The following is a 72,089-nucleotide window of genomic DNA, read 5'->3' as shown; positions in this document are numbered from 1 at the left end:
TAGCATAATGTTTATGTAAAGTAGTACTTATCAATACTACTATGCCCCCAGGCTAGCGTGTTGGTAGAATTTGGAATGACAAACCGTTTACAATCATCGCTATTAAGGGCTACCTTACTAATTAAATGTGTGTATAACTGGTGCTTCTTGCTTCTAATGACAGACATTTGCTTATGCAAAACAGGTGGATTACTTTTAATGCAATTGTTATAGTTTTCAAAACTTAGCTGATTCTGAACGACATTCTTTTTAACCCCCTTCAATCTCTTTATTTGTAATTCATTTAAGAGTTTTATGCAATATGACTTGGATTTAGTACCTACAAATGAATCGATAATATTCCCAGCACATTCATCTTTCATTTTACCTAGAACCTTTTTGTTCACTAGCGGTAGATGATATTGATTATCTGCAGGATAGTTACTCGTATCAAACCTACCCAAGTCAGGCTTTATATCATTGTAATAGTCATCAGTTTTGATTTGATAAATAAACGAATCGGTATCTGTGTAGAGCAATTGCGCATTATGCGCGTACTTCTTCATCATATAATCGTAATGGAATTCATACATGAGTGTTTTAGCCAATTCAAGTACTGCAAAGCCGACGTAGGTAGGTTTGTCATACTTAACCTTGACACGATTCATCTGTATAATAACTAAATTCTCATGTATGATGGTGCAGCTGTGGAAATTTGGTTTACTTATTAAATAGTTAGCACCATACCTTTTCTTAATATTATCCCAGTTTGTAATCAATTTTACATCAACGCGTTTGTCAACATTCTCCATAGTCTTACCAAACACACTGTTATTCATGAGCTTGTAGAAATCTTTTTCAAACTCGTTAACCGCATTCGTTCTTAAATTATTGTTCAGATCGATATATGGCTTTAGCCACGGTGACTGATTAAATTCTAGTACACGATGAATTTTGGATAACTTCAAACCATGCTGCAAACACTGTTTTAAATTTCGGTAATGAATGATATACTTAGATTTATCGCATAAATTAGCAATGAGCATTTTCGTCGTTGATGCAATGTACGGGGACTTCATATTTTCAGGGCAGAACGGTAGGTCATTATGAGAAGTGTGTAACTCTTTAGCATACTGTAAGTCAACTTCGAGGAAATAACCTTTATCAGCTTCATCACCTAGGGCGTGTAGCTGTAAAGCATCAATTTCGCACTGCGTCAGCCAGCGGAAACCACTCACCGGTAGATGCTGACTCATCGCCCACCCATACTGATTATTAGCATCCAGATAAACGATATACTGAGATTCCTGACTAGAATCGAAACTCGGCATGTACTTATTATTAGCCCTCGAATATCGTCCGCTGCACTGACTCAGGCCGCCTCGAATGGATGCTTTTATAAAGTGCACCATATCGATATCGGTCAGCAGTTCCAAATTCACACGCGTGTATTTTAACATCGCGTCCCAACTTAACCCAGGTGCAGTAAAATACTGACATGGGTCAAGGCTGTAGGTGTTCATGCAAACACAGCGAAAATTTTCAAAAACATCAGCTAACAAAAGTACATCTGTCTTTAAATATAAATCGGAGTATTCACCTAGCGTTTGAATGTGGAACTGCTCCCAGATATGTTGTGCATGTAAATAGTCATCATCACTAATATCTGCTGAATTCAGCGAGCTGTAAAAGGATTGTTTCGATGGTAAGGCACGTTCTTCGAGGCGGTCTAAGCAGTCGAGATATTCGTAACAAAAAACACCCTTACGCTGAAGTAAATTAAACTGCGCTTCTTCAGGGAAAACGCGTCGAATTTCTGTAAATTGTTCAGGCTGTAAATGACTAGAAAGTTTATCGAGGCTACTCGCCATAAAGCGAAACGAGTCAAGGAATCTCAGTTTTATAGAATGCTCAGCATCTACTTTTACAGACTTTGCAAACGCAATGTACCGCTCTTTATTCTGAGGGATTATATCTACTTTTTCATCCGAAGCTCCAAATTGTGAAATGATGAAATGAGAGTCGTAACCAGATAAGTTATGAAAAATTACAGGGATAAATTTAGGAACTCTATACTTAAGATTACAGCTATAATGAGCGGCACATCTGTAGAAACCAGTTAAATGATCATGATCAAAAACTTTAGGGTCATTTTCGGAAAATTCCCCATCACAAATGCTACACTTTGTAGCACGTTCATGATCATTTAACTGAATTTCGGTGAGTGGCTTCATAGGAATATTACTATTCAGAATACGACCGAGACGAACTGCATCACTTTCAAGTCTTTCTAAAAATACTTTAGCAGCATCATGTCCTCGATACAGCTCTAACTTGTTAAGCGTACTATCGTAACTACACTTGATGTAATACGCGAAGCTATACGGGACATGCATGTGCGTAGTATTAGTGAAAGAGTTGTCAGGATTAGGTGAGCATGTGTTGCATGGCGTGAGGATGGCTTCAAAGTCTGCATAAATCACGAACGGTACCCACATCTGCTTGTGAAAATTTGTAAATTTTAAAACATTATTGCCTGTAGTAGGTATCTCTGTACGTACATGATTGCAGTCATTCTTGGAATGCTTCGTTAACTGATCTTCAGTTCTAAAATACTGCAAGCATCCATCACATAGCCACTTTTTACACTTATCTTTTGACAATTGACTACCAACAAGTCTACTCAGATTTTTAATCCAGCAAAAGTGGCTATTCTCACTGTTTTCAATATAGAGTAAATTAACATGAGTACTCTTCTTATGACATGTATAATACAGAGGACCTACTACAGACTTTTTCTCTACACCATACACATTAATACTAATGTTATTTAGTTCCTCAAAGCGCTTAATATCTTTTAACTGTACGGGAAATTCTATACTATCGAAATTTAGCTGCGTTGAATAGTGTGGATAGGATGATGTTCTCTTAGCTACGTCTGATTTCGCAGGATTTAAAGCCGACATCACCGCCCATGCAAAACATGCTTCGTCATTGTTTCGGATGTTTACAACAGCTTTTCTTTGCTGAATCCATGTCGGCAGCTCAATGCGCGAAGATCCACGCATAGGATTGTACTTATTGATGTTAAATTCTAGATACATTATCTCAACTAAAGCCCACCCTGATTCCTTTTCCTGAAATTCCTCGCTCTTAGTTGAAATAATGTTAGAGACATCCCTAAGTACATCACCAAAATTAGTCGACTGACTTATGACAAAATTCTTCGTATTAAATGATTTAATGTCCGTTATTTCGGATTCATCCGTGCTTTTAATGTACAAGGCGAAAAGTTCAAAATTAACTTTAAATAAACTATGATTGGACAAAGATTTAGCAAGAAGCTGTTGTACATCCGGTTGAACGCAATTTAAAAAGTTTGAAGTGCTCTGAAACTTTTGACTGGTGCGAATTCGGTAACTAGCAATCCTACTTTTAAATGCTGTATTAATTTCCTCGATGTTTGCGTTACTACTACTTCTACACGCATTATTTTTATGCGCATTACTCCGTAAGTGCCCCTGAAAATGCGAAGATGGTACATCAGTGTTACAGTGCTCGCAGTGAATAGTTTGAAGTTCATGATTTTTTCTAGGTTTTTTACTACTAGTACTTTCTACAGCTACATCAGTAGCTGCACGCTTTTCCCCTACTACTACCTGAGGGCAAGTAGATATTTCATGTACCTCTGCTAAGTGATCCTCATATCGCTCTACGTTAGCGAAATACACACTACAAACTTTACATAAAGCTGATGTTATGCTAGGGTGTTTTGATTTCATATGGCGCGTGAAGTTATCACGCCTTGCAAACGTTACATTACATTCCTCGCAGCAGGGGGACATCTGTTCATGATTTTTTCTAGGTTTTTTACTACTAGTACTTTCTACGGCTACATCAGTAGCTGCACGCTTTTTCCCTACTACTACCTGAGGGCGAGTAGATATTTGATGTTCCTCTGCTAAGTGATCCTCATATCGCTCTACGTTAGCGAAATACACACTACAAACTTTACATAAAGCAGATGTTATGCTAGGGTGTTTTGATTTCATATGGCGCATGAAGTTATCACGCCTTGCAAACGTTACATTACATTCCTCGCAGCAGGGGAACATCTGAAAAGAGAACGACCGATAGAGATTAGGTGAAAGTTACGGAAGAAACCAAGTTTCAGCGTATAGAGGTTGGACATGGCTGTGAGTTAGGACTATAGCATGAGGATTGAAGAGAACGACTAAAGTTACGATGTTCGGAAGAAACCAAGTTTAAGCCTGTTGAGGACGGACATAGCTATGTGTGCGTGTTTGAAATTATACCACGTCTATAGTATGTAGGTTGAAGAGAACAATTATTTATGAATAGCTTAAAGTTACGGAAGAAATCAAGTTTCAGCCTGTTGAGGGCAGACATAGCTATGTGTACGTGTTTGAAATTATACCACGTCTATAGTATGTTGATTAAAGAGAACAACTATTTATGATTAGCTTAAAGTTACGATGTTCGGAAGAAACCAACTTTCAACCTGTTGAGGGCAGACATAGCTATGTGTGCGTGTTTGAAATTATACTACGTCTATAGTATGTAGATTAAAGAGAACAACTATTTATCAATAGACTAAAGTTACGATGTTCGGAAGAAACCAAGTTTAAGCCTGTTGAGGACGGACATAGCTATGTGTGCGTGTTTGAAATTATACCACGTCTATAGTATGTAGATTAAAGAGAACAACTATTTATGATTAGCTTAAAGTTACAGAAGAAACCAAGTTTCAGCCCGTTGAGGGCAGACATAGCTATGTGTACGTGTTTGAAATTATACCACGCCTATAGTATGTTGATTAAAGAGAACAACTATTTATGATTAGCTTAAAGTTACGATGTTCGGAAGAAACCAACTTTCAACCTGTTGAGGGCAGACATAGCTATGTGTGCGTGTTTGAAATTATACTACGTCTATAGTATGTAGATTAAAGAGAACAACTATTTATCAATAGACTAAAGTTACGATGTTCGGAAGAAACCAAGTTTAAGCCTGTTGAGGACGGACATAGCTATGTGTGCGTGTTTGAAATTATACCACGTCTATAGTATGTAGATTAAAGAGAACAACTATTTATGATTAGCTTAAAGTTACAAAAGAAACCAAGTTTCAGCCCGTTGAGGGCAGACATAGCTATGTGTACGTGTCTGAAATTATACCACGTCTATAGTATGTTGATTAAAGAGAACAACTATTTATGATTAGCTTAAAGTTACGATGTTCGGAAGAAACCAACTTTCAACCTGTTGAGGGCAGACATAGCTATGTGTGCGTGTTTGAAATTATACTACGTCTATAGTATGTAGATTAAAGAGAACAACTATTTATCAATAGACTAAAGTTACGATGTTCGGAAGAAACCAAGTTTAAGCCTGTTGAGGACGGACATAGCTATGTGTGCGTGTTTGAAATTATACCACGTCTATAGTATGTAGATTAAAGAGAACAACTATTTATGATTAGCTTAAAGTTACAGAAGAAACCAAGTTTCAGCCCGTTGAGGGCAGACATAGCTATGTGTACGTGTTTGAAATTATACCACGTCTATAGTATGTTGATTAAAGAGAACAACTATTTATGATTAGCTTAAAGTTACGATGTTCGGAAGAAACCAACTTTCAACCTGTTGAGGGCAGACATAGCTATGTGTGCGTGTTTGAAATTATACTACGTCTATAGTATGTAGATTGAAGAGAACAACTATTTATCAATAGACTAAAGTTACGATGTTCGGAAGAAACCAAGTTTAAGCCTGTTGAGGACGGACATAGCTATGTGTGCGTGTTTGAAATTATACCACGTCTATAGTATGTAGGTTGAAGAGAACAATTATTTATGAATAGCTTAAAGTTACAGAAGAAACCAAGTTTCAGCCTGTTGAGGGCAGACATAGCTATGTACGCACCCCGCGTGAGGATTAAAGAGAACTAGACTAAAGTTACGATGTTTTAGAAGAAACCAAGTTTCAACGAATAGAGGTGAGACATACCTTAAAATCTTCGCGCTGCAAACTGTTACTCGGATGTATAAAATGCGTGCGTTCAAGCCTGAAACTCGAATGATAATATTCTGCTCGTACCTAAAAAAAAAAGAAGAAACATATATGAATGTAGTGTAGGGTGCATCATCTAACCTAGTTATCTTTACAACTCAAAGTTCGAAAACATACCTTTTTAAAAAAATGCACGTGCTGCAGACTGTTACTGGGATGAATAAAATTGTGTACTTTCGAACGGTACCTAAAAAAGAACAAACATATATGAATGTAGATGTCTAGCGTAGAAGTTGCTTTGCAAATAAAAAAAGTAACTAACAGTTCTACCTTACCTTAAGATAAAGGCTGAAGAATAATATTCACTGCAGACGGGAGATGTGTGTGTACGTAATAAACGCATACAGAGAACTGTGAGCACTTCGCGCAGACTGCAGCGGCTAAATATTCTGCTTGTTACCAACCGGATGTGAAAAAATCGCTGAGCTGACAACTGCGGTACAGTCGGGACGAATGCAACAAGAGCTCCCACCTGCAGGCTGACGTATTCGAACCTCCTGTTGATGCCGAGGTGTCAGAATTTAAGAGTTCGAGCCTTGGAAAGTTAGCGTGTGATCCTCGACTTCTCGAGGGTACATACGCGGTATTCCTTACCTGTAGGTATTGAGCTAAAGCTAGATCATGTAATGACGATCGCGCAGGGCCCCCGCGCCTAGCATTTACGGCTTCTAGTTCGAACCCGCTATCTACCGAAGTAGCGAGAATGATTGAAGAATGTTGAGGGTGATTCATTCGTCGGATGGAGGCGTTAAGCTATGTGCAGGCTTCTTCTAGTCAGGGTACGCGATTCAAATCCTGGTAACTTATGCCGTCGGGAAGGGCATCTAGCTAGATCATGTTATGACGATCGCGCAGGTCCCTCACCTAACATTTACGGCTTCCAGTTCGAACCCACTATCTTCCGAAGTAGCGAGAATGATTGAAGAGTGTTTGAGGGTGATTCATTTGTTGGATGGAGGTGTTAAGCTGGCTTCTTCGGTAGGAGTAGGCTATGTCGGGATATCGATTTAAAATCCTAGTCAGGAGGGGCAGCCGGTCGTAAAACTATGGTGTGAGGCGGGTGTGCAAGAAAGCTAGCAATAAGTAAGGGCTGTTGATGGGGACGTTAAACCTTGTGCAGACTCCTTCGAAAATGATTTTTTGAGTACAAGACTTGACGGTGATTCATTTGTCGGATGGAAGCAATTAGCCTTGTGCAGGCTTCTTCAGCGGCAGTAGGCTATGTGTCGGTACCGGGATATCTAGTTATAAAACCCGCTACAACAAATTTATCGCGTATACTGCGATTTAAAATCCTAGTCAGGAAGGGCAACCGGTCGTAAAACTATGGTGTGAGGCGGGGTGTGCAAGAAAGCCAGCATTAAGTAAGGGCTGTTGATAGGAGGCGTTAAACTATGTGCAAGCTCCTTCACCAGGAGAAGCCTACATGCCGGTACCGTGCAGGTTCTTTCGATAGGAGTAGGCACTGTGTGTGTTTTAACCTCTCCGTACAATCATGATATTTTACGTTAGGAACTTACATAGGCTAAATGCTACACATTCCGTGGCAGAGCCAGGAATCGAACTCGGACCTCCGAGGGTAGCAGCTAATCACACTAACTACAGCACTACAGAGGAGGGCTATTTCAGAATATTTTACAACCTTAATTAGTACTGTGTTTTAAGAGCTTACATGCTACTCGGCTAAGAAGACGTTCGCGAGTTACAAGCATGCCGTGTCCTCGTTCAAGGTCGAGCCGGAAGATACGTGTACAATTTCTGCTAACACACGCATTCCACACAACTCGCTCAGAATGACTGTGCCGATACTTCGAGGACTGTAGAACAAATCTATAGCCTACAGTATGCATGCCTCTCACCCGGTAGTCTCGGGTTCGATTCTCTTGGGAATAAAAATGTGTTTAAATCACATGAATGTGTTGAGTTGTCCTTCCTGATGCAAAACTAGCAGTATCTAACCTCATACACCATAGTTTTACGACCGGTTGCCCTTCCTGACAACTCGGATTAAGAATCTGTTTTACAACGTCTAACACGGGGAATCGGGGATTTACAGCTAGATGCACTTCTTAGATTTTAAATCACGAACTATTGTTTTACGGCTGGATGCCCTTCCTGACTAAGATTTTAAATCGCAAGAATTTGTTTTAAGACTAGTCGCCCTTCCTGATGCAAAACTGGCAGTATCTAGCCTCATACACTATGGTTTTCGACCGGTTGCCCTTCCTGACAACTCGGATTAAGAATCTGTCGAGAATCGGAGAGGATTTACAGCTAGATGCTCGCCGGATGCCCTTCCTGACTAAGATTTTTAAATCGCATGAATTTGTTGGGTTACCCTTCCTGACGCAAAACTAGCAGTATCTAGCCTCTCACGTCATACACTATTGTTTTCGACCGGTTGCCCTTCCTGACAACTCGGATTAAGAATCTGTTTTACAACTTCTAACACGAGAATCGGGGATTTACAGCTTAAAGATGGCGGATGACGGCTGTCAGAAAAGCACATGGGTTTGTAAAGCATGTGGAATTTGCCGTCACTACATAGAGGGCAGCACGGTGATTAAAGATGGCGGATGACAGCTGCACATGGCTATGTTTCCAAACAAGAGCACGTGGAATTTGCCGTCACCGGGGCAGCACGGTGATTAAAGATGGCGGATGACAGCTGTCAAAAAAGCACATGGCTTTGTTTCCAAACAAGAGCACGTGGAATTTGCCGTCACCCGGCAGCACGGTGATTAAAGATGGCGGATGACAGCTGTCATAAAAGCACATAGGTTTGTAAAGCACTTGGAATTTGCCACCGCTACATAGAGGGCAGCACTGTTCTCAAAGATGGCGGATAACAGCTGTCAGAAAAGCACATAGGTTTGTAAAGCACTTGGAATTTGCCACCGCTACATATAGGGCAGCACTGTTCTCAAAGATGGCGGATGACAGCTGTCAGAAAAGCGCATAGGTTTGTAAAGCACGTGGAATTTACCACCACCACATAGAGGGCAGCACTGTTCTCAAAGATGGCGGATGACGGCTGTCAGAAAAGCGCATAGGTTTGTAAAGCACTTGGAATTTGCCACCGTTACATAGAGGGCAGCACTGTTCTCAAAGATGGCGGATGACGGCTGTCAGAAAAGCGCGTAGGTTTGTAAAGCACTTGGAATTTGCCACCACCACATAGAGTGCAGCACTGTTCTCAAAGATGGCGGATGACAGCTGACGAAATTGCCCGCAGCACAGTGCTCAAAGATGGCGAATGACAGCTGTCAAAAAAGCACGTGGCTTTGTTTCCCAACAAGAGCACATAGATTTTTTCAAATTGCCGCCACCACATAGAGTGCAGCACTGTGCTCTGTTGATTAAAGATGGTGGATGACGGCTGTCAAAAAAGCACGTGAGTTTGTTTCCAAACAAGACCACGTGGAATTTACCACCACCACATAGAGGGCAGCACGGTGCTCTCTTGATTAAAGATGGCTGCTGTCACGTGGAATTGTCTGCCACCACAGGTATCTAGCTAAAGAGGGCAGCACTGAGGTTTGCGATGCAAGATGGCTGCTGTCAAAAAAGCATTTTTCAAATTATCCGCCACCACAAAGAGGGTAGCACTGTGCTCTATAGATTAAAGATGGTGGATGACAGCTGTCAAAAAAACACGTGGCTTTGTTTACCTCGCGCTAGTTAGGTTAAGTTGGTAGCACTAAGGTTTAGACCCGTCAAGATGGCAGCACTGCCGATGACAGGTGATGAATTTTGCAGCTACTGCGATATAGAGGGCAGCACAGTGCTCAAAGATGGCGGATGACAGCTGTCAAAAAAGCACGTGGCTGTCAAAAAACACGTGGCTTTGTTTATCTCGCGCTAGTTAGGTTAAGTTGGTACTACTGAGGTTTAGGCCCGTCAAGATGGCAGTACTGAGGTTAGCGATGCGTTGTTGTCTGTCAAAAGCACGTGGCTTTGTTTACAAATCTGTCAAAAAGCACGTGGCTGTCAAAAAGCACGTGGCTTTGTTTACCTCGCGCTAGTGAGGTTAAGTTGGCACTACTGAGGTTTAGGTCCGTCAAGATGGCAGTACTGAGGTTAGCGATGCGTTGTTGTCTGTCAAAAAGCACGTGGCTGTCAAAAAACACGTGGCTTTGTTTACCTCGCGCTAGTTAGGTTAAGTTGGCACTAGTGAGGTTTAGGCCCGTCAAGATGGCAGCAGTGAGGTTAGCGATGCGTTGTTGTCGATGACAGCTGTCAAAAAGCACGTGGCTTTGTTTACAAATTCAAATTTCCCGCCAAAATTCAAATTTCCCGCGGGCGGCGGCGGAGGCGGAGGCGGCGGCGGAGGAGGAGGCGGGCGGAGGCGTGCGGCGGCGGAGGTGCCGCAGAACCCGCTTATTATACTACTGGCCTTGTCTCATTCATCCCGTATTGTAATCAGTTCAATAAAGGCACATGGTCTTTAAGCGTATGTAGTTTCATTAACTTTCAACCACTTCTTCTGGATGCTTTACTTTTTTGTCAGGCAGTGTATAATACGGCATTGTAGGCAGATAGACTTATTTTCTCTGTCTACTTCGTCTGGTTGGCGGGAGTGCGTTTCAAACCTTGCTGTGGGGTCTATTATATATCCTTTCTGCCCTTTAATGGCGACCATGTCTCTCCTTCTCGTGCTGCCATTTACTCCGATGCCACGGTCTTCCTGATGCACATGAAATCCTTTCTCAAGAAGCGTCTGTGCTATGGACGACCTGATGTGATGCCTGGTGTTTCGAAGAGCTTCGCCAAAGGGACAGGAACCCGAGACGAGAGGTAATGTTTCAGTCTCTCTGCTTCTTCTGCAGCGGTGTCCAGCTCCATGACTAAATGATTAGCATGCTGGCCTTTGGTCACAGGGTTCCCGAGTTCGATTCCCGGCAGGGTCGGGAATTTTAACCTTAACTGGTTTATTTCACTGGCACGGGGGCTGGGTGTATGTGTCATCTTCATAATCATTTCATCCTCATCACAACGCGCAGGTCACCTACGGGAGTCAAATCAAAAGACCTGCATCTGGCGAGCCTAACTTGCCCTGGGACACTCCCGACACTAAAAGCCATACACCACTTCATTTCTGCAGCGGTTACCATCAAGGGATCTTCCCGGTACAGCTCTTAAAGGTGCAAAGTTACATTTCAGCGCGGCTCTCTATCTCGTGCTTTGTCTTTTAGGCAACCTGTAAATTGTGGAAGTGTTACTATGTAATATGTTAAAATGTATGCAATATCTAATTTTAAGCGTAAGTCTAGGAAGCATTTTATCTGTACATAGGATCACCCCTTTTCACTAAACCTTCTGCATTTCTGTTCAGAACTGTGGTAAACAAATAATACCAGTTCTAATATTAATACAGATGACCATAGAAGGCGAGATGGGAAACGTAGACGAGGGCCGAGAAGATAATCCAGGGCGCGGAACACCCCCCTGTCATTCTACCTCACCGGTATGGCAACGCTGATGCAGAAAACACGAATAGGGAAAATTACTCTATGATGGTCGTCAGCGAGTGCGAACTCTGTCTCACACGTTGATTTGTCCCTGATTTGGCCGGATGCCCTTCCTGACGCAACCCTCCAAGGAGGGACGTAATTACTATTACGCGTTTCTGTGGTGGTTGGTAGTGTAGTGTGTTGTCTGAATATGAAGAGGAAAGTGTTGGGACAAACACAAATAGCCAGTCCCCGGGCCAGAATAATTAATCAGAGGTGATTAAATTCCCCGACCCGGCCGGGAATCGAACCCGGGACCCTCTAAACCGAAGGCCTCAACGCTGACCATTCAGCCAATGAGTCGGACTTCTGTTTGTTTATGAATATCTGTTATTATGAATGAATGTTTGCTTTAATAGTTGTTCCTCATTTCACATGCCTGTGTCCATGTTAATCATGCCCCCCCCCCCTTCCTCCAAATAATTACGCGAAGTCAGCGCGCCTGCCCTATACCACGGGGCTAGCGCCACGTGTACATTATTTTGTTACATATTAAGTTTAGCTAAACATTCACACGGCTAAAATTAGCTTCTGAACGCCAGTCCTTGATAAGGCAGCCTCGTACTACAGGAAGCAAGTACACGTATCATCTGGCCTTGGCTGACTAAAGTAATCACTCTCTTATCCGCACACTAGCGCCGCAGGGCGAACTCAAATAAACATAATGCGCTGTACAAGTGAAGTGAGGATTTCCGAACCATTGAGTGACGAGACAAACCTCTTAGCTCAAACAGGAGTGGTTCATTAAGTCGAGTGGTATCAAGCTGTTGATTCTATTTTAGTCTTGATGGACAAAAGATTCTTCTAGGACAAGCCTCTTCTAGATTTTATTTCTTATGGTACTTAAGGTGCAGTCCTTTACAGTCTAGCTCTTTGGCTGGAGAGTCAGCGAAATGATCTTCGATTTAAGTTACAGATCCAATTTCGGTGCTATTTAATTCATGGCACCAATGACCAATCCGGTATAACAGTATCACAAACTTCAACCAATCAGCTATTGAAGATGGATCTTATTTGACACTGTTCGACTTTACTTTTTATTCTGTCCATTAGGTTATCAGCCGAGAGGCTGGTTGGATCCTCAAATAGCACAACGAAAGGTTATGTGGTTATAGGGATACCGCAAAAACCGATGGAAGTGCCAAGATGAGGTACACTAGGCAAGATAAGGAGTGAGGTACTTTGCCATTACTTTCCTCACTGGGCCAGAAAGTACTATTGCAGCACAATTGACCCTATGAGTAATACCCTTCATGAAATGACGTATGGCTTTTAGTGCCGTGAGTGTTCGAATGCATGATCAGCTCATCTGTTGTAGGTCTTTGTATTTGACTCCAATAGGCAACCTGCGAATGGATGTCGTGGATAATGATGATACAAGTAGAGGGTGAGGTGTCAAAATTACGCTACCCCTGTCGAATAACACCAAGGAAGTCTCCTCAATGCTTAGGCCTAACAACCCATCCGACGGCGAATCGCAATCTGCAGCGTCATATGCCCTCACACTGGACGTCTAATGTATGATCCATTACATTAATGTGAAAATGGTATATTATCCGATTCTTAACAAACAAATATTGCTTGCTGATACGTTAGTGACGAGTGAATCAGAGACATGTCACATTTCTACACACGATTATGCTGTTGATGGTAATAGCCTAATAATAATAATAATAATAATAATAATAATAATAATAATAACTTACATTGAACAGGAAGGGTCTAATTGAAAAATTAGCAAAGAAAGAAAAATCCTGAGGAAGATCCTAGGACCAGTCAGAGAAAATGGTGAATACTTGAGACAGCATAACACTGAACTGTACCTGAATGTGGAAAGGATAACGGGCACCATTCGGAAACGGAGGATTAATTAGTATATCCACATAAAAAGCACTAGCACGCAGAAATTGACAAAGCGGATCTTTTCCTGCTTTGTAAATAAGAAAACTAAGGGACCCTGGTTTACCGAAGTTGAAAAAAAAACATCAAGAAATAGGGGTCATACATGAAGACATCAAGGAACGTGTTCCTCTCCAGAAGAAAGTTCGAATATTCCAGCGATTTCAAGAAAAGCCGAAGTTGAAAACACACAATGGACTGATGAAAGAAAGGAAGCTCATAGAAAGTAAATGCTGGAATACTGGGAAAGAATGTAACCTCAAGGTTGCACACGGTTGAAATAACTTGATCCACAGCCGGCCGAAACGAAGTATAATAATAATATTAATCGATTTGCCTGAGCTACCGGCCTGCAGGCCAACAGAAGGGATGAAATGTAGGTAGCCGTCATATAAATGTCGACGTTCCTGTAGCGATGAGAAATTCTACTGGACGGTTCTCAGGACTGAAGTAATTTTGTTAAGTGGATGAGAGTGGACGTCACTAGAGGTCTTTAACCAACCATCAATCATTACATTTAGAGCCAAGGTTTTCATCCACCTTTCAACTGTCAAGTACCTCGGCCAAGACTAATGCGTGAACTTGAAATCATGAGTCGAAAACTACCCCTTTTCGACATCAAAAGTTGGATACTCCTCATGTAGGGACTGTATGCTGCCCCTTGTGATAGCACGTTCTGGTTCTGTACAAACGTATGTATCATAAATTATCACCCATCCCCCCTTATTAAGGAGAAGAAAAATTTAAACTATTATCTCCAGTTCCACAGCAGCGATTGTGAACAGAACATCAAATGAGACAAGCGTACATTTATTGTTGACTATCGTCTTCTTAATAATAATGAAATCATTCAAGGACGAAAACATCAGCTATCGTAGTTCGGCTTTATTTGAGAGGTCGTGGTGATCATTGTTTTAAGTACAACAAGGAAGCACAACTAGGCAACCATCCTGTATATATAACATTAATAAGAGAGAAAAATGGAAGGGGTCAGAATAATGAAGGCACCATGTTATTCTGCAACGGAATATGCCTGCCCTGTTTGGTACAATTCATCTCATGCCAGACAGGTAGACATAGCACTTAATGAGACCAGCAGACTTGTTACAGGTTGTCTAAAGTCTACTCCAACTGAAGAACTCTATCGTCTTGCAGGGATAACACCACTCGGTGTGCGAAGAGAAATAGCTGCAAATAAGGAAAGGACAAAGGTTAAGCACGAAAGTACTCATCTACTGCATGGACATGAGCTTCCAGTACAGAGACTGAAATCTAGGAAGAGCTTCCTACGAACATCTCAGGAACTTATAGTACCAGCTGAGAAGGCAAGGATACAGCTATGGAAGATGAAGATCCCCCAAGGCTCTGAGCAGATGGCGGTTGAGGAACGTTTGCCACCCTGTTGCAATGAGAGCTGGACAATCTGGAAATCTCTCAATAGGTTGAGATCAGGAGTGGGAAGGTCCAAAGTTAATTTGGCAAGATGGGGCTTCATCAATGGCGACAACACCAAGTGTGACTGCGGAGAAGATCAAACCATCCAGCATATGCTTCAGTGTCAGCTGTGTCCATCTTTGTCCACGCAAGATGACCTGCATGGAGCTACGAAGAGAGGACTCTAAGTAGCGTTGTATTGGTCCAAGATTATTTAAATGTTACTTGAAATTATTGTAACTGTTTTTTATGTATCTGACACGAGAATAATAATAATAATTGGCCAAAGGAAGACAACGACCATGAAGGGCATGAAAATGAACAACTCCCTGAGTCTCGCAACCTAATACCCTCGGGGCCGGAAAAGAACAAGAGTTGAGCAAGGGAGGTCGAATAGGATAGCTGAATGAGAAGAGTTTTCACAAGTGGAAGCAATACCAGGACTCATCTCCCAAGTTGAGAGCCTTTGGGGCCCCTTTTAGTCGCCTCGTACCAATTTATTTTATTTTAGCTGTGAGTGCCGGGAGTGTCCAAGAACATGTTTGGCTTGTCTGGTATAGATTTTCTATTCGACGCCCATCGATGACCTGCGCGTGTAGGTGTGATATGATAAATGAGGTAGAGAGAGTGTCGGCACGTAGCTTACTCCTGAAGGCGTAACGTCGCCATCCGGCGGATTATAAGGTCCAACACTGCCGTACGCCTCCACGCGAACACTGAGGAGAGGTCTGGAACTGAATCCAGGCTTTTGATCCGCAATCTAGTGCTAAGAAATTTTATACCACTTCCTCTCCTAGCCTGCCGGAGAACATTCTCATGGTGAAATATTTTTTCCACCAACAGGATTCGAACTGGCTAACCAGAGTGACAAGCGATTAAAGACGTGATGCCTGAACGATCACGGCCATGAGGCGGACATACTACTACTAGTACTAAGTAATAATAATAATAATAATAATAATAATAATAATAATTGTACCGGGAGGTACACCCTAACGCCGCGCATTCAAATTTAGCGCCTAAATGAACTCCTCTATTGGTAAAACAGTGAAACTGAAAGTACACCAACTTAGAAATTTACTCAGAAGATGTCACCACCTAAATATTGAGTGATTTTGTTATTGTGTAGTTTCCTAACCTGAGTGAATTTCTACTTGTTTTGTTTGACATTTATCAAGAAGTTTGGACATTCTTCCACAGATGACACCACTAAAAACTATGATCATGCACCCTGGTGCGAAGTGAAAGAAATCATAATTTAAAGAAGTTTTGTATTACTAGGTTTTTGTAACTGAATGATGTTAATTTATTTTTGGGTTGGCAATATTTCCTTTTTCTATCCGCCAGTTTTGAATCTAGCCAATCCCTAATTTCTGTAATTAATTTTCTACATATCACAGGCTTCTTGTTCGATCCTGAAGTGTAACTTTGAATTTGACCAATTAAATTGAGAGGGTGTGGCTGGTTTATTCCTGAATGATCTCGAACCTTCCGTGAGGGTTTATGAACTCCGGCTTTTCACGTTTCTTGGCCAATTGATCGTCATTTTACTGAGTGTGTGTGTCAAAGCGAGAGTCGGGCGGCCTCTTTCATCGGCCAGCAGTACTTCTCCAATTTAATGGCCACATAACATATTTCTTCCTTGCTAACTCCGCAGTTTAACCCGAGGGAAAGGTCCGAATCGTTAACTATGTAACCTACTTTTCAAAAAATGTAACTTTCTGCCGGCTAATGTAAAAACTTCATAAAATCTTTAACTGTAAATCGGGGATAGAGAGTGATGTTCCATTTCAAGCTTCCCTTCATCTTGGTTTGAGGTGCCACGCTTTTGTAACCTTTCGTTTCTGCAATGTATTAAAGTGATTTCCATGGGTGCTACCTCAGTAGTTTGGGAATAGCTCCTGTTTCGTCGGCCAAGCGCCCTATAGGTTTTACATCTTTTGGAGCTCAGTCTGCGCCTCCATTCAAATTGTACTCGGGCCATTTATTTAACCTGTTATTTTTCACTAAGGCCCTGTAGGTTGGGTACTAGATACCTCTGTGTATTAAGATTCCTATTTGTAAATAGTGCCTTGTAAGGCCAGAGATTATTAGATTTTCATGCAATGTTGCCTTGAGTAGGCTTAGAAACTGAGAGCACGTTAGCTCTTTTCAGGTTTTGGTAATTGTAAACAGTGCCTCTGGAAGGCTAGATATTGTAATTCTAGGAGCTAGTGCTCTTTGAATTAGGGTATTTCTGCCCTTGAATAAATCTGTTCTCATTTTTGAATTGTTAATTTGAGCTGGGAGCTCAGGAATTGTAAGAAGAGCGGCTTAAAGCCCAAAGTGTTAAGGTTCTGAATCTTGGGTTTTCCCCAATCTTATTTAATGATTGCTACTTGTACTTGTATTATTGTCATAAAATAGTGTTAAGTTTGAAGTTCTGAAAATATAACCTTCAGTTTAAGTTTTAAATTTAATTCTTGACATTGTAGTTAGACCCATTCACTCCGGCACCTTCTTTAACATCTGCGTTCCACGGATATCCCCGTATCAATAATAATAATAATAATAATAATAATAATAATAATACCGGGCGAGTTTGCCGTGCGGTTAGGAGCGCACGGCTGTGAGCTCGCATCCGGGTGATAGTGGGTTCAAACTCCACTGTCGGCAGCCCTGAAGATGGTTTTCCGTGGTTTCCCATTTTCACAGCAGGCAAATGCTGGGGTTATACATTAATTAAGGCCATGGCCGCTTCCTTCCCATTCCTATGCCTTTCTTGTTCCATCGTCGCCATAAGACCCATCTGTGTCGGTGCGACGTAAAGCAACTACAATAATAATAATAATAATAATAATAATAATAATAATAATAATAATAATAATAATAATAATAATAATAATTGTACCGGAGGAACACTAACTCCGTACATTTAAAACGAGTGCCTTTTAGAAGGTTATCTCTAATACGAACTGTGAAACTTCTAGTGGAAGAAATTTGAATGTTAGTCGTCAGACCTCTGGTGAGAGGATGGACAATTAGTTTTCAAGAGAAATTTTGTACTCATTAGTTGGTAAATCTGAATTGTTTGTAGATTGTTTTTAGGTTTCTAAGGTTATCAGCACTTCTATCTCTTTCCGCAGGCCTTAAAAATTAACCAATAAGGATTTTTTAAAAATTTATTTTATCAACCAATCACATTTGTGAGTGTGGTTAGGGCTTCGGCCCAGAGAATTCTGAAACCTTCCTCTCCGCTATAAGAGCTGGGACCTTTTGGGCCATGTTGTCTTTTGATTGCTCCAGTCCAGCAGTAGAGTGTGTTCATAGAAGAGACAGGGGAAGGCTTGCCTCGTCCATCTGCGGAAGGTCCACCTGCTGAAGGTAATGGCAGACATCCTTTAATCGTGTAATAGTCTCAGAAAGCTAACTCGAGGGGAATATTTCAAATATCCTATTTTAATGTAATCTTTACATGAAACTTTTCAACAAGCCTCAAGACCTTCGTCTAACTTGGGAAATAAAGAGTTAGAGCCCTCTTTTATTCCCCTTCAACTTGGTTTTGAGGCGACTATGATTTTGTAAACTTCAAAATTTATCTCTTCCTTTGGTAATTTAAATTTTTTTCTCCATCTAGTCACCGCTGTAGTATAGGATTAGCCTTCTATCTGGAATAATGCCATCTGATTTACGCAGATCCACCGCTCTCATCAAGGAATTCAATAAAATCTTAAGGAACCCCGATCTACCTGTACATGAAGATCTACGAATTATCACCCAAAACAGATTACGTTCACGCCATCCAACTTTACGTAACGCCTTAGACATAGTTGCTAGAGGCTACAACCCAACTACAGAGTGGAAAAGACGGTGGGAAGCAGCAACGGAGATGCACCTGCACAGTATGTTCTCGAATGCCAAACCTCCAAGTGGATTCCAACTACCACGTAAAACATGGTCTGTTCTGAACAGAATAAGAACAGGCCATGGTAGATGCAGAGACATATTGTTTAAATGGAACAAGATGCCGACACCCGCGTGTGACTGTGGAGCTGCACGACAAACCATACATCATATTGTCAGAGAGTGTGAAACGCAGGCATACACAGGCAGCAAAGTGTATTTTCTGATGGCAACTCCACAGGCAATACAGTGGATCAATGATCTTGACATTCAGTTGTAAGGAGCCTTTTCTTATTCATTGTTTTCTTCTTATGTAAATATGTATATAATTTATTTCTGAACTCAACTTGATTGTATGGGCCATACGCTAAATAAATAAATAAATAAAGCCTCTGTAACGTCGAGCCATAAGCCCACATAAGTTTTGTAATTATGTTCCTGTGAATTTCGAAGGAGTGCAAGTGTTTCACCTCCCTACATTTTGATTTTCGGCCAGTAACTTTAACCTTTTCTTTTTACTAAGGCCGGGTAGAATGGGCGCGTACTGCCGCTGTTATCTATTCTTATTCTATTTAATGCAATGTAGGTTATCGAGACAGTGGAAATTGGTTAATGTTTACCTAATATAAAAGTTAAATTGTGCCGTTGAGAGGTTTGGATCTCTTGTTGTTTAAATGGGCCTAACATCGAGGACATCGGCCCCTAATGGTACGAAATGAGACGAAATGGAATGACAAATTAAAAGTCTAAAATTCTCCACTGACCAGAATTCAAAGCGTGAGAACGAAGAATGAATGGATGGACATGAATTTAAAACAATCAGTGGAGCGACCCGCAATGCTTTACATTCACACAAACTGACGGAAAATATTAAGATTACTGACCAAGGGACTGCTGCTATAGCATAACACTGAAACGATGATGCTTGCAGTCTAAATGGGGTCCAAAATCCAAGTTATCGGCCCCTCATAACGGTACTCATGGCTAAGAAAGTAGAACCATGTTATTTGTCCTGTTGCGGTACTAATCAAAAGTCGCAGAGACTCGCGGTATTCCACACATTATGGTACTACTCACAGGTTATGAAATTCGACATATAATACAGACCTATGTTTTTCTCACTTTGCGGTGCCATTTCCAGGCAACGCAAACCTATGGTGTTCATCACATAAGAGTACTAACCACAGGGACCTTCCACTATCCCGTGGTGTTCCTCATATAGAGGGTACTAATCACAGGTAAGACAGAACCATGGTAGCTATCATCCCATGGTCCTGCTCATATGGTGGTACTAATCACAGGTCTGCAAATGCCGACAGCACAGTGTTCCTGTGTGCTACTAATCACAAACCTATTTGGTACCTAATGTAGTGATACTACTCGCAAGTAAAAGCGACCCATGATGTTCTCCGCGTGGTGGTACTAATCACAAGTAGTTTCATGGTTCCTTGGTCGCCCCTTTTAGTGGCCTCTTACGACAGGCAGGGGATACCATGGGTATATTCTTCGTCGGCGTCCCCCACCCACAGGGGGTTGTGTGTTTGGTCCGCGAAAGGTATTTTATTTCCCTTAAGTCCGCCGGCAAGCCGGTTAGGACCCCCCCCCCCCTATCCGCCACCTGGGACGCGCCACGTGGGAGCAGCATAGCAGGTTCGTGGGCCAGCCAACCACTTTTCAAACTTCGTGGCAGAGTAATTCCTTTCACCGAGAGAAAATCATAGCCCCTCAGCAGCCATTTTATAAAGAGTAATAACACCCAAAATGTACCGAACTCACAGCTACGTTCTAGGGAAATTCCTATTGTACATAGTGCTTCTTACTCCACCTCTTCCGTGTTATACTCTTCTCCAAATGAGAGCTATGTAAATGTTATTGTTCTTTTAGCACCTATTTGTAAAGGTTGCAACTTCCCAGCAGGCCTGTTTCTCCTCCACGCTTCTCAATGTTCGCAATTCAAGGCTAGTGAAAAGTATAAATAAAAGATAAGTTACACCGGACGAGATAAAATGATTTTATTTGGCAATCGATATCTCTTCCTGAGGAAATGGCGTATCGTATTCTTGAAGGAGGAGAGGAAATTATCCGAAGTCTTGTTTCCTCTTGGTATTTCTATACAACAGAAAAACTCGAGATAATGAAGTGTATTTCCTCCCCAACCTACTCCTGCTGAAATTACTTGGCCAAGAAGGTGCCACTTAAATTCATACGGGCTGATCATAATATGTTCGAATATAGTGAATCTTCCGACAAATAGACGTAACCTGAAAACATAACCTATCAATCATTCTCACCAATAATTGAACGTAGTCAAGTCTTCACGGTTTTTCAATCATAACATTACTAGCGTTTCACCCCAGGTTGGCAAGGGCTCATCAGATGGAATGCCACACCGAGCTGGCGACTAGTGTGCCAGTGAGACACTATTGCAAGCCTCGTTTGAAGCGCATGTAGTGACTGTGCACTAGAGCAGATACGTACCAATTATGGTTAAAATTCCCGACCGTACCGGGAATCGAACACGGGACCCCTGTGACCAAAGGCCAGCACGCTAACCATTCAGCCATGGAGCCGAACTTCATGTGGAGTAAGGCCATATGACGCTCTTAAGTCTTCTTCAGGAGAAAAATACAACGAATCTCTCACGACACGACTTTTGTACTTCAAAAATGCGTTTCTATCAGTGAAGTTATGTATATGGGTTACAAGAACAATGCAAGGATTACGATCATAGTGAATTATAATATTTTTCCCTGAAATGAATGAATCATTTCTTTTTCTATCCTGGGGTATAAGACCGCACTATATGCATGGTTAGCACAGGCCGTATGTCCGGCTGCATGGCTAAATGGTTAGCGTGATGGCCTTTGGTCACGGGGGTCCCGGGTTCGATTCTCGGCAGGGTCGGGAATTTTAACCTCCACTTATTAATTTTACTGACACAGGGGCTGGCTGTATGTGTAGTCTTCATCCTCATCACGACGCGTAGGTCCCCTACGGGCGTCAAATCAAAAGATCTGCACCTGGCGAGCCGAACATGTCCTCGGACACTCCCGACATTGAAAGCCATACAACATTTCATTTTTTACAGGCCGTATGGTGGTGACAGTCGTTTAGGCTTGCAAGGCTAAATGATCGGATACCGTGGTTAGCCGGTTCGATTCTCGATGACCGTAAAAAAATGTACCATCAGAATGTTGGCCGCCAGGGTAGGAGAGGCGGTGGTATTCATTCTGTAATCACTAGATTGCGTAGGCCTACCACAAGCCTGGATTGAATTCCAAACCTTTTCGCAGTACTCTTATGGCGTGAGGGCATGTGACGCTGTTGATGGTGATTCGTCCGTCAGATAAAGATGTAAACCCTTGAGCAGAACCTTCGATGCTATTGGACAGGAGTAGTCTATGTATCGGCAAGGGTTTCACCTTCTCACTTTCAATTATCATATATCACATCATTCATTCTATCTCATTAACTCTTCTGATGATGTTGACGCAAGGAATGGCATGCGGCCGTAAGAAATCGCTACAAAGATTCATCTCACTTCACACACGACCCCGTACGGGTTGGACATACAAGTTTAAGGAATGACATCGTAACAAATGTTGTTCTTGGATGCTTCGTTGTAGGGGTTTCTATGCTACAGACATGTTTCGGCTGAGATGGAATGTCGTATGCTTGGTTCGTTCTCGATAACATGCCCCTCATTCAATGAGGTAAGGATGATAATATTAACGTCATCTATTGGCATTAGACTGCACTTCTGATCTCCGGTTTGAAGCATTAGAGCTTGGAACTTTGGACTTAATTCAACCGGTAAGAATATATAGAGAATATGTATGAATTTGACAAAACACCAAACGGTACTGAGATTGAAAATGAGATAAGAGTACTGGAAGACGAAAAAGGACACTGCATTTTGGAAACAGAGGTTTAAAGGCATTGACGAACACGAAGAATCACAAGGCAAGCCGGATTGATGGATTGACAGCAGAGATAATAAAGTGGAAAATGGAAGGAGAAGAAGAGGACGGAGAAGGTAACGGATGGTGGGCAGTGTCAAAATAACAGGACATTATGAAGAAAGTAAGAGGATGGCTGCAGACAGGACTGCGTGGAGAACGGCTTAAAGGCAGAACACGTTATATTTATATGTCCACAGAAATACGCCAGCAGAAATCCGTCGGAAAAACATGAAAGCATGAGAAGTCACCTGAAAAGGATTTTCGATCGTCAAAGGTTGTGTATTTTGTACAGTTGTACGTAGCTTTTTCAAAAGTACTCAGATCCGTAAACTTAGTACAACTCCAAGTTATAACTGCACTTAATATGGTTTGTAATGAAATACTATAACACCTGTTTTGATTCCATTCAAATGCCATATAAAACCCGGAAATTGTAACTTTTATACACAAGATATATTAGGAATCCATTTAGAATTTCCAATTACTTTATAGATGGTAATTTGGACAGTCCAAGACAGGCTTACATACTAGTATTATATACTTTCGAATTCAGGAAAACTCTCGCTATTCAGTGAAGTGAAGAAAACAAATGTGAACATTTGATGACTTACACGTCATCGTACCCTTAACTGAACAGAGATCATCAGACATAACCACACAAGTTTATGAAGCTGTTTGTGACATGCATCACTTGAAAAATGATTATTGTCCGGGAGCTATCAGACTTCTTGATATTCGACGAGGAGCACGGGCATGTATGAAAGATCAAAGGCATAAAACTCAGAGGTACATGAACACATGGCTATGTATCATCCACTCTATAGCTCCAACGAACGAGTTGGTGGTGATAACTATTCTAAAAGAAAGTAGGTTTCTGTACTCCACGAAAGCCTCACCTGAACACATCAAAAAGGAAATGCAGACTAAGTTGCCAGTTCAGAATTTAAAATGTAGTTTGATGGTACTGTCTGATCATCTTCCCTCAATAAAGAGGAAAACTGGTTGACACAGAAAACGTTCGATGGGATACGCTTCGATGTTATTAGGATAGGAAATAACTCGAAAACTTACTTTTGCCTGTGACTCCACTCTGTCGAAACGTGCTGAAAAGCTAACCGTAGGTGGATGTGATAGTACAGAACTGCTTTTCTGACTTCAAAGTAGCAGGGTTCTATCACAGATCAGTCCGGTGGTATTGTTAGACATACCGGAACGTAGAACAACTCCAATGGGACAAAATATCCAGCATCTCAACGTCTTCTTTAGTACGACAAATTAATTTCAAAATCAATCAATCATACAATATAAGAACAATTAACCTAGCGGCATCATTCGTGCGATATTCGTATTTCTGGTACATCTTATCAAGTAAAATAGGAGCATCATAGATCATGAGCGAGGATAAGCCTCTAGTTGACAAAATCCTAGTTTCGACCGTAGATGAGAAATATCAACTCGAGATAAATACTGTAGTTAACTCGCTATGCTGTATTCGTCAACATGACAAACTCCGTGGCTTGTTTTCGTGTTCACTCATGGGGTAGGAAACCAGAGAGCTATGTCTCTTTATTTAAGCATGTGCCAATTATTTAGTCGAAAGGAAGGCTTCTTGTATTATATTGTGCTTAGACAGTCCCAGACTGCCCAGTTGTGGTTGAAGGATGTTGTTACCCCCAAAAATGATCACGACTATTGTTGAATTGTTCCTAAGATACAGTTGCAATCTTGAACACACACAAATATTTTTTAGAAAACATACCCCATTTCGACTATTTTCAATTATTAATTACTTTAAGACGCTCCTTCGAATTGATAACGGCGTTAACAATAGCGCTGAAAGCCTGAGAGTGAAGTAAAATTTAAAATTCATGGTTCAAATGATAAAGAGTGGCAGAATGTGCATTATCAGTGTTCTCTGGCTTATGAGTAGGCCTATGCTTCCTAATTTGTACTTTCTCTTAAAATTATAATCACCAATAATTTTGTTTTCTTAAGGGGGAAAATTCGAGTTTATCATATCTTAATTTCTTCTTCTGCGAGGTCTTGAGAGTCTTCATTTTCACGCCCTCCGTGGCCCTCACCTTTATTTTGCTGATACCTTCATTTTACGAAGTGTTCCGCCTCTTATATAATTTCCCCCTGTGGGTGGGAGCGGTAGAATAACACCCACGGCATCCCCTGCCTGTCGTAAGAGGCGACTAAAGGGGGCCCCAAGGGCTCTGAATTTTGGAGCGTGGGTTGGCGACCACGGGGCCCTTAGCTGAGTCCTGGCATTGCTTCCACTTACTTGTGCCAGGCTCCTCACTTTCATCTATCCTATCCGACCTCTCTTGGTCAACTCTTGTTCTTTTCCGACCCCAACGCTATTAGGTTTGCGAGGGCTAGGGAGTCTTTCATTTTCATGCCCTTCGTGGCCCGTATCTTCCTTTGGCCGATACCTTCATTTTTCGAAGTGTCTGACCCCTTCCATTTTTTTCTCTCTGATTAGTGTTATATAGAGGATGGTTGCCCAGTTGTACTTCCTCTTAAAACAATAATCACCACCACCACCATCTTATATAATTCCTCACATTAGGATGGTTCGCACACATACTTCCTCTTAAAACAGTAAACATCACCATCATCACCACTTTACAATTTAGCTACAGTAAGTTAGTAGAAGCAGCAGCAACAGTAGTAGTAGTAGTAATAGTAGTAGTTATAGAAGCTGGAGTGCCAGTAGTTCGACCTTTAAAAAATGTTCTTCAGCACGACAGTAAATCAATGGACACGAGTCTTTCATAATTAACTACAGTACTCTTAAATGCTGACCATTTTCAGTGAGGTGTGATTCTGCTCGTTTGAGCACAAAAGGCGAACAATTACGCAATTCAAGGACTGTACTGAGTTACGGCTCCTAAGACAAGGGTATAATTTTTTTAAAGTGGTTTCGGAAATATAACGACAACTAGCAGTAAAGGGGGTGTGGCAGTGGTGCCGCCAAATATAAATAACTATGTGAAATACACTTTTGTTGCAGGGACGTATGCATATTTTACTGGCGGAAAAAAATATTCAAACACCAAGAACGTGTTGTGCTAGATTAACGAACGTTGATAGGCGTGTTTATACATCTGAAAGATGACATGATTCACATTTTACGCAAATCGCATTAGAGTTGTGCTAGTAACGGCCCCATTATGTTGCACGTCAGGTTCGCTTTACATACGGGCTGTATTGTGCGAGATCGTTACTCACCTGCGAGATTGGACGGAGTGACTATGAGTGGGTCAAGAATGCCTTTGCGACGACGAAGAGGCCAGTATCAACAGCCCACAGAGGTTGAACGAGGCCGTATAATAGGGTTACGTAAGGTGGATTTTCCTTCCGTGTATTGCGGAACGACTGGCAGGAATTCTCCACTGTGTATGCGTGCTGGCAGCAGGGGTCACGAGAAGGTACGCTCGCAAGAAGACCGCGCTCCGGACGTCCCCGTGGCACCACCGAGGAGGAGGACCACCGTATTCGACGTATGGCTGTGGCGCAGCGGGCTGCGTCTGCAGAAGCAATTCGAGCGGCAGTTGGCACCACAGTGACACAATGAACTGTTCGTAATCGGTTACTCGAAGGACAGCCCCAAGCCAAACGCCCTCCGTGCATTCCACTTACCCCAAACCACCGCCGTCTGCGACTTCAGTGGTGTCAAGCGAGAGCTCGTTGGAGGATGGGGTGGGGGTCCTTTGCGTTTTCTGATGAAAGCCGGTTCTGCCTTGGTGCAATGATGGCCGTGTGTTGGTTAGGAGGAGGCCATGTGAGCGCCTGCGGCGCCGACGCACTGGACCTACACCGGGATTTCTGGTCTGGGGAGCAATTTCCTATGACAGCAGGAGCACTTTCGTGGTTTTCGCACGCACCCTGACTGCAGTTGTGTACGTCCGTCTGGTGATTTGACTTCTTGTGCTGCCATTCATGAACAGCATTCCCGGGGGTATTTTCCAACAGGATAATGCACGCCCCCATGCCGCTGTTGTAACCCAACGTGCTCTACAGAGTGTCGATATGTTGCCTTGGCCTGCTCGATCCCCCGATATGTCCCCAATCGAGCACGTATGGACATCATTGAACGAAATCCCCAACGTCATCCACAACCGGCATTAACCGTCCCTGTACCGACCGACCAAGTGCAACAGGCATGAAACTCGATCCCACAAGCTGACATCCGGCACCTGTACCAACACAATGCATGAACGTTGGCATGCCTGCATTCAACAGTCAGGCGATTACACTGATTACTAACGGACCAGCATTGCGATATTGGCCTTTAGTCTTGTACCTTTAAACTGTTATATATGCTACATCGACAATTATATTGCCAAAATTTCCTTATTGTACATTCCTTATTTCATGGTGTTTGAATACTTTCTTCCGCCAGTGTATATACTTTTTTGTAATCAGAAGTAGTTCCTCTAGCGAAGTGAAAAAAAAACAATGTGAACATTTGATGACTTACATGTCATCGTACCCTTAACAGAACATACATCGTCAGACAAATCTTATGCATATAAGAAATTGAAGCTATTAAACACCCCGTTTGAGACCGGCATCACTTGAAAAACAATTACTGACCAGGGGCGTTTTATGAGCCGATTAATAAAATTTAAGAATTTGACAACAGAACGTCTATATCTTAAACGGATCATTAGATATTTGAGCTGGATAATTTACCTACCTATACAATGAGACAAGAACATAATGTTTTTTCAATTTGCTGTACATCCTACATTACATTCACATTTCTGGACGCACTTGTTGCACATTCTGCATTACATTCACATTTCCGAACATATCTTTATGCTTTCATATGCTGCACATTGCACAAAACATCCATATTTTATAATACACAGAACGCCCAGAGCCCCACCTGTGATGGTTAGCTGGTGTGGGTCAGGGGGCCCCAACCACGCCCCCAACTCAGCGTGGCGATCAACCACAAGAAGAGATTCACCAGCCAGTCGAGACATACGACGCGCAGTTCTGGCACGAGGCAACGAATTATCTCTCAAAGGAAGGGAGAATTCATGCAGTACAATATGGTATGCTATGATACGCCCCTCTCAGTCGAGAGAATATTGTCGGCTCGTGTCAGAACTCGGATCAGTCTTCGGGCGAGAGCTCGCCTTAACAGCTGCTAAGGAAAGCTCTGCACCTGAGTTCTCGGCTTGTTGATTAATCTCATTATCGCCTCCGCTAGGGACATTATTGGACGTGCATCTTATATCTAGTGAGTGCGGACCGCACAGGGAACAAGTATCCACCTAGCGGCATCATTCATGTAATATTTGTATTTCTGGTACATCTTATCGAGTAACGTAAGGGTATCTGTAGATCAAGGGTGAGGACAAGCCTCAAGTTCCAAAATACTAGTTTCGTTCATAGATGAGCAATTTTTAGTTCTAGATAAATGGTTTACTCGCTATTCCGTATGCGTCAACATGACAAACACCGTGGTTTGTTTTAGTGCTCCCTTGTGGGGCAGGAACCAGAGAGCTATGCATCATTATTTAAACCTGTGTAAATAATTTCGTCGAAAGGAAGACCTCTTGTATAATTATGTCTTGGTTATGTAGTCCAAGACTGTCTATTTGTGACTGAAGGATATTATTACCTCTAACAATAATCATGGATGTTGTTGAATTGTTCCTAGGATACAGTTTCAATCTCGATCACAATATTATTTGGAACACACATTCCGTTGCGACCATTTTCAATTATTAGTTAGTTTAAGTTTTTGCTTTGAGTTGATAGTGGTGTTAACATCAAGGCTGAAATCCTGAGCATGAATTAAAATTTGAATTTGATGGTTAAAATGATAAAGTGTGGTGCAATGTGAAAGCAATGTCTCTGCTCAGTTACGAGGATGGTTGCTCACTTGTATCTCCTCTTGAAAAATTAATCATCACTAATCATTTTGTTTATTTTAGGGGTAAAAGTCGAGTTTATCGTCATATATTAATTCCTTCTTCTGCGAAGCCTTGTGAGTCTTTCATTTTCACGCATTTCCTTCTGCAAAGTGTCGCACCTTTTGCATTTTCCCTCTAATTAGTGTTAATAGAGGATAGTTGCTAAGTTATAGTTCCTCTTAAAACAGTAATCACCACCACCATCATTACATAGTAGTAGTAGTAGTAGTAGTAGTAGTAGTAGTAGTAGTAGTAGTAGTAGTAGTATCAATTATACAAGATGCTAGAGTGCCATTATTTTGACCTGAATAAAACTTCCTCAGCAAGCCTATAAATCTACGGACACGAGTCTTAAATACTATAAAACGCCAACCAGTTTCAGAGAGATGTGATTCCGCTCAGTTTGAGCACAGAAAGTGAAATTCTAACCATGTACGGTAGGTTACGCAGCCATGAAGAGTGTGAAACTTAATACTTCATTGGTCTTTTAAATCTGTCTCATAAAACAGGGCTCGGTGACGAATTAATAGAAATCAGGAGGAATTAAAGAGGAGGTGCTACTGCACAATTAGATAGAGTGTGTGAAGGCTTTGACAACTGCATCTCACAGTCGCAGTACATGATCCCTGGGAACCATAATAAGTTATATTTAGAAATATCTTAAGACGGGAACGTAAGCTCACCGGACAAAAAATTAGTCACACCTCGAGAAATCAATTAAAATACTATCTAAAATAGTTTGCGTTGGGTCCACCTTGTCAATACACTTCATTATAATTGAAAATGATTTACTCATTCATACGTGTTTCAGGAATAGTATGCGTTTCCTTCATCAATGAAGTCCAATCAAAGAAAAAAAAACCATATAACACTATCTTTTGTTTATCCCACAATTTAAAATAGTAGCATATCATAATTATCCGTATCAATGAATAAATAAACATTAGTGAAGTGTAATAACAATTATCATTATATAAAATTTTAATATTTTGATGATGTTGAATGAGAATACAGTACCTGCATAACTTTAATATCTTCACGTTTTTCTTCTTTTTTATTTTCTTCATTAAATAATTAAACACTACTTTATTAAATGTGTTCTCATCCGTACTTCTTTCATTTAAACTTGATACAAAGTCATTCTTTGAGCAAGATAAATGTCTTCACTTTCTAAAGCATTCATGAATTATCCCTTTAGGCCGAATGTATTAATTCCATGTCATTAGAAATGTCTGTAAATATATGATTCTTTTCAACCGTATGATCTCCCATTGCCGAATATCTTTTTTGTTTGACTGCATTAGCATGTTCCTTGTATCTTATAGCCAAGCTTCTTCCAGAGTGTCCCATGTATCGCTACCTACTTGTTTGGCATGTCAATTTGTTAATTCCTGACTTATTAAATACACATTTGTTCTCAATTTTATCTGAACTGAAAATTATCTTATTAGTATTATTATCATTGATGTTCCTTTTTCTGAAAATTTTAGCCAGTTTATAAGAGTGCGTGCGTATTTCGAAAAGTTAGAACATCAAATTACCTTTTCTCCTTCCGATCTTTAACTAATGTTCTTTATGGTTCATTTTTCATTTTATTTATCATTCTGTTAATACGTTTTCTGGAGTATCCGTTGTTATGAGCAATTTGGTGGATTATATTAATATCTCTATTATAATTCTTCTTTGACATAGGTATGTTTATAGCTCTATTAATTAAGCTGTAAAATGTTGCCTTTTTATGTTAACCTGGATGATTGAAGTCGTTTCTGATAACAGTACCTGTTTGAGTAGCCTTTCTGAAAATTTGAAAATCGAAATGACCAGAATTTCTAGTAATTTTTAAATCTAAATAAGTCAAAAGTTCCATCATTCTCAGATTCTATCGTAAAATGCACTTATCCGAAGTATTTAAATACTTTAATAGTCCATCAGGTTTTTACCTTTTGTTCATCGATAATAACAAATATATCATCGACGTATCTTAACCATGTAATCAATCCATCAATTTTATCCGCTATTTTATTATATTCCATGAAATCCATTAATATGCTCACTCAAATATCTGAAGCCGGCGAAACCTGAGCCTTTAGATTGTTTGTAAATTTTGTTATCAAAAATGAAATAGTTATTTTCCCAAGTAAATTCTAGTAATGTTAAAAATTCTTCAAAAATGCAATAGTATATTCGGCCGAATTTATACAAATATTTTTAAAAGAACAATAGTATATTCGGCCAAATTTATACAAATATTTTTAAAAGAACACTAAGTTTAATAGCCAGACGCACTTAATTAATACTACTGACATTTGTAACAGAAACAAAAACAAGCTAACAGACTACTACACGATGCATAGCTTGGATATCAAAGATAATTATATACTGCAACACTCCTACTGTAGATACTATCAAAATAGTAAGAAGGAATTTAATGCAACAAAAAAAAATTAAGTAAGGTGGAAATTGAAGAAGTGAGGCCTCAGAAATATTTCGTCACACAGTGGGGGTTTTCAAACATGTACACAGCAATCAATGCCTCGACACTGTGATGCATGCATTGATGCTGATGATTGACGTTTCGATCACCTTCTGTAACAATTTTTTGCTAGTGGCTTTACGTCGCACCGACACAGATATGTCTTATGGTGACGATGGGGTAGGAAAGGCCTAGGAGTTTGAAGGAAGTGGCCGTGGCCTTAATTAAGTTACAGCCCCAGCATTTGCCTGGTGTCAAAATGGGAAACCACGGAAAACCATCTTCAGGGCTGCCGACAGTGGTATTCGAACCCACTATCTCCCGATGCAAGCTCACAGCCACGCGCCTCTAACCGCACGGCCAACTCACCCGGTCCTTCTGTAACAAACAAATTACACAGGTCCAACCCGTTTACATCACTCGTACCAACAATCAATCGGTCACTGCTGATCTACATTTAGGGCATTTGCCCAGGTGGCAGGTTCCCTATCTGTTGCTTTCCTAACCTTTTCTTAAATGATTGCAAAGAAATTGGAAATTTAGTGAACATCTCCCTTGGTAAGTTATTTCAATCCCTAACTCCCCTTCCTATAAACGAATACTTGCCCCAATTTGTCCAATTGAATTCCAACTTTATCTTCATATTGTGGTATTTCCTACTTTTAAAGACAACCTATCAAGCTTATTTGTCTGCTAATGTCATTGCACGCCATCTCTGCACTGACAGATTGGAGCATACCACTTAGTCGAGCAGCTCGTCTCCTTGTCCGAAATCACCCAGAACAAATCGAGATGCTTTCAGCATCGAGGGTTGACTTCAGTGGACATACATTTCTTTCTAAAATAAGATTGGCTTGGCGTTCTCCGGCTCCTGTATCAATCTTACAGTCAGTTTTGCAACACCCTGTCCTGCCGCACGGTGAATGGTCGACGTAGTGGCCTTCGGTTCATACAGCCCGTGTTTGATTCCCGACCGGGCTGGGTATTTTAAACGCATTGAATTAACTTCTCCCTCTTGAGAGCTGGGCATTTAACATAGGCCTAGTACAAATCTCCATTTAGATGCAACATATTACGCTACTAACCACCACAGAAACACGCAATATACCGAGCGAGTTAGCCTCAGCTCGCATTCGGAAGATGGTCAGTTCGACACCACTCTCAGTATCACCGAAGATAGTTTCCCGTGATTTCCCATTTTCACACCTGTAAAATGTTGGAGACGTACCTTAATTAAGGCCAAGATTGCTTCTTTCAATACCCTAGTCTCGTTCTATCATATCGTCGTAAAAAACCATCTGGGCCGGTTCTATGTAAAAGAACATAATAGTAAATTAATCCTTCAAAAACATCATCATCATCATCATCATCGGTTCTCTGCATATCAGCAGGTTTTCGCATGCAATTTCCAAGACGATCTCTCTTCTGCCATCCATTTTAGTCTTCCACAATCTTCCATTAATTTTCACACTGTCCATCATCTGACACCCCTTTCTTTCTCTCAACGTTTTCCCTTCAACTTTTACTTCCAATGCCTGTATTAATAAACAGTTTCCAGTATTGCCGTCCTTTCTTCACCCACTTTTTCCAATACTTTCTCATTCCTTAATTTGTCTTGCCAATTGATCTCCTTTTTTCTCCATACCAACATTTCGAAATATTTCAACCTCCTTCCTTCCTCCCTTCTCAAAGTCCAAGTCTCAGACCATAAAAAGCAACGCTCCATACAAAGCACTTCACTAACCTCTTCTGTAAGGTCCATATTCAGTGACCTCCTGATCAGTACTCTTTGCTTTATGTATGCTTCCTGGCCACTGTAATCCTGCTCTTCACCTCGTCCAAACGATATCCATCACTTCTGATTTTTCTTCCTAAATATCTGACTGCAAACACTTGTTTTATGTCTTTACCTGAAAGAACTGTCTTTAATGTACATGTTTCTTCTCACTCATGATCATTGCCTTAGTTTTCTTTCTGCTAATTTTCATATCAAAGTTTTCACACTACCTGCTCAATTTTTCCAGCATGATATAATTTTCTCAGTTTCTGCTAAGATCACTATGTCGTCAGCAAATCTGATGCATTCAATTTTATTTCCTCCCTATACTTATCGTAGCATCAGGAAGAGCACCCTGCCGTAAACTGGGCTTAACACACATTAGTACTGACACTATGTATTGGGATACGGCCAGGAAAACAAGATGAAATAGGTTCCGCAACACTGTATAAACTTCTTAGTTTTCCTACTGCACTCCTCTTCTTCTTGAAAATACGTAAAGTCTGAAATGATTCATCAAATGACCAAATAATTTAGTAAGTTCTTCGACTTTTCCTCATCAACTTTGAGTTACTATAAGAGTTACACCAACCTCTGAGAGCAGATGGATTTTTAACAATGCTGACACCCGCTGTCAAAACACAGGCTGAAGGAAGAAAAATGGCCGTTTTTGATCTGCACGCAAATAGCTGGGGTCTTGGCACCTCACCTGACTTGGACGCAGTCCAGACTCCCAAGACTCCATAATGCGACGCCTCTTCCTCAGTACAATGGAACACGGCGCCGGGACTTCTTATCCACATCACACACGAATTAAATGAATCTCAGCCGTAAACTTTACATATGGCAGAATCTGCAAAAACAAGTATGTCTCGTGAGAGCTAGAGTGTTTCCCTCTGTCAACGTGGTTGGTGCAGTCCCTAGAAAAATCGTTAAGAATTATAAAAGCGTAGTAGGTTATGATTGTAAACACATAGTAGGATCAGGCGAGTTGGCCGTGCGGTTAGGGGCGCGCAGCTGTGAGCTTAAATTCGGAAGATAGTGGGTTTGAACCGCACTGTCGGCAGCCCTGAACATAGTTTTCCCGTAGTTTCCCCACTTTCCCACCAAGCAAATGCTGGAGTTGTACCTTAATTAAGGGTACGTCCACTTCCTTCCCAGGCCTAGCCCTTTCCTATCCCATCGTCGTCATAAACTTGTCCGTGTCGGAGCGACGTAAAACAAATAGAAAAAGAAAGTGTGGCACGCCGTATTGTTGTCATATTGGGTTCAATTAACATGCAAGATAAAGAAAGTGTAGCGAAACCTAACTCGAATTACACCGACAAACATTGCGTCAATAGTAAAGCAAGGTGTTGGACAGGTTATGGTTTGAGGGGTGCGAGGCGTACTCGGGAGTCGGAGATCTGGTCTTTATTGAAGGAAACATGACCCGTACAAGTACAATGGTGTAGTCTATCGAACAGTGTGCACGAGCACGGCCTCAAAGTGGTCTTCCGTTTCCAGCAAGGTAATGACCTCCAAAACATGAAATGGCGTATGGTCTTTAGTGCCGTGAGTGTCCGAGGAAAAGTCCGGCTCGCCAGATGCAGGTCCTTTGATTTGACTCCCATAGGTGACCTGCGCGTCGTGATGAGGATGAAATGATGACACACAAACCCAGCCCCGTGCCATCGGAATTAACCAGTTATGGTTAAAATTCCCGACCCTACCGGGAATCGAACCCGGGATCCCTGTGACCAAGGGCCAGCACGCTGACCATTTAGCTATGGAGCCGGACAATCACCTCCAACACCATGCTTATAAAACTCGAGAGTGACTACTATGCAATGCCCCCCCCCCCACAGAAGATCCCAAATTAAAATTCCATTGAGCATTTGTAGGATTATCTTGCAAGAGGGCGAAGCAATGCCCATCTAGTACAGAAGGGCTCGAGGAGGTTCTCTTGAAGTGATGGTCTGAAATTTCCCCTGAAAAGACGAGAAAGGTAATATTACCAACCTCGAATAATATACATTATAAATACTTAAAGTGTCCACATTTTCCAGTTGTGTGTTCTGAATCTGACATTAAATCTCCCATCTGAAATAACTCTAGCCGAATAGTTAATTTTCATGTCATACTCTCTTTACGTACAAGACCGCCTGGTGGTCATGATCGTTAAAGCACCAAGTCTATGTGATCCGGCACCGTGCTTAGTCGGTTCGAGTCTCGTTGGTCGAAAAATGTTCACGATCAGAATGTTGGCGGCAGAGTAGGAGAGGGGGGTAGTATACCATTTCTATCACTAGATTGTGTGTCAAAATCCTGGATTAAATTCCAAACCTCTCCGCAGTGCTCATATGGAGCGAGGGCTTATGGCGCTGTTGATGGTGATTCTTCCGTCGTATGGAGACGTTAAGCATTGATCAGCCCCCTTGATGCTATTCGACAGGACTGGGCTATGTACCGCCATTGATTTTCCCTTCCTACTATCATATATCGCATCACTCATTTCATCTCCTTAACTTCTCTGAGGAGGTTGACTTCAAGAAGGGCATCCGATCGTAAAAAGTCGCCACGACAGATTCATCTTGCTTCACACCCGACCCCGCAGAGAAACGGAACAAGGGTTGGACATACATACCTCCTTCACTTACAGTAAACAGCGGAAGAGAAATGAGACAAGGAAAAATTATTAAAATAATGTCAATATGTTTTTATCTCATTTTTTGTTAAGTAAATTACAAAATGAATAAAAGTGAACGCACAACATGTAAAACTGCACGAAGTTCGCATATGGCATCGCAGTCATCCCGGATTCAAAGAAAGACATGAATCGGATGCTAAGGATATTGAAACAGGCTCTGAAAAAATTAACCAAACTCAATACGAACAAGTCTAAGGCCATGATGATAAGCGAAAGAAAACCAAGGAACGGCTCCCGAACAATAACAGGAAGTAAAGGAATTCGGCTACATTGGAAGTATAATTACCAGTGAAAATAAATGTATGAAAGAGGTCAGAGGAAGAACAGTATAGGCGAAGAAAAAATTCCAATCCAGGAAGTCCCGATCAGCGAACATAAATCTTAGCATTAAAGTAAGGAAGAAGTTTGGGAAATCTTATGTTAGGAGTGTGCATACATATATGGAAGAGAGACCTGGATATTAGCTGAACAAGAAAAGAAGCTGGAAGTAGCGGTGCTGTGGGACTGGAGAAGAGTGGCCAGGGCACGTTGGACCGATGAGAAAATGTTGAAAAACATAAACGAGAAACGATGTTTGATCACCGAAAAGGAAAGGCCAAATTAATAGGGCATATAATAATTCATAATCATTTCGCCTCTTACACAGGGTGTCTAAAAATAAGTTGCGGATACAGCAAGAGGACATGCTGCTTTGAACCAAGAGTCGATCTCCGGTGTTTATGTACTCCGAGCGGTACTTTATGAGAAAACCGACAAAGAAATTGAAGATCAATCGTGAGTTGCTTCTGGGTCAACCTATAACTGAGCCGACCAATCTTGCTGGCCGGCGTGCACTACCGTGACGTATCACTGAACACCCCACTCTCTCGCCGACTAGCACACTGCGCTACGTTCGCTGATGGCTCCGTACCCCCACCACCTTCCCATCACACTAGGGTTGCCATACGTCCTGTAAAATCGGGATTGTCCTGAATTCGAGCATGAGTCCCGACGTCCTGACTGAATTTTTAAAGAAATCCCTTAATCTCCTGAATTTTAAAAATCAGAGAAAAATATTCAAAAAATTCTCGAATGCTTTTGAAAGGGAATGTTCCATATGTTAGTTAAAAATCTATAGAAATAATAGTGATTTTGGAGTAGTCTGTAAAGTAGGTATTTTATTAAACTATGATTTCTTATTATTTCTCTGTCCGACTCGTTGGCTGAATGGTCAGCGTACTGGCCTTCGGTTCAGAGAGTCCCTGGTTCGATTCCCGGTCGGGTCGGGGATTTTAACCTTCATTGGTTAATTCCAATGGCCCGGGGGCTGGGTGTTTGTGCTGTCCCCAATATTCCTGCAACTCACACACAACACTAACCTCCACCACAATAGCAAGCAGTTACCTACACATGGCAGATGCCAGCCACCCTCAACGGAGGTTTGCCTTACAAGGGCTGCACTCGGCTAGAAATAGCCACAATTATTATTATTATTATTATTATTATTATTATTATTATTATTATTATTATTATTATTATTATTATTATTATTATTATTATTATTATTATTATATTTGATTTTTAATATTAACATCATATAACAAGTGTGTCTTTTGGTAATGGATGGAATAGTTCACATGGAATTACCCAAATACCCTCGTTGGAACCATAGGCGCCAACTTTTGGTCTTGAGCACGGGGGCAAGGATAAATATATCAAATATTTTTACGGGAGCAAAAACACGATTGCGTCCTCGTACCACTATATGCATGGGGGCAAGTGCTCCCGTGGAGTCAGTGCCTATGTTTGGAACTTATCGATGTTGGTGTCCTGAATTTCATCCTGAAACTTATGGCAACCCTACATCACACTCAATCCAGGAATAAAAATTCCTGCCTGATGGTCCCTACCGCTGCAGGTATCAACAACCCCTTCTTTAAGCTCACTGAACACCACCCGATTAGAAACCCTAGGTCAGAGGGGACGTAAACCTGTCCTTAAACGACCACCTGGAACTGTCCGCCAAATCTGGTAGGACAACTCACGCGAAATATCAGTTTGATTACGATTAACATTTTTTAACCTTAAGTCGCACGGACCCAGATAGGTTCTTTTTTTTTTTTTTTTTTTTTTTGCTAGTTGCTTTACGTCGCACCGACACAGATAGGTATTATGGCGACGATGGGACAGGGAAGGGCTAGGAGTGGGAAGGAAGCGGCCGTGGCCTTAATTAAGGTACAGCCCCAGCATTTGCCTGGTGTGAAAATGGGAAACCATGAAAAGCCATCTTTAGGGCTGCCCAGAGTGGGGTTTGAACCTACTATCTCCCGGATGCAAGTTCACAACTTGCGCGCCCTTAACCACACGGCTATCTGGGCCGGTTACGATGAATATAAAGAGCAACATCTGAGCATCATCTTCTTAAACCGAGCAGTGAAAAAAAACTTACATCCTAATACTAGAATTCGGGCCATCTAAGAAGTCCCGTGGTTTCCAATTTTCACACCAGGCAAATGCCGGGGCTGTACCTTAATTAAAGCCACATTCGCTTCCTTCCCATTCCCAGGCTTTTCTTGTCCCATCATCGCCGTAAGACATATCTGTGTCAGTGCGACGTAAAGCAAATAGCCAAAAAGAAGTCCCGTAAGGGGGACTGTGCAAGTAAGAGAGTAGAAACTTGGGAATGAGAAAAATGACTTCCCCTTCTCACTCGGCACTGTGGTGATGAACACAAGCACTGTCCTAGCAGGAGCTGTATCCTCCAAAGTGCGCATCCACGGCCAGATGTCTTGCTAACTGCCCGATCTCTAAATCTCATTCTAGTTTTGATAATAATAATGTTACTTGCTTTACGTCCCACTAACTACCTTCACGGTTTTCGGAGACACCGAGGTGCCGGAATTTAGTACCGCAGAAGTTCGTTGACGTGCCAGTAAATCTACCGATACGAGACTGACGTATATGAGCACCTTCAAATACCACCGCACTGAGCCAGGATCGAACCTGCCAAGTTGGGGTCAGAAGGCCAAAGCCTCAACCGTCTGAGCCACTCAGCTCGGCATATTTTATAAAGTATACCAGTAACTACTGTACAATACATTTCGTGTATGTCGAGCTTCTCCACTCGGAAACATCTGGAACATAATAACTTAAATGGCATATCCGTCATTAAAGTAAACACTGCAAATACGTCATGTGGCATTGATAAGTAGGTTATGCGATGGTGGTGATTATTGTTTTAAGAGGCAGAAAATCGAAGCCAACTGTCCCTAAGAAGTACTGTATGTTATTAAAGGCTAAATTTAGTACAGAGTATCCACGTATCCACGAATTCGACGTAGTTCTGTACGTTCTTATTATGTTTCGATAGGTACCGTATTGATCAAAAACGTACATCGTCGTTATACCAAACACCTCACTTCATTTCGATTCCCTACCGTTACCGCCCAGTCCTTCCATCATTGAAGATATAAATTTATTGATAGTTGTTTTCTGTTAATTAGGTATATATCATTCAAACTGTGAACATTTACTAAGTACCGAGCGATCAAGCTATGCGGTTAGGGCCGCGCAGCTGTGAGCTTACATTCGACAGATATTGGATTCGAAACCCACTCTCGGCAGCTCTCAAGATAATTTACCGTCGTTTCCCATTTTCGCACCAGGCACCCTTCCCAGTCCTAAACCTTTCTTAACCCATCGTCGCCATAAGACCTATACGTGTCTGTGTGACATACAGCATATTGTAAAAATAAGCTATTACATGCCGGCTGAAGAGAGGACGGTTCCTATCGTGAGTGAACCACAGTTGTAATCTCGTCTCTAGGGAGACGTCTTCAAGCAAAACAGGTGGATTGAGTTACAGAAACTGGTAATAATCTTGCCCGGATAGTCGTGGCGGGGAACTGTACGCACACATCAGAGAGCTGCCCACAATACTACACCAGATGTTTACACTGAACTGAATCTGGTGGTGTCTATCTAGAAATACATGTGGATTTTTCTGTTCCCATACATGCACATTGTGAATGTTCATGAAGCCATCGTGAAAAAGTGGCTTCATCAGTAAATAACACTCGTCTAACAAACTATTCGTCTATGGGGTATTTCTCGCGTATCCATTCACAAAATTCCTGCCACCAAAGATACACACTGTGCATTAACGTACGGACGTGACAAGGATGGAATCTGTTACGGCGGAGAATGCGCCGCACCCTGCCCCGCGATATGTTCAAAGCTGCAGCGATCTGGCGAATGCTTCCTCATCGGTCTTCGGTCACCATAATCATATTGAGGAATTCTTGTTTGACGGCCTCGATCGACACTGCGAACAAATGTTCCGTATTCCCGTAGTCGCCTGTCTATGTTGTAGGAAGTTAGAGGGTTCGGCAGCCTTCTCTGTGGGAAACGTTCGGGGCACAAAAGCCTCGCCTCTTCTGCGTTCCCCTCAGCACGTCCGTACAGGAGATGCATGTCGGCATACTCCTCTCCGGAAAATGTAGACATCAAAAGCTTGACTTGACACGATCTGTCAGAACTCCTTGCTTTGAGCTGTAAAGGAAGGTCGCTTGCAAGGAAATGCTGTATGGACTTTCCTCTCTCGGTGCCCGGATGCTCGCCACCACTCCACTACTTGTCTTGAGTCACGCAACCGTGTTGCTTGCCAGCTGCAGGGTACACGTAAGCGACCGGTACCGTACGGCCCAAACTCGTGCGCACATGTCTGCATTGTGTTAACTAGTTAAAGGTAGTAATTTCTCGAGAGAAAAAGCAAAGTCACCGCCGTACAGGCCATGAAAACCCTTGGAGGGGTGCAAGGTAAAGGCTTTCACTATCCGTAACCTCGGCACTTGATGGGGTAGAGTGGTTAGCTTTACGCCAGGCAGTCTTTGCTCCCAGGAATTAACCTGGCACCGTACTCATTTTTGGTGTAGGCTGAGTGAACCTCATGGCCATGTGCACCTCCGGAAGTGGAAATCTCGTTTCTTAAATTTTACGACTTCCTGGCGGGGATTCGAACCCACGTGCTTCTGGGCGAACCGAGCACGCCTTTACCGCCTCGGCCAGGCAGCCCCTTAGTAATTTTTGCATAACCTATGTATTTTCCTTCGGAATGTTTGATTCAAATAATAATGCTCTTCACCGCTAAAGTTTTGTTGCGAATTCAGCGCACTACGTCACAGGACATGATATACTAAGCAGGTACCACTAACGATTAATCAGGCAGTTTAGGCAGAAACTGATAGCGGACCCTCTCTTACATTATAGGGAATCACATGCCCTGAAATTTTCCGCAACTTATTTTCAGACACCCTGTATATTGGAAGGGAAAGGGCACTCCCGTACACGTCGCACTTCGTACATGGAGCTGAGAGTCCTAGTGGACAACAAGGCACTACGGTTGCACCACAGAAGTTGGGCGACTACTCGTCACACTTCTTATCACGCTCCAGGATATTGGATTCCAGTCTCTCAGTACTTTCGCCACGAGTAAACAAAGAAAGAAAGAAAGAAAGAAAGAAAGAAATAATATGAATTACAATATCTATTGACATAGGTTGATATAATAGCAACAGTCGCAACCTGAGACCGCACCGAGCAAGAAAGAATGTTTGTCACGCTTTGTTTAGCAGGAAATTTAATGAACGGCGTACTAAATGGCTGATGCACGATTTAAGGGGAGTCGGAAAGAAAAAAAAATTAAAATGACTTTTTCCAAATGTTGCCTTGTTCAATTATTTGGAATCTGCTGATTAAAATGGTGTATAATTTATGTTAATACGACACATGGAAGCATTCTAAAGAAATATTTTAAAATATCAATGCATAAGTGTCAAATTGGGCAACTTAGACATGTTTCTTTTTGAAAATATAAATATCTGGAACCTTTTAATCTAGAAGGCTGTGGTTTCCTCTCTTCTATTCCTGAATGTTATGCGTAGAGGTTTCCGGCACTGCCATAACCTACATTTCAATAGTTTCGATTAAATAGAGTTGCTTTTAGGCACTGTTGTGAGTAAATGTGCGAGTGAACATTCTGTTTTACTTTGAAGTCGTATTCTGAAAAATGACTTTTTTCCACATGTTTGACCCATTATCTCAGAAACTACACTGGATAGGCAGTTCATTATTCGCAGAGAGTTACCTTGTGCCATGATACAGCTACTGAACCTGATAAAAGCACTTCACATGTATAGTTTCAGATTTACATACATTTTTAATGACATTTTTTGTAAAAAAAATTGGAACTTATTAAACAAATTCACAACTTTACAATCATTTGCTCCAACCATTCCATCCTGGTTGAGTACTTATGGAAAGGGTGTAAATATAAGTAGGAAAAATATCAGAGCTCTAAACTAAATACATCCTGAGATAACGGGGCATCTTTTCTGTCAAATTAACATTATCAAGATAGGGCTGTCCGACTCCCCTTAATCAGGTGATGGCAAATATTCCATATTTACTGAGTAAACTCCGTCTAACTTATCATAGTGATGGAAGTTAATGGTGTGTTATATAGGCCGTATAAATCCAATGCTCATTAAAGCATTGCTCTTTAAACGGCCGATGTTCACACTGCGGTGGTCACTAAGCATGCTGACAATGAGAGCTTTGTGGCTTAACATCCCTGACTGGCCTTTATGCATAATACGTTTACATAGTTCGATATCAACGGCTGCACACAAACCAAACATGTCACCCCTTCAGCCCGTCTAGTGTTAAATTGCTTTTGTGCGGATACTGCCATGAAAACAATAAATCCCGTACGCTGCAATTCCTCGCTTGATTCCAGAAATTAAACTCATTTAACAGTCGAAAGGTTAATTTATAGATTAGAATGAATAATGAGTTCAAGGGTTTACTCTCTTAGGAGAAGGAAAACTAGTACGAACTAGCCGAATCTTCCAGGATGGTAATAATAATAACCGGCCTTAGTGGCTCATATAGTAGAGCTTTGGCTTTCTGAGTCCATGGAAAAGTTCAATCCATCTCAGTTCGCTGATATTCGAAGGAGCTCAAATAAACCAGCCTTGTATCGGTACATTTTTAGGCGCACGAAATAACTCCTGTTGGACGAATTCCTAAAATCTCGGTGATACTAGACATTATTATTTTGAACATTCCTAAAATTAATGCAATATATCGATTGAAATCTGCCGATCAAAATCTGTGACGTTACGGGGGTGCGGCTCTTGGCCTCAAAGATTCTAAGCGAACTGACAGAGTTTCGAGCCGAATATGCATCTGCAGAGTGTATCAGAACTATACCGACAAAAAAAAAAATCAGGAGTGCTCATCGTGTTATGTTAAGAATCGGATTGACGGAGAAAATATTTCTTTTCAATAAAATGGGATTATTGTGTTACTTCCGGGTGCACGATACAAATTGACAAACTTGTATTTGATATGCCAGAGAGCCAGCCGCTGCCTGTTGCTGTGCATCAGTGGAGTGAAGGAAATGGAGGGGAAGTGGTAAGTAGGAAGCAGAAGTACCTAACGCTCGGGGCGAATGCAGAAGTTCCTCGTTCGTTTCGCATTGTCGCTTCCCAGCCCCAGTAGTTTGTTCTGTACAAATTTACTACTTTGCGAACCCCATAGAAAGGAAAGATGAACTTGTACCAAGAATACAGCCTGTTTTCGACGTCGTTCGCGACACACCAGACATCCTGAACAGAGTCACTAGTACACCGTTGTGAACTGTGCATTGAAGTAGGAGGGGGGCAAGTTGAACATCTACTGTAATGAAACCATTGTTTCCTTCGTTCAGTATTTCATTCCAATTACAATGTTGTGGGTAAAGGAATTCGCAATCGTGGGGTGACAGCGTTGCTTCTTCGAGCATGTTAAATAATAAAGAACGTTACTGCGACCAACAGACGAGAGGAGAAACGATCTGGTGCATTCCTTGACTGACAAATGTGTCTTAATTACACTGTGTTCTTGCACTGTGTGTGTACAGTTACGTCTGGTTCATAAACGAACTGTGGATATTGTCTGTAAGAGACAAGGAAAATCTTGTGCCAGTCGAACGAGGAAACTTGTGCATATGCGCGTAGCATTATCTCTGTCTCCTTCATACACCCCACTTCCCCTCCCTCCCCTTCTCTTCCCTGAAGCACGGCAGCAGATTGTGCTCTGACACAGCAAATACGGCGAGATCGTCAGTTTGAATTGCGCGCCCGGTAGTAATAAAGTAACCTCATTTTCTCAAAAAGAAACATTTCCTCCGCCAATCCGATTTCACCGTCGTTCATAACTTAACACGAAGAGCATCACTGAATTTTTGTCCATATACTTCTGGTACACACTATATACTAATATTTGAAAAACTTTTTACGAGACTGGTGGTACTGTGTTCATAGACGATCCACAGGGAGTTGACTTTTAATTTCAAAAGTCTCACATGCATCTATGGGGATTGAAAATGACGAGTAGTTTTAAAAGATTAGTCAGCACAGGACTCTTGCACAAAAGTGTTAAATCGTGTGTCCATTTACCGTGGGATCGAAAGAATGTGGAATCTAAAGAATTGTATACATTAAGGCGGAACTTCTATTCTGTACTTCAGCACGACGTGGCCTGAACAGAGGAAATTAAAGGCCATAAATTGTCATTTACGCTATGAAGTATATGATGATGATCTTTACAAAACGCACACGTAATATTTTATGTCGCATTTCCTGAGCATGAAGTGGCGCCAATCACCATGCGGAATAAGAGAATCTTACTTCTGTGATCGCTGGAGACATCCTTGGTTATTTTTAATTAGTTCGGGGGTTGACGGCAGCATGATGCTTCCCATAAAACATGATCATTTTGGGAAAATTCTACCCCCAAACAATCACGAGGAATTGAACTAGGTGGTTATGACAGCTGCTAATCATGACTCCAATCATCACAAAGAATAGCACACGAGAGGAAGAAGCGTACAAGTACCACTTACCGTCAGTGTTGACCGCTGACACGTAGGTCCAGTTGTATCGCCGTACTATGTCCACCATGACCTGCGCCTGGTAGTAGTCCGACGGCACTACCCTGAGGAAGTAGTTGAAACGGCTCTTGTCACTGAGATCTTTGCTGGTGGTGGAGTATCCCACCTGGGGGATCTGGAACAGCTGCAGCAGGTTCTGCACCTGAATAGCTACCGAACTGGAGGCGGGACCCACCACGCCTATTAGAGGGGCCCGCCGGGAGGCTGTGGAGCCCTGCCGTGGAGAGATCACGGACACCTCTTGGTCATCAGTCTAGAACAGATAGCAGAACCCTAATTTGTAACTACCAGCGTTACCTAGTACATATAGATGAGTATACAGGTGTTGCAAACCTAACAGTAAAACTTAAAGAACGTTTCTCCAAACACATAACTGCACGACAAGTGGTTTCGGTGTACTGAAGATTTTTGTCTACACCTTTTTGATGTAGCCAATGAACCTTCAATAGCTCGAAACTACTTTTCGTGCAGTTTTCATCCTTTGCAGAAATGCTCCTTATTAACAAAGGAGACATAAATCACCAAGACTAACATTTTGTACAGGAATACCCAGGGTGCCCCAGAAGGAATGGTCAATATCTATCTATCTATCTATCTATCTATCTATCTATCTATCTATCTATCTATCTATCTAAAATAAGAGTTTTGTCTGTACATTGCTAAGAATTTGAAAAGAATGGTATTTCTGTATCGGTCATGTCCACAGTAACAAGGAAATGCACTTCTTTCTTTTCCGTAATGTCTGTCTGTCTGTCTGTCTGTCTGTCTGTCTGTCTGTCTGTCTGTCTGTCTGTCTGTCTGTCTGTCTGTCTGTCTGTCTGTCTGTCTGTCTGTCTGTCTGTCTGTCTGTCTGTCTGTCTGTCTGTCTGTCTGTCTGTCTGTCTGTCTGTCTGTCTGTCTGTCTGTCTGTCTGTCTGTCTGTCTGTCTGTCTGTCTGTCTGTCTGTCTGTCTGTCTGTCTGTCTGTCTGTCTGTCTGTCTGTCTGTCTGTCTGTCTGTCTGTCTGTCTGTCTGTCTGTCTGTCTGTCTGTCTGTCTGTCTGTCTGTCTGTCTGTCTGTCTGTCTGTCTGTCTGTCTGTCTGTCTGTCTGTCTGTCTGTCTGTCTGTCTGTCTGTCTGTCTGTCTGTCTGTCTGTCTGTCTGTCTGTCTGTCTGTCTGTCTGTCTGTCTGTCTGTCTGTCTGTCTGTCTGTCTGTCTGTCTGTCTGTCTGTCTGTCTGTCTGTCTGTCTGTCTGTCTGTCTGTCTGTCTGTCTGTCTGTCTGTCTGTCTGTCTGTCTGTCTGTCTGTCCACGCATCACTAGGAAACGGCTACAGAGAATTTAATGAAAATCGATATGCAAAGTCTGGGAATAAGTCGCTAAAATCTAAGCCACAAATAATGTTATTCACGCTGATAGAAATGGTACTTTAGGGGAAGGCCTAAAATTTAATTCACACGGATTCACACGGGTAATAAGGAACATTTTGGCCTACAATAAAGTGGAAGTATATGACGGAATATGGACCTCAAACGAAATAATCCAGACAAATGTAGTTCTGCAAGGGGACCGAAGTGAATTCTTCTTCGCCGAGAGTCATTTTGTTTTCCGCTGCTAGTTTTTTCCCTTTTCGGAAAGTTATGTACACCGTGTTTCTTTAGTTTATGTTCAGATCGTATAATAGCCTGACTGCCACCGTCTCAATCTCTATATAGGATTGAGACGGCAGTGAGCCTGACTGAATACTGGCGGGAAATAGCCGGGGAGTTAGAAAACTTTCTTCCTTAGCATTCCATTCCTCTGGTTCATGCATTTTATGATAAGCTGGTACGTAACACACTGGTTCTTCATAGTATTCCAGTTATTCGATCCCTATTCTGACGCGCTGTTTTAAATGAGCAGTGTGCATACTTAAGGCAGAGGCTAACTTAGTAGTAGTAGTATGGCCTGGTCTAGAATAATAATTTAGGCCTATTCCAAATCATAGCACCACAATTCACTAAATAACTCACAATTCAACCCTGAAAAGAGCCGTTTCTTAAGAAAAGCTACTTCCTCTTCACTTGTATTACATTCTACATTCATTTTATTCCAAATTATCAATGAAGAATAATTTGCATCCAAGTCAGATAGATTTTTCCGCCGCCAGTGTAGTGAACTAATATTTTCCGACTCAACGGATACTCCTAGGAAATAGATTGGTAAAAGGGGCTTATTTTTCCCCTGGGAGTCTTCAGTATTCGACCATCTCCCCGCCGAAAACAAAAAAGACGAAGAGTGTTCACGAATCACGGCTGTCTGCGGCTTGGTCATTCCAGCTCTGGAACTTCGGACTGTTAGATCGGTAGTGTAGTCCTGTTCGTTAAAAGTGAGAAAATGTGTGGTGTTTCATTTGATCGAGTATGTCATATGAAAGCATTGCTTTTAATCACGCCATTCCTACTGACGCCATTGTTCATTTCAGTTCGTAATACCATTAAGACAGTCTTTCTGAGGATGTAAAAAGGCAGTATGTAAAAAGTAAGTGTCTACCATTATAATGAAAACTCCCAAACCTGATTGTGACTGATGGTATGCAAGTGGGTCTACCATTGCAGTGAAAATTCCTTAACTCAGTCTTCATATGAGAAAAGATGTTTGGTGACTTCCCCGTCGCGTTTCTAGGGTAACGTTAAGAGCTATGCAATTTAATATAATCTTGCTCACAACGTGTACACTAGAATTCCGTATACAATGTAGAATTCCGTAGAGAAGCACGGGTACATCAGCTAGTTCAGGGATATGACAGTAACGATCATTTGAAACAAAAAACATATTGACATATGTCCTATTCCGAATGGTTTCCAAGATAGAACACATTTAATGTACTTTTTGGGGGGCTAGTGGCGCGCACGTATGTGCCTTATCGACCCAACCTATTTTACGATATATTCTAGCAAGTTAGAATATCTAGGAGTCATTATTAATAGTAAAGGCACCTGGAATGATCATATTAGGGGGGCGAGGAACAGAGGGTGGGCCGCCCTAGTCTCAGTCAAAAACGTGCTAGCGAAATATCCGGGTATCAATTATAAAACCCTGAGGTTAGTCCTAAGATCGGTGATTTTCGGGAGGGTATTGTATGGCGCTGAAGTTTGGGGGTTGGATGACAAAAGAGTTGAGTTAAGACGAATTATTACTAATTTCGGTAAGATGGTGATGGGACTCCCGATGTGCACAGCCAATGCAGGGGTGGAATTAATGTGTGGGGAGGATTTGGAATCTGAGTGTGTGAAAAGAATAGTTAGATACTGGATGAATTTGAAAATACAGGAAGGAGGGAGGAGATTACAGACCGCGTACGAACAACAACGGGAGAGTATGTATAAGGGATGCTAACTAGATAACATTAAGGGATAATTGGAGATGATAGGCCTGGGGTACATGTGGGAAGAGGTGTGGACGAAGACAGAAGCTAGAGGGATGAAGGTACTGGTAAGGAGGATTAGAGATGTGGGTAGACATAAATTATTGGCCGAAAGTAGGGCATATGTCCATATGCAGTTTTTGCTTCAAATCGTTCTTGTCACATCCCTGAATACTGACAATTCCTCCTGGAACACTCTATATGTCTGCTTACGTCAGCGATTGGCTCAGGGATATGTGTACAAATTCTTTAATTTGACCTGCTTAAGACTGTTACTATCAACTTCAACGATGAAGTGAGGAAGTAGTATCATTATGTCCCGCTACTCACTCATAGTTTACATCCAAACAGCAACCAGTTTAGAGTGAACATTACTCCTGCTAAGAGTCATCTGATAGCCAAATTTGGGAAATGATGAATAGGCCGGCTACCGAGATTACTTGATCTCACATGCCTTGATTTCTTACTCTGGAGACATACCAAGAAGAATGAGAGACTGAATCAGAAGAAAGTTTCGTCTACGAATTTTTGTCGTCAATGGAACTACTCCTGACATGCCAGAAGTCTTCGGATATGTACAACAATCAATGCTCGGACATTTTTATGCATGCATTCATGCTGATTGTTACACACTCTAGCGCCTTCTGCGAGCAAACAACTGTCCCTAGGTTCTTCCAACCAAAGAAGTTTAGCTTGGTTTGTTCTATCTAATAATATAATAGGAGTCCCTGTGGCTCAGGCGGCAGCGGACCCAATTATCACCGCTGGGTTCCATGGTTCAAATCCCGGTCACAAAGTGAGATTAGTACTGGACAAAGAGGAGGTGCGATAAGTTTTTCTCCGGGTACTCCGATTTTTCCTGTCATCCTTCATTCCAGCAACACTCTCCAATATCATTTCATTTCATCTGTCAGTCATTAATCATTGCTCCAGAGGAGTACGGCAGGCTTCGAAAGCCGGCACAAATCCTATCCTCGCCGATAAGTGGGGCTTCATTCGCTTCAATCCAGACCCGGTCGAATGACTGGAAACAGGCTGAGGATTTTCATTATTATTATTATTATTATTAATAATAATAATAATAATAATAATAATAATAATAATAATAATAATAATAATAATAATATGTGTATGTACAGATAGTATTTCAGCACCTGTATATGAGAAAGTTCTTATACGAACACACTCATACAGGCAACAAGCACTAATCTATACAACCTTTAGGACATTATTCTATGTTTGGACCAAGCAGAGGACGGGTGGTCACGGCTCTACCGAGGCTCTACGCCTCTGTATTCAGGAGACGGGAAGGGGCTGGTCCCCACCGTTGGCTATCCTGATAACGGGTTTCCGTGGTTTTCCTTTCTCTTGCATTAAGGCGAATGCCGCGACAGTTCCTAACATAGGCCATGGCCACCAACCACCTCACTTTCTCCGCATATCTCTTCCCCGATACTAATCTCCTAGCCTGAGAGACGGCGTCACCGCCTAGGACGCCCGCCTTCCCCTTCAGGGGAGAAATAAAAAGGTTTTAGTATTAGTAGTAGCTCTATGTTTTCTTCAATTTATTACTCTGGGGTTGTAAAAGTTATAGTCTATGGAATTATCCGATTTTACTACTTAATGTATTGGTACATTTGTGGTGTAGTGTTCCATTCTCGCGTCCTATCCCATGTACTATAGATAACGGCTGAGTGATCTAATAGGTTGCCCTGAGAAAATGGAAATGACAGGGATAACTTAGTGGTTGATAGTAGTATACAAAATAAAGTCGTAAGAAAACAATGAAAATCTGTAGGCCTACATGATAAAGCCTACTATCTATTCTGCCTGAGATAGAGAAAATGAAGCCTATCTGCAGATGGAAAATGGTGGAAAATCTTCAAGATAAAAAAAAATTAGGCAGACAAATGTTTCGAGAGTGCATAAAATTAAATATTTCATTGCCGGATCGAATTTAACCCAGGCACCGTGCTCTGGGGTTTCTTTCATGATCAGTTTAATTTATTTTATTCCCCACTTTTCGCTTTCCGATTATTATTATTATCATCATCATCATCTGTTTACCCTCCAGGTTCGGTTTTTCCCTCGGACTTAGCGAGGGATCCCACCTCTACCGCCTCAAGGGCAGTGTCCTGGAGCTTCAGACTCTTGGTCGGGGAATACAACTGGGGAGTATGACCAGTACCTCGCCCAGGCGGCCTCACCTGCTATGCTGAACAGGGGCCTTGTGGAGGGATGGGAAGATTGGAAGGGATAGGCAAGGAAGAGGGAAGGAAGCGGCCGTGGCCTTAAGGTAGGTACCATCCCGGCATTCGCCTGGAGGAGAAGTGGGAAACCACGGAAAACCACTTCCAGGATGGCTGAGGTTAGAATCGAACCCACCTCTACTCAGTTGACCTCCCGAGGCTGAGTGGACCCCGTTCCAGCCCTCGTACCACTTTTCAAATTTCGTGGCAGAGCCGGGAATCGAACCCGGACCTCCGGGGGTGGCAGCTAATCACGCTAACCACTACACCACAGAGGCGACTATTATTATTATTATTATTATTATTATTATTATTATTATTATTATTATTATTTAATTCATAATAAATGAATAACAATTTAGTAGTCACGTGTAACTAATGAAGGGAACTGTTTTTATTGACACAGAAAATTATGTTCCATCATTCTTTGCTTTGCCAACTACATAGTGTAGGAATTGCGTGTCGTTCTCTTACTCGGACACCGTCCACCTCCTTGGCTGAATGGTCAGCGTAGTCGCCTTCGGTTCAGAGGACCCCGTGTTCGATTCACAGCCGGGTCGGAGATTTTATGCTTCAGTGGTTATTTCCATTAGTCGGGGACTGGGGGTTTGTACTGTTCCCAATATTTCTGCAACTCACACACACAATACTGCAACACACAATCACGCCGTTAACATACACGGCGGATGCCGCCCACCCCCATTGGGGTGTGTGCCTTACACGAAAACATAATAATAATAATAATAATAATAATAATAATAATAATAATAATAATAATAATAATAATAATAATAATATAATCAGGTACTACAACAAATATGGTTCCAGAACACTAAAAGTTGTAGTTCCTAAATTTTTGAACAAGTTGCCCTCACACACTTGAGAACAAAATATCAACTAAAACACACGTGAAACTCCAACACCCTTGGTGTACAGTGATTGAGTAAATGTCATGGGATAGCGGAGCACTGATGCGCAGGTGTGTTGCCTGCGCACCACACGCCCCCTGTGCCAGCGGAAGTTGTATACGAGACTTTGTGAGCAGTGGATGTGCATGTGACACTTGTAACATGGAACGTCGTCATGAGCTGACACCGTTCGAACGGGGTATGGTGGTCGGTGCCCGACGGATGGAAAGTGCAATTTCGGAAGTGGTGCGGGAATTCGGCTTCACACGATCAACCGTGTCCAGGGTGTATCGTGAATGGTTGAATGCGGGTGTCACCGTCCACAAAATACGAACGACCGGCCGTCCAGCCACCCTCGATGACCGTGACCGGCGACATCTGAGACGGATTGTCAATAGTGACATACGGGCAACCGTGCAACAAATCACGGCTCAATTCAACACAGGCCGTGCTAGACCCGTCTCCCAGCGGACAGTCCGTAGGAACATGGGTTCTATGGGATATGGGAGCCGGCGCCGCACACGGGTGCCACTGTTAACCCAACGTCATCGGGCACAACGACGCGCATTTGTCGCCAGTCACCAGGGATGGACACTGGAAAAATGGCGTAACGTGATATGGTCGGACGAATCACGATTTCAACTTCACCATGCCGATGGGAGGCACCGTGTATGACGCAGACCACATGAAGCGATGGTTCCCGCCTGCTTGGAAGGTGTGGTCCAGGGCGCTGGTGTCTGTGTTATGGTCTGGGGTGCATTTTCCTGGTATGGAATGGGCCCCCTAGTTGTTCTGGAAGAGACTGAATGGTACGCGGTATGTTGAACTGCTCGGAGACCATCTCCACCCATTTTTGGCCTTCCAGCGCCCAGACGGTTCTGCGGTGTTTCAAGATGATAACGCGCCACCACATCGCTCCCACATCGCCCTGGAATGGTTCCAGGAACATGCAGCGGAGGTCCAACCACTGCCATGGCCACCCAGGAGTCCCGATATGAACCCTATCGAGCATATCTGGGATGTCCTGGAACGCAGGCTCCGTGTCATGGATCCTGCACCCACGAACAGACCAGCATTGGCGGCCGCTCTGCAAACGATTTGGTGTCACCTGCGTCCAGAGGACTACCCGGGACTTGTCGACTCATTTCCGCGGCGTCTCACTGCAGTTTTCAGGGCCAGAGGAGGCCCCACACGCTATTAGGTGACTATTCCATGATATATTTACTACGTTAGTGTACATCCAGAATAATCGAAGAATTTTAATCCTTGGTCTGAGATTTGTGTTTACTCGGCATTTTGAGGTCAACTCTGAATCTTTCCTATATTAAAGAGGACGGACACGGTAAAAGGGAATCCAAGCAATGATGCAAAGAATGTCGTAATTTTGACCACCTCAATAGCTGCCGGCTATCTGGCGACAAACGTAAAATAATCAATTTATTTTGTACTGGTTCAATGTCGTACTAATACATGGAAGATTTCCGGCAACGGAAGGATGGGAAAGGAGTCAGATAGTGAAAATAGCTGCCGTTGTCTTAATTAACGTATCACTCCAGCATTTGCCTTGTGTTAACATGGAGAAACTACGGAGAACCACCTTCAAAGGTTTCCGACGAACTCACCTTCTCCTAAACGCAAGTTACGTGACCCGAACCGCACAACTCGGTAAGCATTTTAAGCCTTCAGGTATTTAGTTCAGTGGTCGCTTCCCATACCCTAGGCTGGGAGATTCTATCCTGACATAGTCAAGTCAAATTTTAGAGTGCTTAAATACAAGTCAGTAGATTTAATGCCATGTAACCAATAGAGATACAAGGCAATACTGTTGCTTTACGAGACGGCTGATGCCGGGGCCTCAATTTTACATGAAAACCGAACCACAGGGATATGTTTCGTCCTTTCAAAAATTCCAGGTGCATTTTGGTTCATAATTCTCTCTCTGATCGCCTTGGTAAGAATCTTCTGACAACTTCACTCAGGTGCAACACCATTTACAAGAGTACATGATGAAATGAAGTAATCTCTAAAGGCAACATAAATACCGTAGCCCATACCTACACTGGAACCGGCAGCGAAGTTCTTCAACCCAGAGGCTTGGCCTGGGCTACGGCAACAGGCCCTTAAATTAGCTGTTGGAACGTAAATACATACCACAGACTCTCTTACAGGAGACCGACTCCAGTCACTAGGACCTCACGACCGATTGGTTACCAATGCAACCAGCACTACAATCGTGTTCGAACATTTGTATGCACACAAAAGCCAACACAACACAGTAATATCAAAACAAAACAAAACTTAACAGCGCTATACACTGTACAACGTGGCCTTGTGACCTATTGACGGACGTCTACTTTCCTTGCACAGTACTGAGTTTCGTGTGGTCAGAATAGAAGATCCCATCACTACGAATGCCACTTTAAAAGATTACCAACGCTACTCTTTATCACAAAATATTTCATTACTCTCACTTGGCTGAATAAATCTAGTTCTACCGGGCTAGTTGGCCGAGCGGTTACTGGCGCTCAGCTGTAAGTTTGCATCCGGGAGATAGTGGGTTCGAGCCCCACTGTCGGCTAACCTGAAGATGGTTTTCCGTGGTTTCCCATTTTCACACCACGCAAATGCTGGGGCTGTACCTTACTTACGACCATGGGCGCTTCCTTCCCACTCCTAAGCCTTTCCTATCCCCTCGTCGCCATAAGACCGATCTGTGTCGGTGCGACCTAAAGCCAGTTCCACGAATCCAGTTTTAGGTAGTAAAACCGTTTTAAAATAGTCAGCCCGTTAGTGCGGCACAGGTGTATGCTAAAGCCATCGATAGTAAATTAACCGAACTCCCCTAAGACGAAGTTCAGGTAAACTGGTCTCTCTTGAGATTATCAGCAATCTAAGAGACACGATTTATTATTATTATTATTATTATTATTATTATTATTATTATTATTATTATTATTATTATTATTATTATAAAAACTAGGAGTCCGTTGTCCTTAATGCCATTTTTCGCCAATTTTTTTATATATTTATCTATTTCAGGTCAATTCAAGATCGTATCAGTAGTTTTTAACTTTCGTGTCAGTTTGTCCCTTTCTTCCAGCATCACGGGTAAACAGCTGAATACCTAGATCTCGACCAAACTTCGTATTTAGAGTCTAATAATTCAGGAACAGGTTCAGATATTCATACCATTCAAAAGTCACTGAATAGACTTGGGGTTTATTGGAGGACTAGAAGAGTTTGTTTCAATTTTCTCTTACAATATTGAATACATCTAGATAAAACTTCATATTAAGAGTCTACTCATCCAAGCACAGGTTTCAATACGCATATCATTTAAAGATCACTGAACAGACTGGGGGTTTATACGAAGACCAGAAGAGTTTTTTTTCATTTTCTCTTACACTGTTGATTATATTTCTACCAAACTTCATATTTAGAGTCTGCTCATCCAGGAACATGTTTCGATATGCATATCATTTAAAAATATCTAAACAGACTAGGGGTTACAGGGAAAAAAATGTTTACGCTATTAGTTAAATCTCGACCAAATTTCATATTTAGATTCTACTCATCCAGGAGCAGGCCCCTATGTGCACATAATTTAAAAATGATATGTAAAATCTCTTGACTATTTCTGAAACGCCACTTCATTTTAAATAAATGCTGCACATAATTTCGCTTATTCAAATGACGGAGAAAATTACTATTTTCTACGGGTTTCATGCTCTACAGCCAATGACGGACACCCACGCAGACATATAGTCCGCACACTTTATGTTGGTGCATTTGTGTACGGGTGTGAGGAGTAAGGAGGGAGGTGTCCCGGTATCGATAGTGCTACCAACCAAAGGAAAATGAAATCTGAATTGAATCGAGAATATGATCGATCGATACGAAGTTTCTAAACCGTTATCATCTTAAGCCAACAACTATGTCACATACACATTATATAACATTATAAAACATTTCTCGATGCGAATCTTGTTCCTAGCATGAATTCTATACTTTGGCTTTGTTGTGTAAACAACAACAGTACTAGTACGTAAAGTGTACGCCAGATGTCGCACAACGATGCTTAAGCGATTCATAGTTTGTGTTTCAAAGGTTGCCAGTACGAATCTCGAAGATCGCCGAGATCGACCGATTCAGCACTAGGGTGTAAATGCACCAACATAAAGTGTGCGGATAATACATTTATTCGAAGGATCCATAACAGGAAAAAATCGGAGGTTGCAGCATATTTCTCTTGGCTTGAAAATTATCGCCACCTAGTGTATCTGAAGACCGAGGTAACATGAGGTAGAACGTTTCCCTATGGTGTCTGTCTGATGATTTATCTGTTTGTATATTCCTAAAAGTGGAAAACTGCTGGACTTATTTCAACAAAACTACGTATTTGCATTCTACTCACTCAGGATTTGTTATCAGGTGCATATGATGTCATGGTAATCACATGGTGTTGGTATTTATAAGAAGGTTATTCTCAAATATTTTCGTTAACTTTAGTTTCATCAAAAGACTGTATACAAACGTTTAAGAATATGTTATTTCAGTTCATTTATGCCATGTACGTATTTATCGTACCACGGGTAATAACAAAAGATAACGAAAAATTGAATTTTTCGTCCAAGTCGCGGGGGACATGTCGCACATGTCATTTCAATGTGAGCAACGGAAAAAACTACAGAGTCACTTTGCTCTTTTCGATCGGACAGGTATTAATGGAGGTTATCATCATTGTTAGAGCACCACGACAGTGGTCAGGAATATAATACGCAACCTGAGAACCACAGAGAATTTCGTACAATTTCGGACCAGGAAATGTGCCGTACAATAAATTCGGAAACAGTCACCATTCTCTTTCGACTTTGTTCAGCTTAATTATATTTCACGTTACTGCCACACGCTTCGGAACGAAAATATCATTTTAACACATCGCATTAAACGTGTAAGTAGAGCCATGCTATGTCGCATAAATAATGTCTGAAGGTAACATGTAATCCACTGCAAATTCCCGTGCGAAGAATGGGTACAAATTATTATTATTATTATTATTATTATTATTATTATTATTATTATTATTATTATTATTATTATTATTATTACAGATTAATTCACTCTGTTTCAGGTGATTCCTATCCATGTGATGTTGACTTTTCTCGAGAATTCTTCGCTCCACCTACTCTTATTGCTGTTCCCAATTCGTGACACCGTTACCGTCTTTACCTACATTCCTTCCTTGTCCTAGACACACTGCGTCCTTCATGTCAATTCTTTCCCTTGGTTACGAGCTGCTTACACTGTTTGCACTAGGAAAATCGTAATGTTACAGAGTCCTTGAGTGCACTTTGATAATAGACTGCAGAATTCCAGAACGACAGAACTGAGCGGTTTAATTAACCCCTAAAGAGTCTCCCAAGGGTCTGTTCCTGGAGCCACTGTTATTTTCAACTTCGATTTATGATATTGCCAAATTGACTACACCTAAATGTGTCATCTGTGTGCTGATGATCTTCAGATTTACCACCACTTAAGAAGTAATTAATTAATGTTATTAGCTTTACGTCCTACTAACTAATTTTATGGATTTTTGAAGACGCCGAGGTGCTGGAATTTAGTCCCGCGGGAATGCTGTTACGTGCCAGTAAATCTACCCACATGAAGCTGACGTATCTGAGCATCTCCAAATACCAAAGAACTGCGCGAGAATCGAACCTGCCAAGTTGGGGTCAGAAGGCCAGCACAGAACCGTCTGAGCCACTCAGAAGTGATCATTTCAGAGTGCTGTACAACATGTTAACGCAGATGTAAGGCTTTTACGTAAATATGCTTTTAATGAAAAAAGTAAACTGAATCATCTCTAAACGTAAGCAATAATCATCCGCACCTCCTGTAAAAGTAAACAATACCGTACCCCACATTGTTCATCAGTTATGAATCTTGGAGTGTCTATAAGCGAAACATTGAACTGCTTGAAGCACTTGACGAACTTGGGGAAGAAGTTTTATCAAAGCTTACATCCCCAGAAGTTGTTAAAAAATATATTCCGTTGGTCCCCGAAAATTCATTGTCACTTTTTCCTCAACTTCTCGATTACTGCGATACAGATTTTTAATTGATATAAATAATGAGCTGGCCACGAGACTGCAATTTGCCAACAAAATTGCATGCATCGGATACGCATTCAACATACGATTACTTAAGTGTACCAGGTGCTCTCTGAAAACACTCCTACTTACCTCTCCTCTATATTTCGCTCATTTATTTCCCAGCACCTGCTCAGTACCCGATCAGGGCATACGCTAACGAACCATATACATCGAACCACAATATACAACAGATCGTTCACGGTCACCGCCATGAGAGGTGGAATGAAATCCCCAATGACATTAAGGACGCTAAATCTAAATTAAAATTAAAAACCTCCTGCAAGCATCACCTTATAAGCACTTCAGGTTTAACGTTAGTGTGAACGGGATGCAGGAATGAGAATGAAAATGGTTGTCTTGGGAACTTATACTGCAGATTGTATGAAGTTTAGATATGTTTAAGTTACATCATTTAGGGACATTTAATATTATGTTAGTGCATTTTATACCATATTATTTCGGCATTACATTTTAATTTACACGTTGTCTTACAGAACTACATATAATCTAATAATCTAATTGTATTTATTTCGCTTAGATTTATCAGAAATATTCTTCTACATGGAAGTTTATATACATCTAAGAATAATAATAATAAGAAGAAGAAGAAGATTTTCCCGCTACCAGAATTGCGAAACCACTGTACGTGTTCTGGAAACTTCAGTCTTATTGAACACTGTCTGCACACTACGGCTACTATTAAAACTATAAGATGGCAATACGAATCTCTCAGCAATGCTTACAAATTTTTAAAATTATTCAAATTTCCCCAGTATTTTCTGGTTCGAGGGACTGAATATCCGTGGGGTGTGACCGGATAATTTGTCAAAAACTTTACGAAAAGCAAGGAAAGGTGGCAGTTTTACGTGACTACGTGTAGGGGGCCTGTGTTTTCCCCTTGGTCTTCCATAGTTACTGTTAAGGTTTATGGTAAATAGCACCGCGAATCACCTTAACATGTACAGAAAAATAATAAATCGTAGATTTATAAATAACCTGCACATGTTGAGTTGAAGATATATAAAGTGTATCCTGCTTATTTAGGCAGTCTTATTAGAAAAAAGGAAAAATATTAATCATCATACCGTGGCTCGTACCTGTTATCTCTAGGAGTGGATTATTGTTCAGGATAAATATAGTAGTTCCTTAACAGCATATCAAATTTATCTAAATAACTTACACACCAGTCACATGCTAGGGGGCTGCAACTTAGTTAAGACCATGGCCGCTTCTTTCCTAGCCCTTTAATATGCCACCGTCGCCATATTACGTATCTGTGTCGGTGCGACGTAAAGAAAGTTGAAAAACTTACACGCATGTATATAAATATGTACAACACGTATTCTTCTCATCTCTGCCAACTGTTAGAAATGCGATGGGACAGGGAAGGGCTAGGAGTTGGAAGGAAGCGACCGTGGCCTTAATTAAGGTACAGTCGCAGCATTTGCCTGGTGTGAAAATGGGAAACCACGGAAAACCATTTTCAGGGCTGCCGACAGTGGGGTTCGAACCTACTATCTCCCGAATACTGGATACTGGCCGCACTTAAGCGACCTCGCCATAAGACCTATCTGTGTCGGTGCGACGTAAAACAACTAGCACTTAAGCGACTGCAGCTATCGAGCTCGGTATATATACTTAGCTTGCGGAAAGAAATGTCCTTGGTTATTTTGGATAAGGATACTTATAGGCCTACCGAAAACTATTCTTCATTCGTTACTTAATCTGATAGGAATTAATATGAACGACGCCCAATTATTGAACATTCCAATGTGTAGTCCTACCAGTTGTCAATTTTATGCCCGTAATTGATGTTTCACCAATCACTACTTGTTTTAATCTTCAGAAAGTGAAACGTTTGCCTTGAGAAGACGATTTTTAATGTGGAAGTTAATTACTGATTCATGACTCTCTTATTTAAGCACACTTAATGCCAACTGAAACCGCTCAGGTTTATTTATTTTAACTTGCTTTACGTCGCACCGATCCAGAAGGAAGCGGCCGTGGCCTTAATTAAGGTACATCCCCAGCATTTGCCTGGTGTGAAAATTAGAAAGCATGCAAAACCATCTTTAGGACTGCCGACAGTGGAGTTCGAACCTATTATCTCCCGGATGTAAACTGGCAGCTAGGCGCTTCTAACAGCACGGGCAACTCGCCCGGTGCTCGGATTTAACCACACAATGTTTAGCAAAAAATACGAGCGTCTGATCAACTGCGTTACTCAGCCACCCAAATCCACAAGAAAAATGAACTTATCCTACAGCTACACCGAAAAACGAGTTACACCTAACATTCAAAATTCAGCATTGAATGACAAGGAGTCTGGAGTGATATTCCCATGTCATTACTATAGTCTACCAAATCCTAGGCTCTCAACTTGGGAGCGTGATTTGGTGACCACGAGGCCCTCAACTGAGTCTGTTATTGGTTCCACTCACCAGGAGAGTCCAGGCCCTGCATCCAACAGATTTCAATGAGCTTCAATGTACCTGTTGGGGGACACTCAACAGTAACTCGTGTAGAAAGGCTTAGGTCAATATGCATTCGTTTTCGAAAAAAATGAGGTCAAATGTCATGGCGCAGGATCCGCTTCGGACCAAGAGGAGTTGATAGAACACTAAAAGGCGAGCATATTTTTACTTTAAAATGTCGTGTACGCAATCTAATAACTTCCGAAAAAAGTATGAATCCCCGATTCCAATGCAACGCGTATATACTTAGAGAGTTAACGGAGTGGTGACCGATTAGTTACTGTACGTGTGTGCGAACCTCAACGATGTGAGTTTGGGTCTCATCGTAGCTATGTTTTTTCTACAATATATATTTACTAGTTCCTTTACGTCGCACCGACCGGGTTCGATTCCCGGCTCTGCCACGAAATTTGAAAAGTGGTACAAGGGCTGGAACGGGGTCCATTCAGCCTCGGGAGGTAAATGAGTAGAGGTGGGTTCGATTCCCACCTCATCCATCCTGGAAGTGGTTTTCCGTGGTTTCCCACTTCTCCTCCAGGCAAATGCCGGGATGGTACCTAACATAAGGCCACGGCCGCTTCCTTCCCTCTTCCTCGTCTATCCCTTCCAATCGTCCCATCCCCCCGCAAGGTCCCTGCTCAGTATAGCAGCTGAGGCTGCCTGGGCGAGGTACTGGTCATTTTCCCCCAGTTATATCCCCCGACCCAATGTCTCATGCTCCAGGACACTGCCCTTGAGGCGGTAGAGGTGGGATCCCTCGCTGAGTCCGAGGGAGAAACCAACACTGGAGTGTATTTCAGATTGTCTAATATTTTGTTCCATTTTAATCTTCACGTTCCCTCACATAATAATAAATTTTCTTTCCTTCGCCTTCCTTAATCGGTATACCCTCCAGGGTTGGTATTTTCCTCGGATTCAGCGAGGGGTCCCACCTCACCGCCTCAAGGGCAATATCCTGGAGCGAGTGACTTTGGGTCTGGGGATACAACTGGGAAGGAGGAGCAGTACCTCGCCCAGGCGGCCTCACCTGCCATGCTGAACAGGAGCTTTGTGAGGGGATGAGAAGTTTGGAACGGACAGACAAGGAAGATGGAAGGAAGCGGCCGTGGCCTTAACTTAGGTATCATCCCGGCATTTGCCTTGAGGAGAAGTGAGAAACCACGGAAAACCACTTCGAGGATGGCTGAGCAGAGAATCGAACCCCTCTCTATTCAGTTGACCTCCTTACACTGAGTGGACCCCGTTCCAGCCCTCGTACCACTTTTCAAATTTCGTGGCAGAGCCAGGAATAGAACCCGGGCCTCCGGGGTGGCATATAATCACACTAACAACTACACCACAGACGTGGACATAATTTATTTCGTACAAAAATACAGCTGTGATGAGACTCAAACTCACGTCGTCAAGATTCACTAATAAGTATCGTAACCACTCGGCCACAGCTCCGTTCGACTGCGATGTAATTCGCCTAGTATATGTGCGTTGAATTGGAATCAGGGATTCATCATTATTTTTTTCGGAAATTATTAGGTTGCGGACCTAACATGTTTAAGTAAAACGTGTACGCCTTTTTGTGTTCTATCACTTCCGCTTGGACCGGGTGAGTCGGCCGTGCGGTTGGGGCCCCGCAGCTGTGAGCTTACATCCGCGAGATAGTGGGTTAGAATCCCACTGTCGGCAGCCCTGAAGAGAGTTTTCCGTGGTTTCCCATTTTCACACCATGCAAATGCTGGGGGTGTACCTTAATTAAAGCCACGGCCTCTTCCTTACAGCTCCTAGCCCGTTCCTATCCCATCGTCGCCATAAGACCTATCTGTGTCGGTGCGACGTAAAGCCACTAGCAAAAAATTAAATAAATAAATAAATCTTCCACTTGTGCGAAGCAGATCCTGCGTCATGCATGATATTTGACTTTTTTTTTTTTTTTTTTTTTTGAAAACGAAGCCTATTGACCTAAGCCCTTCTACACGAGTTATTGTTAAGCTTCCCTCGACTGGTACATTGAAGCTCGTTGAAATCTGTTGGACGCATAGTCTAGCCTCACCTTGTTATTTGAGACAGGTTCCTCTCTGACCTCCCTTGGTAAATATTCTCTCTACGGTACCTACCACAACGATATTAGGTTTGCGAGGGCTAGTGGGTGTTTTATTTTCAGCCGTTCGTGTCCGCCTCCGTAACGTAACGGTTAGTACTATTATCTGTCGTCCTCGGAGGCCCTTATTCGATTCCCGGTACTCCCAGATATTTAAGATGGCTGGAGGGCTGGTTTGTAGATAAAATGGTATGCGCAGCTTACAGCCATTGGCGATATGTCTCAAAAGAGCTGCACCACCTCGGGGCGAGGACACGAGTTTACCTTTACTTTGCCTTTCGTGAACCTTCCCCTTTCTTCTTCCGGTACATTTTTTAATTATTATTATTATTATTATTATTATTATTATTATTATTATTATTATTATTATTATTATTATCTTTCTTTTTTAATCTGCTTTCAATCCAGGGTTGTCTTTTCCCTTGAACTCAGCGAGGGATCCCACCTCTACCACCTGAAGGGCAGTGTCCTGGAGCTTCAAACTCTGGGTCGGGAGGATACAATTGGGGAGGATGACCAGTACCTCGCCCAGGCGGCCTCACCTGCTATACTGAGCAGGGACCTTGCGGGGGGATGGGACGATTGGAAGGGATAGACATGGAAGAGGGAAGGAAGCGGCCGTGGCCTTATGTTAGGTACCATCCCGGCATTTGCCTGGAGGAGAAGTGGGAAACCACGGAAAACCACTTCCAAGATGCTTGAGGTGGGAATCGAACGCACCTCTACTCAGTTGTCCTCCCGAGGCTGAGTGGACCCCGTTTCTGCCCTCATACCACTTTACAAATTTTATGGCAGAGTTGGGAATCGAACCCGGACCTCCGGGGGGAGCAGCTAATCACACTAACCACTACACCACAGAGGCGGAATACTACTACTATTATTATTATTATTATTATTAGAGGACTTCTCTATATTTACTGGGGTCTTACTTGATGTGAGTTTGACGTGTGTGTTCGTATATTTCACCTTGCAGCCACAAATTCTCACCACAGACCTCTGGTGTTTGTGTACGGTAGTAGTCTCGAGTATCCTATCATGCACTTTAGTGGTTGTGTGCAAGTAGCTGCGGTGGTGTGGCAGATATGAGGGTTGAAAGTGGGCAACTATATATAAAAATACATGTGTGTGTCTGTTATCATGACTGGTTAGGTTTTTTTTTTTTTTGCTAGTGATTTTACGTCGCACCGACACAGATAGGTCTTACGGCGACGATGGGACAGGAAAGGGCTAGGAGTGGGAAGGAAGCGGCCGTGGCCTTATTAAGGTACAGCCCCAGTATTTGCCTGGTGTGAAAATGGGAAACCACGGAAAACCATTTTCAGGGCTGCCGACAGTGGGGTTCGAACCTACTATCTCCCGAATACTGGATACTGGCCGCACTTAAGCGACTGCAGCTATCGAGCTCCTTCCTGACATCACCCCTATGTAGAGGGATGTACTCACTACCAAGTGTTATTGTGGGGGTTCGTAACGTGTTGTTTTGTACGTAAGTGAAGAAGTGTGAACTCAAACTCAGGCCCGCAGCCAGACGAATTAATAATATGCAGTTGAAATGGAACTTGTGACCCTCTGAACGGGAGGCCGGTACGCTGACCATTCAACTAAGGAGCTCGGCCTTTATTCTTCAAAATATCGGGCCTGTTTTTATTCGTTTCTGATTAATGTTCAGAGGAGATGATTGTCTAGTTGTACCTCCACTTGAAACAGACCTCACCGAGCGAGTTGGCCGTGAGGATTAGGGATGCATAGTTGTGAGCTTGAATTCTAGAGATGGTAGGTTTGAATTCTACGGTCGGCAGCCCTGAAGATGGTTGTCCGTGGCTTCTCACTTTCACACCAAGCAAATTCTGGCGGCCGTACCTTACTTAAAGTCACGGCCGCTTCCTTCTCAATCACAACCCTTTCTTTTTCTTGCGTCGCCGAAAACCTTCAATGTGTCCGTGCGACGCTGAAGAACTAGAAAAGTAAAATATCACCACCGTCATAATCTCCAGTTAGATATTGTTCAAGGTAAGTGGTCCTTACAAGCATAGAACTGATATCCATAATCTCTGATATTTAAAACCATACTAGCAAATGTACCCGTGCTTCGCTACGGTATTCTGCAATGTGTACGAATTTCTCCGTGAATTACTGTAAAGGCAGTGAGTAAGATTATATTAAAATGCATACCTCTTAGCGCTATCCTATAAACAAAGAAGAGAGAACAGAATACGTTGTTTCCGATGTAAGGCAGGCATTGAGAAAGTTTTGAGGATTATCGCAGACCACATTTCCTACTGCCAATCACAATCGAGTTCGGGAGTTTCTACTATAACGGCAAGCTCACTTGGCAACTGCCATTCACAATAGAGATGGAGAATTTTCATTATAAGACAGGCCATTTTCTCTAATGCAAGTCACAAGAGTTCAAAGATTTGATTAAAATCGAGAATTGCAGCGCTATCTAACGTATCAACAATCATATCAACAATAGTACGGCGATTGTGCTATTTGTTTTGTAATACGACTTACTGTTTAGCCACCAATTATCCCGAAATGAAGGCCTGCACCGTCAGTAAAATTCATCCATACTTCGATATTACCTGGGCCAAAAGTCATATATTTGATCAGCTTGGAATTTTTCCTTTAAAAAAAGTGTGTCCAGGTATCGAGATTAGCACTCGCATACATGCGGAGAAATTAAGGAAGAAAGTGATACAGTTAAGAAAATTGAAATTAATAGAGAATAGGATTATAACTAAGGACAGCCGGATGGGACAAATATTTGAATACGAAGTGGATGTGTTGGAAAATCAAATGTCCCTCAATAAATTGTGATGGTATGAGTTTCGGATATAAGAACGCGATAACAGAAGAGAAATTTAGGCTCAGAGATTCTTAGGTGAATAGATAAGAAAATGACTTATGGTGTTGTTACTTAAGCTATTCCAGGACGGTTATAACCTCCAACGATATTCCACCCCGCAGAATGGCCGATTGACGTCTCTCTTGATTTCTACCCAAGGAACAACCATGAGTTTACAGGAATGATGCCGAAAATGGTAATACGTTACTTCCCTGCTGGCAAGCAGTCAGAGACGTTGCCATGGTAACCTGTAGGTTGTCGGTCACTAAATGGAGAGCATGAAAATAGTAATTTTCTCTGTCATTTGAAGAGTAAGCTATATTATGAACATAACAAAAGTTGTTTATAATGAAGAGACGCCTCACATACAGTACAGGGATTTTACAGAAAATCAATAGTATAAGAGAAAATGAAGGGAAACTGTTCTGGTTTTCCTATAAACCATGCATATCAAAACCTTCCCCGGGATCAGTATACTCTAAATATGACGTTTGGTCGAGATCTATTTAGTCCTTTCGCCGTGATGGTGGAACAAACAAACAGACACGAAAAATAGAAACCACCGATTCGGTCTTAAGTTGACCTTAAACGGATAAATATCTGAAAAATTGGCAAAACAAACGAAATTACAGACAGCTGAACCCTACAACTTTATTTATATAAATTACACCAAACATTAAGCCCGGCTGAATGATCAGCGAAGTCGCCTTCGGTTCAGAGAGTCCCGGGGTCGATTCCCGACCGGACCGGAGATTTTAACCTTAAACGGTTATTTTCCCCGGTTCCTGGACTGGGTGCTTGTGCTGTTCCCAAAATCCTTGCAACTCACTCTCTCACACACACACACACACACACACACACACACACACACACACACACACTATCCTCCACTATAAAAACACGCGGTTCCCATTCACGGCAGATGTTGCCCACCCTCGATTGAGGGTCTGCCTTACAAGGGCTACACCAGGCGAGCTGAACATGTCCTTAGAAATTCCCAGCACTAAACGCCATACGATAAATAAATAAATAAATAAATAAATAAATAAATAAATAAATAAATAAATAAATAAATAAATAAATAAATAAATAAATAAATAAATAACCAAACGGTATACAGTGAATAGCCAAAGGTCTCCACTGCAACAGCCTATAATTTGTGCGATATAAATAATATATAGTATGTCAGTAACAGTATCATCCAGCGGGGTGGTCACGTGTGTTAATCAGATTTTCTTTTTCTTTGCTTTACGTCGCACCGACACAGATAGGTCTTATGGGACAGTGGAACAGGAAATGCCTAGGAATGGGAAGGAAGCGCCCGTGACCTTAATGCACAGACCCAGCATTTGCCTGGTTTGAAAATGGGGAAACCACGGAAAACCATCTTCAGGGCTGCCGACAGTGGAGTTCGAACCCACTATCTCCCAGATGCGAGCTCACAGCTGCACGCCCCTAACCGCACGGCCAACTCGCCCGGTAGTTGTGTTAATCACCTACGAATATGGAGCCGTGTTCTGGATTCGGGAGACGGGTGGGTTCAAACCTCCCAGTCGGCTATCCTGGGAATGGTTTTCTGTAGTTTCCCCATTTTCACTTCCAGACAAATGCCAGGACAGTTCCTAGTCATAGGCTACAGCCAGTTCTTTCCACCTCATTCACAATCATTGATTTTGATCTTGATTAGCTCCTCAGATAGTGGCGACAGGAAGGACATCTGTCCGAAAAAACATGATTTATAATTTCATCTTACCTCATCCCCGACCCTGTATCGGGAAACCGGACCTAGGGGTACAGAACTTAATTCTGTTGTATTCTTTTCAAAAATGTTAGAGTTGAACACATTTCTTCTGTGGGCACAAGCGGCACATGGACAGCGTTATCAACTGTTGTACAGTGGTTTAATTTGCCGTGATCATAGTTATCATAAACCATTGTTAAGTACAACTTCAGTGTTTGAAAAATATACCTATTCATAAATACAGTAATATGTGCTCAAAGTGGATACTTGAATAAAGCGGAAACTTGTCCAATATTTTCTCGGTTTCGGTGAAGCGTACAGCGTTATAATTTTCTTACTTTTGTATAATGCGGAATCACCTCAACGCGAAAAACGGAAACGAAAATTGAAAGAATCCTTTAAAATCTACAAAATATTAGGAACTGATGTTGTCCAACGCACAATATTTGTGCATTTCTGGTTTTGGTGTGATCAATGTCATTGTTTGAACAATCTGGCGCACGTGATAGGAGAGAGCGATAATACGAATGGTGGAACGAATGAAGTGCTTGAAAATGCATCAGCAATATTCAAACTTGTATCACATTTTCGAATCAACTAAAGCCCTTCTAGTAATAAAAAGGCCGAGAACAAGGAGAAGACAGAACAGAAAGGAAACGAGCAAGAAGATGAAGATCAAAACAAGATCCGAACCCACGAACAGGCCCACAATGCTTTTGTGACGTAAAGCAATTTGCCGTTACATCTAACTCATCTGCTCTTCTTGAACTAATGTACTCAGCACAGGACTGCATTCAGAAAGACGCGATTAGAAGAAAGAGGAAACAAGTTTCTCTGTTTGATCTGTGGAAATAACTTTCTTCGTTTCTTAATCTGTTTACCCTCCAGGGTCGGTTTTTCCCTCGGACTCAGCGAGGGATCCCACCTCTACCTTCTTAAGGGCAGTGTCCTGGAGCTTCAGACTCTGGGTCGGGGGATAGGCTACAACTGGGGAGGATGACCAGTACCTCGCCCAAGCTTTCTCTCCTGCTATGCTGAACAGGGGCGTTGTTGGGGATGGGAAGATTGGAAGGGATAGACAAGGGAGAGGGAAGGAAGCGGCCGTGGTCTTAAGTTAGGTACCATCCCGGCATTTGCCTGGAGGAGAAGTGGGAAACCACGGAAAACCACTTCCAGGATGGCTGAGGTGGCAATCGAACCCACCTCTACTCAGTTGACCTCCCAAGGCTGAGTGGACCCCGTTCCAGCCCTCGTACCACTTTTCAAATTTTGTAGCAGAACCGCGAATTGAACCCAGGCCTCCGGGGGTGGCAGCTAATCACACTAACCACTACACCACAGAGGCGGACGGAAGTAAGTTTAAGGAGCGTATATCCAGTGTTCTGAAATAGTGCAATATAGAGTTGTGATCGTGCCCTAATGAGATACTGTGCCTCATTCTGTATGTAATAATAAAGCGCAGTAATAATTAACAAATCAGTGTACTATACAGTACTACACGCATCAATCTCGATAGCCCGGCGTCATGCGTAGGCAGATACAGGTAAGCTCTAAATAATATTTACTATTACCGTTTACTGTGTTAAGACAAATAAAAGCGATGTTATTATAATGTGGAAACTTGTATAATTCAGAAATTTGTTTGGTCACTTGGCATTCCACTTTGAGCAAGTCTTACTGTATTACATGTTTCGTTTATTCATTTGTGGTAAAATAATTATCTATTAGAATAGCACACAGATATCATTCTGAGGGTATTTAAGGATTGTAGTAGGGATGTAAATTAGAGGACATATAAGTCACTGGTAAGACCACAATTAGAGTATGGCCGATAACCTTGGATGTTAGGCCCCTTTAAACAACAAGCATCATCATCATCATCATCATCATCATCATCAATTAGAGTATGGTTCCAATGTCGGGTTCCTTGATTCGAGAAATGGAAAAATCCAAAGAAAAACAGCAAGATTTGTTATCGATGATCTCCCAAAAAAGTAGTGTTACAAAAATGTTGTAAACTTTGAGCTGGGAAGACTAGGAAGTAAGGAGACAAGCCGCTCGACTAAGTAGTATGTTCCCAGCTCTCAGTGGAAGATTGCGTGGAATGACATTAGTAGACGAATAATGTTGAGTGGTATTATTAACAGTAGGAAAGATATGACCATGAAGTTTGAATTCAAGAGGAAAGCTTAGAGAAAATATTCGTTTACAGGAAGAGTTCGGGATTGGAATAATTTTCTATTGGAAATGTTCGATAAATTTCCAATTTCTTTGAAATTATGTTTAAAAGAAACTAGGTAAACAACTATTAGGGTATCCGTGCTAAACGCAGACATTGATTGATTGATTGATTGATTGATTGATTGATTGATTGATTGATTGATTGATTGATTGATTGATTGATTGATTGATTGATTGATTGATTGATTGATAATACTAATTATTATAAGCACGTTGCAAATATTTATGCAATAATAATAATAAAACAAGAAGAGTTTGATACTTGGGACAAGTTAAAGAGACCGAGTAAGTGGCCGTGCGGTTAGGGGTGCACAGTTGTGAGCTTGCATCCGGGAGATAGTGGGTTCGAACCCTACTGTCGGCAGCCTTGAATATGGTTTTCCGTGGTTTCCCATTTTCACACCAGGTAAATGCTGGTGCTGTACCTTAATTAAGGCCACGGCCGCTTCCTTCCCACTCCTAGCCTTTTCCTACCCCATCGTCACCGTAAAACCTATTTAGGCCTATGTCGGTGAAACGTGAAACAAATTGTACACACAAAAAGGTTCATCTAAAAAGGAGTCTGTAATAATGTCGGATAGTGAGAAACCATAAATACAAATTTTCATTCACATGTTTGTGCTGTTTGTTTATTATAAAAACGTATTCTACGCATGATGTTTTCATGAGAGCAGGTTTTTTTTATTAAAACAGGTATATGTCTGTGCTGTTTGCAACAGTCAACAATTTTCAGTATAACACCCTAAACCGAACCACTTTGTACAGTATAACGTATAGTATAGTAGGTAATTCAAAACAGAGTACTCACCGTTAAGCCGTCCGCTAGGCCACAGGTGTCTTGCGTGGTTGATCCTGACGGTGATATGGCGTCCCGGATAAACTCGATACTTTGCTGAAGAGCTACCGGGGCGTACCAGCAGGAGTCCCGGATCTCCACACCTAGGGTGATGTTCTTGAGGATATCAGGATCTTTGTTAATGCGGTCCAAAGTCTGGAACGTCACCTCCACTCGCTGTATGCCGTACATCTCTCGCACCTCCCCACATTTGAGCGTGTTACCTGCCCGTTTCTGTTTGGGCTGGTGGTGCAGCGAGAACAGAGCTCCGATGATGAAGTCGCCCTTCAGCACGGCGGAAATTCTTTGGCTTGCTTCACTACCCCGCACTGCAGATGGCAGGGAACACATTATAAACAAACACAAAACTAATATCTTCATCGTCAACGTCTGTAACGATGATCTTCACTTATAATTCCGGCACGCACTTTTTGTTATTGTTACTTTTTCGAAACACGGAAAATGTTTACCCGCTTCAAAGTTCTAAACAATGGAAATATTAATTAGAAATGTACTTTTTATCAACCTCTACACGTAAATTCTGAACACAAATTTTCGGACACCGAAAAACTCAAAAAAATTACGTAGTTATATTCTGTATTTAAGTTACGTCAAAATTACACAGTCGTTCAATTACAGCGCACGACACACGCATTCAGATATTTCGATAAAAGTAATTAATGTATAGGAATCGTTTAATTCTTCGTAAAGTTGAAATTGTAAGCTACTTTCGTTATATAGATTAATTTCTGTCATTCAAACTTTACCTCTTGAGTCTCGTGATATCAATGTATATCAAATCCGTAAAATTTAAAGAGTAAAATGTTTAAAAAAACTTCAATTTCTAGTAGAGATACCAATGGTGATGATATTTCATGTTTTGAAAATTAAACAGAGGATAAAAAGATGATGTTTGACTTTTACGAAGAGAATTCCTGAATTTAAAGTGGAAAATTAAAATAATTTCCTTTAACCTTCTTTGAAATATTATGCAGGTCCGTAGCTAGATATGTACCACGACAAAAAGGTAAACAATTTGAAAGACAGTCTTTTCATGCCTTTGTACCCTAGCAAGATTTTTGTTCCCTTAAGTGAATAATCTGAAATAAAGCTGACCTAAAAAGTTCTTGTTTGTAATCCACAAGTTCCGCTAATATATATTTCGTTTCTCTTTAAAACTGTCTTCGACAGCATTATAACTAAAAGCTCCTGCCAACGTGAGGTGTTTAGACTATCAGCATAGCACGCGGTAGATAACTGTATCGCATCATATATCTTCACGGCTAGGTATTACATTTCATGCTGACAACACATCGTTAACTCTACCGTGATGTAAATAATAATAATATCACCCATAAATTTCAATATAAATTCCTTTTAACTCGTACATCATCTTAAATCTTCCATTTAATTATTATTATTCATAACAATTCTCTCTCTCTTTTAATTACTCGCTATTTCAATTAGGTACAGTATGATATGCTTTAAAGTTGGAATGTGGCACAATACTTGAAATGTATTTGAAATTTACCACAGAGCACCATTTATAATTTGCATTCGGTCCAACTTCCTGTAATTCATTAGCAACTTCCAATGTAATTTCATGACATCATCAGTTAACTTGGTCTTAACAGTCTGCCACAAATTTTGCATGCAAATTGTTTAACTGCCGTTGGATTGCTTCCAGTGAACAATAAACACCATTTGTTTCTTAACGTGAACTCTACTTTAAACACGCGGTAGTCTGCTCGAACACAAATATTAGAGTTTTACTGGAAATATAATGTTATCGAACTTGCAATAGATCTCGTAGTTCATAAATAAACTGTTAACACTTTTTGAATGATTATGAACTAAGAATATTTTGATCTCAACTCAGACTTGTGTTTTATTTAGAGAATATCGTAAGACCTGCTTGAATTCAACAGAGAGTAGACTGTTTTCTTTCTTGCATGAAGGTTATGAACCGATGACATGAATTAAATTGTCTGGAAAACACGGTCTTCTTATTGTTTACCACATTTCCTGTTAAGCATAATGCTTTAAAAGTATTGGTAGCGTATTGCTACATAGCATGCGTTTAAAATGTTGGTGCAAGCTGCCTCATTTTTTATGAATACAGTCAATCAACGAGTTCTTTGTGTATTTGCATTCACATAAATACAGGCAGAATATTAATGAATACGTTTATTTTCACCTAAGTGGTATTATAAATTTAAAGATATCGTTAAAACAAAACAAAAATTGGCAACATAAATTTGCACTGCCGTCACAAACGTGAATTAATAAAGGAGAATTTCATATTTAAACTATACTCTTCTTCTAATCCAACAATCGTTCTCTCAGCATGTCTCGATCAGATTCATTGCCCGTACCTCAGGTAAGGTAACGTCCACGGAAGGGTTGTTCCACGTCTTCAGCCCGTAAAATTTAATTTACCGACGCACGAGGGTGACGTTTTCTCAAGGATTCATCAAAATCACTTAGCATGTGTATGAGAAACTAATTCGTGGGTTCCGAAAGCACACGAGATGACCGACGAAGCTAGTACGCG

At 41.7% G+C, this 72,089-nt stretch overlaps 1 protein-coding gene across 1 annotated transcript; it reads right to left on the bottom strand.

Annotated features, from left to right (window-relative positions):
• Positions 1–29,242: 29,242 nt before the first annotated feature.
• LOC137496938 (metabotropic glutamate receptor 5-like) lies at positions 29,243–69,948 on the bottom strand. Its single transcript, XM_068225057.1, has 3 exons — positions 69,509–69,948; positions 44,565–44,865; positions 29,243–29,325 (listed from the first exon to the last, which is right to left on the bottom strand). The coding sequence occupies exons 1-3, from the start codon at positions 69,914–69,916 to the stop codon at positions 29,243–29,245; spliced, it is 792 nt and encodes a 263-aa protein (XP_068081158.1). The 5' UTR covers positions 69,917–69,948.
• Positions 69,949–72,089: the final 2,141 nt, after the last annotated feature.

The sequence above is a fragment of the Anabrus simplex genome, chromosome 1 (genome assembly GCF_040414725.1).
Source record: "Anabrus simplex isolate iqAnaSimp1 chromosome 1, ASM4041472v1, whole genome shotgun sequence".
NCBI classification, from domain to species: domain Eukaryota; kingdom Metazoa; phylum Arthropoda; class Insecta; order Orthoptera; family Tettigoniidae; genus Anabrus; species Anabrus simplex.
Note: the sequence above shows the minus strand (reverse complement) of the source record. Positions and strands in the feature narration are given on the sequence as shown.

Excerpts from the sequence above, each read along its gene's own strand:
- LOC137496938 (XM_068225057.1), bottom strand. The coding sequence starts at position 69,916 with ATGAAGATATTAGTTTTGTGTTTGTTTATAATGTGTTCCCTGCCATCT. Across the intron at positions 44,866-69,508 it reads GCCTAGCGGACGGCTTAACG|ACTGATGACCAAGAGGTGTC; the intron begins GTGAGTACTCTG and ends TATCTGTTCTAG. Across the intron at positions 29,326-44,564 it reads GTCAGCGGTCAACACTGACG|GGATCATGTACTGCGACTGT; the intron begins GTAAGTGGTACT and ends TATGGTTCCCAG.